General features: G+C 44.6%; 4 protein-coding genes across 6 annotated transcripts; all 4 read left to right on the top strand.

Annotated features, from left to right (window-relative positions):
* Window positions 1-5,700: 5,700 nt before the first annotated feature.
* On the top strand, window positions 5,701-7,920 carry LOC120021428 (protein ZNRD2-like). 2 transcript variants are annotated; one of them, XM_038965194.1, is made up of 5 exons: window positions 5,701-5,837; window positions 6,310-6,461; window positions 6,665-6,749; window positions 7,061-7,134; window positions 7,198-7,920. In XM_038965194.1, the coding sequence occupies exons 1-5, from the start codon at window positions 5,822-5,824 to the stop codon at window positions 7,504-7,506; spliced, it is 636 nt and encodes a 211-aa protein (XP_038821122.1). In that variant the 5' UTR covers window positions 5,701-5,821; the 3' UTR covers window positions 7,507-7,920. The 2 variants fall into 2 exon arrangements, with proteins under 2 accessions (XP_038821122.1, XP_038821120.1); XM_038965192.1 differs by having other exon boundaries at window positions 5,706-5,837; window positions 7,061-7,920.
* Window positions 7,921-8,025: 105 nt separating this feature from the next.
* LOC120021430 (leucine repeat adapter protein 25-like) lies at window positions 8,026-12,484 on the top strand. Its single transcript, XM_038965195.1, has 3 exons — window positions 8,026-8,967; window positions 9,235-9,495; window positions 9,867-12,484. Exons 2-3 carry the CDS (start codon window positions 9,244-9,246, stop codon window positions 10,149-10,151), a joined length of 537 nt encoding a protein of 178 aa, XP_038821123.1. The 5' UTR covers window positions 8,026-8,967; window positions 9,235-9,243; the 3' UTR covers window positions 10,152-12,484.
* Window positions 12,485-17,536: 5,052 nt separating this feature from the next.
* On the top strand, window positions 17,537-59,520 carry LOC120021562 (EH domain-binding protein 1-like protein 1). Of its 2 annotated transcripts, XM_038965353.1 has the most exons (21): window positions 17,537-18,132; window positions 33,132-33,189; window positions 33,319-33,414; window positions 33,570-33,623; window positions 33,759-33,937; window positions 34,056-34,195; window positions 41,752-41,808; window positions 42,555-42,753; window positions 43,523-44,014; window positions 44,356-44,970; window positions 53,652-54,120; window positions 54,280-54,452; window positions 54,689-54,737; window positions 54,847-55,413; window positions 55,566-55,617; window positions 55,777-55,838; window positions 56,534-56,645; window positions 56,802-56,901; window positions 57,056-57,129; window positions 57,462-57,576; window positions 57,721-59,520. In XM_038965353.1, exons 1-21 carry the CDS (start codon window positions 18,029-18,031, stop codon window positions 57,806-57,808), a joined length of 3,855 nt encoding a protein of 1,284 aa, XP_038821281.1. In that variant the 5' UTR covers window positions 17,537-18,028; the 3' UTR covers window positions 57,809-59,520. The 2 variants fall into 2 exon arrangements, with proteins under 2 accessions (XP_038821281.1, XP_038821282.1); XM_038965354.1 differs by lacking the exons at window positions 17,537-18,132; window positions 33,132-33,189; window positions 33,319-33,414; ... (1 more) ...; window positions 33,759-33,937; window positions 34,056-34,195 and adding an exon at window positions 40,914-41,246.
* A 1,676-nt stretch (window positions 59,521-61,196) lies between these two features.
* On the top strand, window positions 61,197-67,587 carry LOC120021427 (ras-related protein Rab-1A-like). The gene is made up of 6 exons (XM_038965191.1): window positions 61,197-61,666; window positions 64,491-64,563; window positions 64,695-64,790; window positions 64,901-64,996; window positions 65,092-65,223; window positions 66,205-67,587. The coding sequence occupies exons 1-6, from the start codon at window positions 61,653-61,655 to the stop codon at window positions 66,397-66,399; spliced, it is 606 nt and encodes a 201-aa protein (XP_038821119.1). The 5' UTR covers window positions 61,197-61,652; the 3' UTR covers window positions 66,400-67,587.
* Window positions 67,588-70,804: the final 3,217 nt, after the last annotated feature.

Genomic DNA, 70,804 nt, shown 5'->3' with positions numbered 1-70,804 from the left:
AGTGGCTATGCATAGATAATAACAGAGAGTAGCAGCAGCGTGGGGGGGGCAATGCAAATAGTCTGGGTAGCCATTTGATTAGCTGTTCAGGAGTCTTATGGCTTGAGGTAGAAGCTGTTTAGAAGCCGCTTCGACCTAGACTTGGCGCTCCGGTACCGCTTGCCGTGCAGTAGCAGAGAGAACAGTCTATGACTAGGGTGGCTGGAGTCTTTGACGATTTTTAGGGCCTTCCTCTGACACCGCCTGGTATAGAGGTCCTGAATGGCAGGAAGTTTGGCCCTGGTGATGTACTGGGCCGTACGCACTACCCTCTGTAGTGTCTTGCGTTCGGAGGACGAGCAGATGCCATACCAGGCAATGATGCAACCCGTCACTATGCTCTCGATTGTGCAAATGTAGAACCTTTTGAGGATCTGAGGACCCATGCCAAATCTTTTCAGTCTCCTGAGGGGGAATAGGTTTTCACGACTGTCTCGGTGTGCTTGGACCATGTTAGTTTGTTGGTGATGTAGATGCCAAGGAACTTGAAGCTCTCAACCTGCTCCACTACAGCCCCGTCAATGAGAATGGGGGCATGCTCGGTCCTCCTTTTCCTGTAGTCCACAATCATCTCCTTTGTCTTGATCACATTGAGGGAGAGGTTGTTGTCCTTGCACCACACGGTCAGGTCTCTGACCTCCTCCGTATAGGCTGTCTCATCGTTGTCGGTGATCAGGCCTACCACTGTTGTGTCATCAGCAAACTTAATGATGGTGTTGAAGTAGTACCTGGCCGTGCAGTCATGAGTGAACAGGGAGTACAGGAGGGGACTGAGCACGCACCCCTGAGGGGCCCCTGTGTTGAGGATCAGCGTGGCGGATGTGTTGTTACCTACCCTTAACACCCGGGGGCGGTCCATCAGGAAGTCCAGGATCCAGTTGGAGAGGGAGGAGTTTAGTCCCAGGGCCCTTAGCTTAGTGATGAGCTTTGAGGGCACCATGGTGTTGAACGCTGAGCTGTAGTCAATGGATAGCATTCTCAAATAGGTGTTCCTTTTGTCCAGGTGGGAAAGGACAGTGTGGAGTGCAATAGAGATTGCATCATCGGTGGATCTGTTGGTGCGGTATGCAAATTGGAGTGGGTCTAGGGTTTCTGGGATAATGGTGTTGATGTGAGCCATGACCAGCCTTTCAAAGTATTTCATGGCTACAGATGTGAGTGCTATGGGTCGGTAGTCATTTAGATAGTTTACCTTATTGTCCTTGGGCATAGGGACTATGGTGGTCTGCTTGAAACATGTTGGTATTGCGGACTCAGACAGGGAAAGGTTGAAAATGTTCGTGAAGACACTTGCCTGTTGGTCAGTGCATGCTCAAAGTACACGTCCTGGTAATCCGTCTGGCCCAGCGACCTTGTCAATGTTGACCTGTTTAAAAGTCTTACTCACATCGGTTGCGGAGAGCGTGATCACACAGTCGTCCGGAACAGCTGATGCTCTCATGCGTGTTTCATTGTTACTTGCCTCGAAGCGAGCATAGAAGTTATTTAGCTCGTCTGGTATGCTCGTGTCACTGGGCAGCTCTCATCTGTGCTTCCCTTTGTAGTCTGTAATAGTTTGCAACCCTGCCACATCCGACGAGCGTCAGAGCCGGTGTAGTATGATTCGATCTTAGTCCTGTATTGACGCTTTGCCTGTTTGATGGTTTGTCGGAGGGCATAGCGGGATTTCTTATAAGCTTCAGGGTTAGAGTCCCGCTCCTTGAAAGCAGCAGCTCTAGCGTTTAGCTCAGTGCAAATGTTGCCTGTAATCCATGTCTTCTGGTTGGGGTATGTACATACAGTCACTGTGGGGACGATGTCCTCGATGCACTTATTGATGAAGCCAGTGACTGATGTGGTGTACTCCTCAATGCCATCGGAAGAATCCCAGAACATATTCCAGTCTGTGCTAGCAAAACAGGCCTGTAGTTTAGCATCTGCTTCATCTGACCACTTTTTTTATAGACCAAGTCACTGTGCTTCCTGTTTTAATTGTTGCTTGTAATCAGGAATCAGGAGGATAGAGTAATGGTCAGATTTGCCAAATGGAGGGCGAGGGAGAGCTTTGTATGCATTTCTGTGTAATAGCTAAAATATAGATCAGTATCAAAAGTAAAATAATTAATAATTTTTAATTCCTGATATTAAGCAAACTAGATGACACAATTTTCTTTTTTTTCTTTTTATTATTTAGGGATAGCTAGGGGCACACTCAGACACCATTTACAAAAGAAGCATTTGCATTTAGTGAGTCCGCCAGATCAGAGGCAATATGACCAGGGACGTTCTCTTGATGAGTGTGTGAATTTTAACTTTTTCCTGTCCTGCTAAGCAGTACTTTTGGGTGTCAGGGAAAATGTATGGAGTAAAAAATACATTATTTTATCTAGTGAAGTAAAAGTAAAAGTTGTCAAAAAATAAATAGTAAAGCACAGATACACAAAAAACGACTTAAGTAGTACTATAAAGTATTTTTACTTAAGTTCTTTACACCACTGTGTGCATGTAAACGTAAGCTACTCAATGAAACTGCCATGGGGTGAATTGAAAGTGGCTCCTTTCAGCTCGTTTGATCTTGTTTTTGATACCATGTCTTGTTTTGTGGTGTTTTGACTGATGTCACATCTGTGCTAATATGGCTAAAATGTGCTAGTTAGCTAGCTAGCTAACCAGCAACTGTAATAATGTATTTGAGAGACAAGTGCTCATTTTGCAAATGTATTTATCTTTTCAATAAACATTGGAGACGAAATACAGATGACATGTTTTTGACAACCTAAATTAACCAACCAACCCATCTATTGGTGGTTGTCGCGGCAGCCTTCCCTCTCTTCACTAAAAGAGGGGGTGAAACAGGGATCGGACCAACACGCAGCGTAGCCAGTGCTCAACATGTTTAATTAAACAAAAAACAGTGAACCCTTACAACGAACAAAAAATAACAAAGTGTGGCAAACCGAAACAGTCCTATCTGGTGCAGAACACAAACACAGAAACAGGAAACAACCACCCACAATCCCCAACACAAAACAAGCCACCTATATATGATTCTCAATCAGGGACAACGATTGACAGCTGTCTCTGATTGAGAACCATATTAGGCTGGACACAGAAACAGACAAACTAGACACACAACATAGAATTCCCACCCAGCTCACGTCCTGACCAACACTAAACAAGCAAAACACATAAGAACTATGGTCAGGACGTGACAGTGGTGCAGTTAAACATTCTAATGCCTTGGGCTAAATCAGGGCCACACAGAGGGTTTCTGGGTAGTCTTGAACAAATCTACTTTGAAACAAAAGTATACACCTTAAGCTATGGGCTTTAAAAAATAAGGTACCTGTACAATGTCAGATATAGAGCTGAAATCTATTCAATATTAAGTTTGCATCCCAATATTACACTTTATATACATCACAGAAAACGGAAATATGCCAAAACCATTTGACATAGAAACACCGGATTTTCGGCAAAAAGTGTATTCATTATGAAATTATGAAAGAGATGAATAATGTTCCACCCATGAGGCCACTAGAGGGCACTTTGGTCATTCCACTGCAGGAAATGGATCTATGACAACAACTATCCATGACATATTGGGTCAATCTTCAAGGTCATAAGGTTACACAACCTACAAAAAAGGTGCTACTAGAGTGCTGGGAACATGAGCGAAATCTGAATAGATGTTTTGGGTGGATAGGCAAAGGCATGGCGAGAGATGGGGTTGTTTTGGGAGGAGTTTAGCCCCTCTGTAGTTTTTCCTGCTATCCCACCTTGGTTGCTCCCTCAGCCAGTGATCTAGGGTAGCTTGAGACGGTAAGAGATGAGAGAGTAAGAACTGAGACGGTAAGAACTGAGACGGTAAGAGCTGAGACGGTAAGAGCTGTTGAGGAAGGAGTGGATTCAGTTGTAAGTGAACATTTAAGAACTCAGTACTATCCTTTCTTTAATATATTCACAGATGGATCTAAAAACCCTAAAACAGGAAGGACAGGTGCAGCTTTTAGTATTACTGAGTTTAAAGTGGCTGTGACAAAAAGAGCAATGGATAATTTATCTGTATACACAATGGAGTTGCTGGCCATACTCTTGGCTGCAGAGTGGGTGGAGGAGGTGAGGCCAGACAGGGTACTCATCTGCTCTGACTCCTGTGCAGCACTCATTTGTGTATCGGAGTAGACAGGATGTATTGTATGAGGTTTTGCAGTCCTTGTATAGGGTGAGACAAATGGTGGTATTTGTGATGTTCCTCTGGGTACCAGCTCATGTGGGAGTAGAGGGGAATGAGGAGGTGGATGTTATCACCAAGCAGGCTCTCAAACATCCAAATGTTGAAATGGAGCTGTCAATCAGTGAAGCAAGCCAAGGGGTTAATAAGAACAGTGGTTAAAAACAAATGATAAGAGTTTTGGAAAAAGGATGGAAAGGGAAGACAACAATATAAGATCCAGGAAAAGGTGGGGGCAGGGAGGTCCTCAGGTTAAGAGAGAAGGGAGGAAAGTGTAATTAAAAGGCTGAGACTGGGACACACGAGGCTCAACAGTACATAGAAATTGGTAGGAAAACATCCGACTGGGAGGTGGGATCACTGTCAGGAGGAGATGGAGACAGTGGAACATGTTCTATTTCAGTGCCAGCAATATGGGGGGGGAGAGATTGTTGTTAGATTTAAGGAGTAATGGGGTTGAAGAGCCAAGGGGATGTAGTATTTAATTGTGTTTTTCTTTATGGAGATGAGAATAATGGGTAGGATTTAGACCTTCCCTGTCTCTGGTCACACTCCAGTCCAGTTGGTTGTGGTAATGAACCTTAAAGTTGGTTGCCATATAAAATCCACAGATGAAGAAGAACGCTTGCAAAGCAGACCAGGCTGGGGTTTGAGAAGTCAATGAGAGAAGTGAAACATTATTCCTTAGCGGTACATTTTCTCGAAATCTAAAGGCACAACCTAGATTCGAGACAATGTCTTATGTAGTTGAACATGTTATTAATCCAACCTCGTAAAAGTGACAAACTGACACGTTTTAATTTTTGTAAAAAACAACTTTATATTAAAGGAGTGCCTTTGATTTGATGGCCTGCACATGCGATATCCGAAAGATTAGACCCGATGACGTTCCTGCGCATGAGTTAAGGTAGCCAACGTCGCCAAGACATCGCCTACAAGAATGATCTTCATACTTTACCACATATAGAACAATGAGACAGATATCTTACCGGATGTATAAATGTGAAGCATCCGCTTGGCGTTTCCACTCACTACCAAATATGGAAGTAGTGAGAGGAAGCGTATTTGATGGCAGTGGGAGAACATTTTGCTAATTTTCTCATTGATGAAACATTTGATTTCAATACAGGTTTCTGTTCCCAAAAATAGAATATGTTACAAACAGAGTTGACTATGTTTTGTAGACTTTACCCTTTGCCAAAGTAAAAAAAGAAGCATTGTTTAGGAGTGCAAAGGCGAAATGAGTCATTGCACACGCGCACTTCACAGAGTAGGCGTCCCCTAACGGAATAGATGCTAGAACGCGCCAATAGGATCTTGCTAGCTCGTGTTTCTCTGCCCACCTCCTTGTTTGTTCCCGTTTAAAACGACGGGCTGTTGTCTATCTTGGTTTAGTTATAAAAATATATATTTCACTGTACTGTCTCTGAGCTAGCTAGCTATAGTCTTCCACTACGGCAGGTGGCAGTAGCAAACCTATAAGGTTACATTTCAAATTTAGTGCACGCATGTGTATATACATTTTTTGTAAAGCAACGGCGTGCAGCAACCAGGGATAGCAGTGGAATCATGGCACTGAATGCAGGTAAATAAACCAGCTGCTTTCCTTAAATGCTTATGTTTTATTTTGGTAGGCTATCTCAAAAGTTTATTTTGCTAATTGTCTTTCAGAATGCCCGATTCTGACGTTTTTGGGAATTAAAGTTTTGACCGGAAGCCCAGTTTGACAGCTAGCTTGGTCAGCTAAGCCAGCTACAGTAACGTTAGCTGGCTAACGTTGGCCAACTAGTTGGTCTACCGGTGTCTCCAGTTTAGTTAGCACAAACTGACGTCGCATAATACTTGCTTGCTAACTAGCTACTGTTGGCTCACTATCGAACGTTAGATTATCATCACCTATCTAGCTGATAAATTAACCAAAATCGACTAACGTAACGCGTTAAATTACTGTACTGTCAGTTTGATAAACTAGCTAGCTGCAAGCCAGCCGTGTCCATATGACTGAGTTCTGATAGCTTGAATGTCGGTTTCCTCACCCTCCACGGTTTTCTTGTCAGACGACGATGACTTCGAGTGGACACCCCCTTCAGAATCTGAGATGAAGGTTATTCATGCTCAGCGGGAACGACAGGACAAAATAAGCAAGCTCATGGGTGCCTACCTCCTCAAAGGCTACAAAATGTTAGGAGAATGCTGCGAGCAATGTGGGGTGAGTGGGGAATAATCCAGACCATCCCAGTTTATATATTTGCATCCTATTATATATTTACTGAGTGATCTATAGCTAAATATATTTACTCTGTAATGCTTTTTTAAACTAAAGGGATTGATTGGTCTTGTCTTTGGAGATTAATGAGCGTCTAAGTAGTATTTGGGCTTGAGTTTAATAATTGGTTGTTTGTGCCTGTCCAGACGATTCTCCTTCAGGACAAGCAGAAGAAGAACTACTGTGTTGCATGTCAGGAACTGGACTCTGACGTAGACAAGGACAACCCAGGTAAGAGTCTGTGCAGGGCTAGGTTCATTTATGTTATGACTGGGGGGGAAAGTTGCCTGACAACTCATCCTGAATTTAATTTAGCTGCTTTATTGATCACTCCATACAAAGAGAACACTTGTGGGTGTGACATTTGGCTGAAGCAATGTGGATTGGAAGTCAGGCTAGGAAATGAGTTTCCTGAGCTAACTTTGGGCCATGCTTATGACTAATCTAATATTAGTTTGCAACTGAACAAATAATTGTCTTGCGCCAACTAAACTTTTCTTCTCCTTTCCTTCTCTTTCCTGTTACTGTCCTCTCACACTCAGCCCTAAATGCCCAGGCTGCCCTGTCACAGGTCAGAGAGAGACAGCTAGCCTCTCAGCCTGTCCATCTGGACAATGGAGCCCCCTCCAGTGACACCCCCCTCTCCATCACAGGGCAGCCCCGACCAGAGCACTGCGAGGGAGCTGCGTCAGGACTGAGAGGACCCCTACCTCCACCAGCCAACCCCTCCCCTGCACTCACCGTGACCCCTAGCTTCCTCCCTACATCCACCCCATCCATTCAGCCAGTCCAGGTGGCAGCCCCCATAGTAGCCCCTGCACCTCACCCAGCCCTATCCAGTGCTGAGGATGCAGTGCTGCACAAGCTGCGGTGGGCTACACAGGAGCTCCAGCACTCAGCCTCAGTAGAGGCTAGTATCCAGCTGTGCAGCCTCATCCGCAGCTGCGCAGATTCACTGCGCAGCCTGAAAGAGCTTCACCAATCATGAGACTGAACTGATGGCAATTCTAAAAACAGAAACAAGGCATAAACACATGCTCACATAAGCAACACCGGAAGTTGTAGCAGCTTGATTCCCTTGCAAAGGTTTTTGTGGCAAATATGAACAGCTTCGCCTCAGCCGGTAAAGGTTCATGTAATAAACTTGGACAACTGTCTGTGTATGCATAGTTTGTATTTTGATTGCCTGACCTGTAGTGTAACATTTGTTTAAACATTGCTGTTACTTTTCATTTGAAGTCTTCTCTGGATTCATGGTGAAGTTTTGACACAAACTTGCATGGTGAGAATGGGCACCTCTGAGTGGTTGAATTTCTTTAAACTACATATAGTTGAGTGGGGTTTGACTGGTTGATATTAATGTACATCAATTGTTTATAAAAATCTGAATTTATCCACATTATTCATACTTTCTCTGTGCTTATTACTTCATTTTTAAACAAGTGGCCTTTGTTTTATGTGGCATACTACAATATAGTGACAGGGTGGTCATGTAATTGTATGGTGTTGTAGCAATCTATTTATACTAGAAGATGATATTTGTAATATTCAGTAGTGGGACTTTCCTACTTTTTAACAAATAGTGTTGGAGCAACTAAGGATGTTTTTGATAAGAGACTGGATAGATGCATAATGATATTTGCTGTGATGTAGTACTGAACGAATTTCAGTGTGTGTGTGTTGTAAAAACTGTAATAGTGGATAATTTTTGATTTAGGAGTTGTAGTATAAATACAATTCAAGGCAACAAATACAATACAAGTGCCCCACGAATTGAGGTATCACGTGTGACTAACACAGTGTAATTTTGTAAATGCCGGATCTCTGGAAAGATGCACAATTCACCCAAGTTAAGTCGAAATCGTGCCAGTGCTGTCTGAGATCACGTGTGACGAAAGTAGGAATGTACTGATGGAGACAGATCTATAGTTCACTCCCCGATTTAATTGTGGGGGACAATTGGAATATTCAGTATTTCTGGATGGCAAGATTGGGTGGGAGTTTTCAGTGGTTTTGTCTTGAGGTTAGGCATTTGGAAATGGGTTAAGGTGAAGAATGTGGTATTGCTAGAATGAAATAAAACACCGGCCTCGACATATGATAATGTGGTTTTCCGGAATTATCGTTCCAAAGGACGTACTTATACTGTTTCCTCTATCCCCAAATATAGTGTGTTTTGGAAGCGGTGCAGCGCCTCGGTCTCGCTGCGATGAAGTGGGACGGGGAGGGGATATTATCCAGGGCGAGGTTGGCAGTTGAGACAGGAAAGCGTAGTGGGAAACAAAGCCAGGACATCAGACATGAATTCATCTTGGTAACATTTGCATAGGCTTCCGTTATGTTTTCATTGTCAAAGCAGTTTTTCATCCACACTACGATGGATGCTGTGTGCATGGCGCCTCTATTGTGCTACTGAGGACTCGTTGGAAATACAATAACCGGACTGAAGGTGAAGCAACGTATTTTTATTGAACTATATATTCCCTCTACATTTGCGACATGTTCTGTTAAACGCTCATCATCGGTAGATTGCTGATCTGAGACAATAACGACTAGGCTATAGCCGACTTTTAAAAAAAATCATCACATACTGTACTTGATAGTGGACTTCCGTTATTGAATCCGTATGTTCTTTATGATTTAATATTTCTGGCAATTATATGATAGCATATAATAAAACGCGCGGAGGTAAACAAATGTTTATACATTGATACAGAGGTATAAAATGAACGGGTTCCAGTCCAGTCCTCCTGAATGTCCAGACAGCGTCTGTTCAATCGAAGGACTACCCCCTTTGCCAAAGGGCCTCAGCGGCATCCTGAACTCCAGTGGTGGCTCATGGAGGGACATCAAAAAAGTATACAGTAAACTGACAAGCATTCAGGCCGACATTAGCAAGTCTACAGTGATCGATACTCTCCGCCGCAGCAAGCCTGCAAGTCTGGACGCAGGGCTCGCAGTGCTGCGCGAAGAAATGGTTGGACATTATTTTGTAATCAGTTGATTTAATTTTATTAGTATTTATTTTAGCCCTATGGCTAGTTTTCCAAGAGTGTAAGAAATGTAAAAACATACTGACATTTGATAAACAATAAAAGCAAATTAAAAACACAAATACATACTATCATTTCTCACAGCTTTTTGTCTTTGATTATTGTCCGCAAATAACACACATCTAGAGAACATCCTAAAATAATAGGGTTATTTTATTTGTTTAATTTAATCAGCTGCTATTTCTGCTCAATTTACCTACATGTGTTATTGTTAATTTGTATTAAATTGACAACGTTTATATAGTTAATGTATGAGATTATTGACACAATTATCCTTTCCTGTTGTGTGTCCTAGGTAGGCCTCAGACAGTTGGACATGTCTCTGCACTGTCAGCTGTGGTCTCTCTATGAGTCCATCCAGGAGTACAAGGGAGCTTTTCAGGACATCTCCAACTCTCTGCTGTCAGAGAGCAGCATCACTACAGAAAATAGTTACTCTGAGGAAGAGGATGATTATGAAGAGGAGGAGAACGATGGTGATAATGTACCTCAGAATCTACCTGGCACTTCACTGACTCTCCAGTCAACTCAGAACTCCCGGGACCAATGGATCAAAGAGTCTTTCCACATTTCCTTATAAACCAACTAATATTTTTCCTGTATTTACATAATATAATCTGTTTCCTGTTCTGTATAGCTGTTTTATTATTTATTATACTTGTACCCACCTAGCTAGGTTATTGGCAGAAGGACATTTTTAAACTGGTGTCATACTGATGAACCGTCTCCATTACACAAGGAGCTGACATTTTCAACAAAACCTTGTTACTATATAATCCTTCGTTAAAGAGACCTTGCTTGTTGATTTGGACTAATTGTGCATATCTTGAAAACAAAAGCCATATTTCAAATACCTGATCATTTATATGTATATATATATAAATATATACATGTAAATGCCTTGTAATTTACTCCTTCATCGGAGTAAAACAATAGATTTTTCTCTAAATATAATTTTCTTCTCTACAATTTTAAGATTGAATGTAAGCTTAGTCACGTAGTCACATACACACAATGCTGGTATTTCTCCTTTTTGTTTGTTGTGATGGGAAGTTTATGTATTGAGCTTTTTTAATATCTTGGCATAAAAAAAAATTGCTATGGACAGGTTTGGAAAGGGGTAATTGACATACTCTAACCACTAGATGGCAACATTTGTTGTGACAGATATCAGCATCTGTTCCACATGTAGAAAACCTGAAAAATCTTGTTTCCCAAGGTGAAGTCAGAAAGCCCTTCAGTTCCAAAAAGTGTACTTTTGTTCCTGTGTTTCTGGCTCACGGCAGAGTATGCATATTGATAACTGTGGAAGTGTGCCTTTTTGATAACCGTGGAAGTGTGCCTTTTTGATAACTGTGGAAGTGTGCCTTTTTGATAACCGTGGAAGTGTGCCTTTTTGATAACTGTGGAAGTGTGCCTTTTTGATAACCGTGGAAGTGTGCCTTTTTGATAACTGTGGAAGTGTGCCTTTTTGATAACCGTGGAAGTGTGCCTTTTTGATAACCGTGGAAGTGTGCCTTTTTGATAACTGTGGAAGTGTGCCTTTTTGATAACTGTGGAAGTGTGCCTTTTTGATAACCGTGGAAGTGTGCCTTTTTGATAACTGTGGAAGTGTGCCTTTTTGATAACCGTGGAAGTGTGCCTTTTTGATAACCGTGGAAGTGTGCCTTTTTGATAACCGTGGAAGTGTGCCTTTTTGATAACTGTGGAAGTGTGCCTTTTTGATAACCGTGGAAGTGTGCCTTTTTGATAACTGTGGAAGTGTGCCTTTTTGATGGCCGTGGAAGTGTGCCTTTTTGATGGCCGTGGAAGTGTGCCTTTTTGATAACTGTGGAAGTGTGCCTTTTTGATGGCCGTGGAAGTGTGCCTTTTTGATGGCCGTGGAAGTGTGCCTTTTTGATAACCGTGGAAGTGTGCCTTTTTGATAACTGTGGAAGTGTGCCTTTTTGATAACTGTGGAAGTGTGCCTTTTTGATAACCGTGGAAGTGTGCCTTTTTGATAACTGTGGAAGTGTGCCTTTTTGATAACCGTGGAAGTGTGCCTTTTTGATAACCGTGGAAGTGTGCCTTTTTGATAACCGTGGAAGTGTGCCTTTTTGATAACCGTGGAAGTGTGCCTTTTTGATAACTGTGGAAGTGTGCCTTTTTGATGGCCGTGGAAGTGTGCCTTTTTGATGGCCGTGGAAGTGTGCCTTTTTGATAACTGTGGAAGTGTGCCTTTTTGATGGCCGTGGAAGTGTGCCTTTTTGATGGCCGTGGAAGTGTGCCTTTTTGATAACCGTGGAAGTGTGCCTTTTTGATAACCGTGGAAGTGTGCCTTTTTGATAACTGTGGAAGTGTGCCTTTTTGATAACTGTGGAAGTGTGCCTTTTTGATAACCGTGGAAGTGTGCCTTTTTGATAACTGTGGAAGTGTGCCTTTTTGATAACTGTGGAAGTGTGCCTTTTTGATGGCCGTGGAAGTGTGCCTTTTTGATGGCCGTGGAAGTGTGCCTTTTTGATGGCCGTGGAAGTGTGCCTTTTTGATGGCCGTGGAAGTGTGCCTTTTTGCATCTAACTATTACTTACAGTATCTCACAGGAGAAGTTATGTGGATGCCATTGATATCATTGTTTAGCCCTTTAAAGTTATATGATGGACTTTTGCATGTTTTTGATTCATGAGAGCACCACTCTGACTGTCTGGCCATTATAAACAAACCATTCCAGCCACACATGGACTTATTAGGTAATGATCCCTGTTCTCTCCCCAGGGTAGGAGGAGGAGTCCAGAACACAGTAGCTGTAAAACATTCAAATACCATCATAACCCATTCCTTACTAACGGAATTAGCCCTGAACATCTAGTGTTTCTACTTATTTAGTGGTTGAAATAGAATTTGAATAAAACATAAAAGTCTTGTTTAAACTTGAAACACCATAATGTTTTGTGTCAAGGAAGGTTAGAGGAATACAACCAGGACATCCCAGGTCATTTATCTTGCTAGCTTGCCATCATATTTAGTATAAAGGAAAGTTGTATGACAACACATCAACATCAAGCAATAATAGCAGAGGCTTATACCAGTAGGCCCGGCTTATTGTTGTCTCCACATAGTTCCTTCCATTCTCTGCCCACTTCCATGTACAGTACATAGACATTATGCCAGCATAACTAGAACGGAATAACTTCTGTAATTACAGTCTAATAAGTATATTAGTACACACAGAGTCAGTATGTTTTCTTTTAAGACAGAATCAAAAGTAATAGCAGCAAATACTAAGGTCAGAGCGGCAAGTGCACTCTTAGAAAGAAAGGTGCTATCTAGAACCTAAAAGAGATATTAGGCTGTCCCCATAGCAGAACCCTTTGAATAACCCTTTTTGCTTCCAGGTACAACCCTTTTGGTTCAATGTAGAACCCTTTAAACAGAGGGTTCTACATGGAACCCAAAATAGTTTTACCTGGGACCAAAAAGGGTTCTCGTATGGGGACAGTTGAAGAACCCTTTTGGAACCCTTTTTTCTAAGAGTGTACTGCTTAACACCTTAACTGGTGACGGGAATTACATGACAGTTTTGTCCAACTGCTTACACACGTTTTCAAAACTGTCTCCTTTTTTCAAAACTCTACACACAATTCCCAAAACTGCACACACAAAATGCAAAATGCCTCACATCTCCTTCAAAATGTAACACTATATTCAAAATGCCATAAACACATGTCAGAATGAAGCATTTGCATCAAATGGCAAACACTGCTTTCATAATAGTACATTTTTGGATATACCATGTAAACACTGTTGTTCTAAATCTAAAGCTCTTTGGTCTTTCATAGGCTTATATCTACATTTCAATGCAATGTTCTACAGTGAAAGTAATCTGCTGAGAGGGGTAACAAGTACACTGTAAACACCAATGCAATGTAGAAACAGAAAATATTTATTAGGCCAAACATTACTGTTGTATACAGTAGCATACAACAAAACCATAAACATATGTAAACCAAAAGTATATTCTTTACAATAGAGTAAAGAACACAATTGTGTGTGTGGGGTCCCGGGGGGACAGTCCAGGAATTGGTAGGGGGAGGGGGGGGGGGGGGGGGGGGGCAGTCACCAGTGCTAAGCTACGCTTCATCTCTTCTCCGGCCTGGGTCTGGCCACAATACTTCGTCCACATCACAAGATATGTTTTCTCTTGCCAAACATCGAGGGAAGTATCTCCTAGCATGGCGTATCCAACCTTGGACAGAGGCAACCTCTATGTCCCCACATGCGTCCTCCATTGCCTGGAGAAGCGGCATGCGGGCATAGGGTTGGCGATCATACACTTTCCAGCGCCAGGCTGAGAAGAATTCCTCTATGGGATTTAGAAAAGGTGAATATGGGGTTAGGTACAAAACTACAAATTGTGGATGGGTGGCAAACCAGTTTTGGACCAGAACAGCCCGATGAAATCTAACATTGTCCCATAAAACCTCAAATCTAGCAGGCTCCTGATCTGGATCAGGGACAAGCATTGTGTAAATTGCATCCAGAAAAGTGAGCATATGGCCGGTGTTGTACGGACCCAGTGTGGCATTGTGATGGAGGACCCTGTTTTGAGTGATGGCAGCACACATAGTTATATTACCCCACGCTGTCCAGGGACATTGGTAATTGCCCTCTGTCCTATTAAATTTCTTCCGCGGCGCCTGGTTTTGGTGAGGTTGAAGCCAACCTCATCCACATAAATAAATTCATGGCGAATTACATGGGCATCCAGCTCCAATACTCTCTGAATAAATATGGTATGTCTGAAGTACTGGAAGTAGTGTTGCATACATACCTCTACAAAGTCATGTCGCATATTCTTGACTCTGTCAGAGTTTCTCTCAAATGGCACCTTGTAAAGTTGTTTCATCGTCACTCGGTGCCGTTGGAGGATGCGTTGTATGGTCGACAGGCTTACAGCATTGATGTTGTTAAATATGGTGTCATTATTCAAGATATGCTCTCTTATCTCTCGAATCCTAATTGCATTGTTGGCCAAAACCATATTTATAATTGCAGTCTCTTGTACATCTGTAAACAAGCGTTCTCGTCCTCCATGATGTCTTTGCCTTTCCACTCTGTACAGAATTCAAACACAGTATGTGTTCAGTATAGGAACTATAAACAATGTACAAAAAAATGTAGTACAGCATGATAACCAACCTCATTCATTCAATGCAGTGCAGTAAATGGATGGCTTAGAGTTACAAATGTTTATGCAATACTATGCAGTCATACGTATTTTACAGTACATTACTGTAATGCTAAAATAGTCATTAGATAGTTGCATACCTGTTCTCATTTCTGAAGGTTCGAATTATGGACGCCACTGTAAATCGACTCAAGTTGGGCTGGACTCTCAGTCCAGCCTCTCTCATGGTCAAACCGTGGTTGATCACATGATCTACAAGTGTTGCCCTAATCTCATTAGAGATGGCTCTCCTTCCTTCTCTTCTTTGCCATCGTCGTCTTCTTCCTCTTCCTCTCCCTCCTACTCCTCTTGCTCTCTGTCCATTGTTGGCATCTATTGTTCAAAACAGGTAATCTGACCATTGACCTATTTATAGGCCTATACTACAGTAAAGCAGTGATTGGTTAGTGATCAGTTAAGCTATTAGTGTTTGCACATGTGAGGAGTGTGTGTGTGACCTGGTGAATAAGTGTAGCATTTTGATTGGTTGTGTTTGGAAAAGGAAAGCAAGTCACTTCCTGTTAGATTTTTGTGTTTTAGGTAGAGAATTGTGTGGTGTTTTGAAAAAAGTGTTTTATGCAATTGACAACTGAGTCAAAGGCTGAGAAATAGCTTATGGTTTTGGATATTTGGTGTGTAGTTTTGCACTTTGAGTGAGAGGTTTCAAAAAACGGGTGACATGAAAATATTTTGTGTGTAAGCAGTTGTAATAGATCAACTCTACCCTTGAGCAAGCTACTTTACAGATCCACTAGCCACCAGGAAATGACTAATTGAAAACAGGAAGCCCCATACATGCCTCAGACATCCATTATCATTTTCCTAATAGCCACAGAGCAAGGCCACTTTACTGCAACATTTGATTGTATTTTCGTAATAACAGTCTCTGAAATATTTTTACCATTGGTGGTCAGTTCCCATTTCAATAATTTTATTTACTATTCATATAGCAACATAACATTAAAACAGGGGTGACAGCTTTTACATTCCTACTACATCACTGTCAGACTGATAAATGACAGACATTACTTCCATCCACTCAGCTGACAGCAGGATCTGTATCATCACGATGATGATGACACCCTGACATAACACAAATATTTCGAAGAGGGCAAATATTTTCCAGAGTGGTAAAACTTCTAACTTAATTTTTATCACAATGATTGGATTTGTTGGTATTTATTTGTACTGTTTAAATAGGCTATCTGTGTTGATGTCATCAGACATGTCATCAATTAGGCTAGCCTTTGCCTTCTTTGATCTTAAGAGGAGAAGGGCCTCAATCAATAACCTAATGATGATGGATCAAATTAAAACAATCCTTTCTTCACTCTTAGCAGAATCCTAAAGTTACTAAGCACTTATTTTCTATTAACCATGATAAGGGAGATATTCAATGTGATCTTTCAAGTAATACAGAACATTAAAACGGGTAAGAGCTTTTACATTCCTTTTAGAAAGTCCCATGTATTTCTATAAATAGGCCACACACAGCTGCGGGAAGTAGGGGTGCTGAGGGTGCTGCAGCACCCCCTGAAAAATCTCAATTAAATAAAACAATGAAGTAGTGCACTAGGCCTTTACTAGTGCTGTATTAGCTGACCGATATAACCACCTGTAGCGTGAGCATGAAAACAAATCTAATGTGGCTTCAACTCAGTTTATGATAGTTAACCTAGAGTCTGAGCAAAGATAAATTACACAAATCCTCTTCTCATTTCAGGTCTTTACCTGGCCTTATGACTCTCAGACACTGATAGTGATGTGTTTGCTGCTTGAGTCAAGGTAAATAACATGTTGACTCATGACTTACACATCCGCTGCTGCCTGGCAGAACACTCACTCTGTCTCAGTGAACAAGGTGGGGTTGAGTTAGGAAACTCTTGGCTCTAGCCAGCTGTCTACTTCACTGATCTCTTCCCTGAATACTGGAAAAACATTATTAGTGTAGTTCCATATGTTAAGTAATGACGTTTTGAACATAATCGGGCTCAATAAATGTATATATAAATGTATATAACTCCTAGTCATAACATGCCTTGATTTTTTTTTTATAGCCTGTGATTGATCGTGCATCCTCTCTGTCAATGTTGTTATAAGACTATTGCAAAGAGGAAAGGAGAGGTACACAGCTGCTGTGTTCCACGTGTAGGCTGTATCACACTTCTCTATCCCCAGCTGCCTCTGTCCACCCACCCCTCCCTCTTCTCCTTCCAAAAATATACTCCACACAGCTATGGAAAATCCCTATGCATGGCTACTCCGAATACCCGTCGGGACAGGACATCTCTCTTCATGGAAAATCATGCATCATCTTATTGCCCAATGTGCGTTTGGCCCAAATTGAATCACAAACCGTTTAGATAAGTAAGGAAATTAAAGGATGTTCTTAAAATGTAAATCAAATATTAGGATAAAAGTGTCAAATAGGCAAGAGCACTTTACAAATGGCTACAATGTATACTGCAGAGAACAGTGCCAATAATAGTTTGAGTGAACAATTCAGGACAAAGTATTAATTTTGAATATACTTCAGCGAAGTTGGATAAGTGTCATCTGACTCGTTAACGGTCACCATACTGACAGTGGCATCGTACCATGGACGGAATCCAAAGTCTGAAATGTTATTGTTTACTGTTGTACGGATAGGCAAAAAGAAGATAAAAGACAGGGAATTTTGCATACTGCCGCGTCATCAATGCTTTGCAACCGCTCCCCTTCTTTATCTGCAGCCTACAGACTCAACAAATGATACCACTTGGAGAGTTTATTACACTGTCAGTATAACGTAGCCTAAAATGTGTTATGGTGGCTTTATCGGACAGTTTTATTTCCCTGGCTGGGCGAAGGACAGCTATTATATACCTGGATGAATTGTCGACACTGTCTTTTAACTCGGGAATTCTTATTGTGGACGAGCAGTTGCTTTTAGGATATTTGTTTTTCCTTATTCTGACCATGTGGAAGTGTTGAAATGCGCACGACAGTGGATTCGGTTCCGCTTATAAATACTGTATTTAATAATAACTGTAGTTCCGCGCTACATGTTTTTTTTCCTTCGATGCGTTTAGTTGATGGCGACAGTTTTATGTGACTCAACTCAACTTCTTCACCTGCGGCTGTTCCTTTTGAACACGGTCAGCTTGAAGACAACGGTTTTACACACTACGAACTGTCATTGAACAACCATCCCGAAAAGAGTTACAAGAAAGTGAAACTTACTTTCTAAAACTTTGTAATACCTCAACCAAATTATGACTTCGGTTTGGAAAAGATTACAACGCGTTGGCAAGAAAGCTTCAAAATTCCAGTTTGTGGCGTCTTATCAAGAACTTGTGTTGGAATGCACGAAGAAATGGTAGGTTATGTCATTTATTTAGGTTAAACGAACTCATTTTCACAACATCCCATTGACTCACGTTATCTATCTGCTCCCATGAAGGGCGTTTCTCCTTGTAATATTTCTACTTTAATGTTAGGTTTGCGCAGCCTACCACCATGGACACTGCTTTAGGCATCCTTGTCAAGAACCTATTCCATTTATTTGATCCAACCCATAACGGACCGTATTCCATTTCCGTACTAGTGACAACAGAGTTACAGGAAGAGCGCAGAATGCGGTTAGTTCGTTGTTTCCTTTGAAACAGTAATATGAATAAGAGAGGCGCGTGAGCTGTCGTCACTAGCTACCACAACCACAAAGCCATAATGATGGCTAAACTCTGCCTGTTTTTCCAATTGTTATATTTAAAATGTTATTTTAAACCTAACATTTAACCTTAACCACATTGCTAGCCTTATGCTTCACCCTTGCCATAAATGAAGACAATGTTTTTTTACTTATTGTCACGCCCTGACCTTAGATAGCCTTTTTATGTCTCTATTTGGTTTGGTCAGGGTGTGATTTGGGGTGGGCATTCTATGTTTTGTTTTCTATGATTTTGTGTTTCTATGTTTTGGCCGGGTATGGTTCTCAATCAGGGACAGCTGTCTATGTTGTCTCTGATTGGGAACCATACTTAGGTAGCCCTTTTTCCCTCCTTTCGTTGTGGGTAGTTAACTTTGTTAGAGGCTTCATAGCCCTGTTAAGCATCACGGTCGTTTTGTATTGTTTATTGTTTGTCATTCAAATAAAAAGGAATATGTACGCTCACCACGCTGCACCTTGGTCCGCTTCTTACGACGTCCATGACAGAACTACCCACCACCAAGGGACCAAGCAGCGTGCGCCAACCTGGAGGACGAGCTGGACCGGGGAGTAGAGAATGGCAAGGGACAAGACCCGGTCACGGAAGCCCGAGAGGCAGCTCAAAAAAAATGTTTTTGGGGGGCACACGGGGAGATTGGCGGAGTCGGAGTTTAGACCTGAGCCAACTCCCCGTGCTTATCGTGGGGAGCATGTGACTGGTCAGGCACCGTGTTATGGGGTGATGCGCACGGTGTCTCGAGTGAGCATTCACAGGCCGGTGTGCTCTGTGCCAGCGTCCCGCGTTTGCCGGGTGGTAGTGGGCATCCAGCAAGAACGGGTTGTGCCAGCTTTGCGCTCGAGACCTCCAGTGCGCCTCCACGGCCCAGTGTATCCGGTGCCAGCGCCAAGAATCACGCCTCCAGTATTTCTCCCCAGCCTGGTGAGTCCTGTGCATGCTGCCAGAACCAGGCCTCCTGTATGTCTCCCCAGCCTGGTGAGCCCTGTGGCAGCTCCACGTACCAGACTGCCCATACGTCTCCTCACTCCAGTGATGATCTATGGCAAGAAGCCTCCAGTGATGATCCATGGCAAGAAGCCTCCAGTGATGATACATGGCACGAAGCCTCCAGTGATGATCCATGGCAAGAAGCCTCCAGTGATGATCCATGGCACGAAGCCTCCAATGAGGAGTCATGGCACAAAGTCTCCAACGACGGCCTCCAGTCCGGAGCCTCCAGCGACGGCCTCTAGTCCGGAGCCTCCAGCGACAGTCTCCAGTCCGGAGCCTCCAGCGACGGTCCCCAGTCCGGGGCCCCCAGCGACGGTGCCCAGTCCGGGGCCCGCAGCGAGGGTCCCCGCACCAGAGGTGCCACCAAAGTGGGGTGAGCCAGTGGTGGAGCGGGGTCTGCGTCCCGCACCAGAGCCGCCACCGCGGATAGATGCCCACCCAGACCCCCCCCCTATAGATTCAGGTTTTGCGGCCGGAGTCCGCACCTTTGGGGGGGGGTACTGTCACGCCCTGACCTTAGAGCCTTTTTATGTCTCTATTTGGTTTGGTCAGGGTGTGATTTGGGGTGGGCATTCAATGTTTTGTTTTCTATGATTTTGTGTTTCTATGTTTTGGCCGGGTATGGTTCTCAATCAGGGACAGCTGTCCATCGTTGTCTCTGATTGGGAACCATACTTAGGTAGCCCTTTTTCCCTCCTTTCGTTGTGGGTAGTTAACTTTGTTAGAGGCTTCATAGCCTCTAACGAAGGGGCGGCAGGGTAGCCTAGTGGTTAGAGTGTTGGACTAGTAACCGAAAGGTTGCAAGTTTGGATCCCCGAGCTGACAAGGTACAAATCTGTCGCTCTGCCCCTGAACAGGCAGTTAACCCACTGTTCCTAGGCTGTAATTGAAAATAAGAATTTGTTCTTAACTGACTTGCCTAGTTAAATAAAGGTAAAATAAATACAAATAAATAGCCCTGTTAAGCTTCACTTTGTATTGTTTATTGTTTTGTTGGTGTCATTCAAATAAAAAGGAATATGTACGCTCACCACGCTGCACCTTGGTCCGCTTCTTACGACGTCCGTGACAGCTATAGCCAATTTTGTGGCTGTGAAATTGAATTGAGCCTCTACATTTTAGCGTGTATCGTAATTATAGTAGGCTATGGGCGCAGGATAAACACTATTTTCACGCCACTTGATACCAACGTGACTTTTTCGTGACAGGTTAGAACTTACGCAACAGTTCAGGAGAATTAACGTAGCAGGTTAGGAGGCAGAGGTTAAGGTTAGGAAAATATATAGGGTTTGCAAAAATACTCTCCTAACTTGCTCCGAAAATCACTTAGTATGGAAGTGGCGTGAAAAGACTGTGTCCCATAGGCACAGGTCTACTGTAGATGTAATGCACACAATAGGCATCAATACTCCTACCACAAGCCTACCTCATCACTGTCATACTGATAAATAACAGACATTACTCAGTTCACTCAGCTGACAGGATAATCTGTATCATAATGATGATGATGTCATGACCAGATACTGGGAAGCAGGGCAAATGTTTTCAAGAGTTATATCACTTTTAACTTAATTTATTTCACTATGATTAGATTTGTTGGTATTTATTTGTACTGTTAAATAGGCTATCTGTGTTGATGTCATCATACATGTCATCAATTAGGCTAGCCTTTGCCTACTTTGATCTTAAGAGGAGAAGGGCCTCATAATTGATTCAATTAAAACAATGCTTTCTTCACTCTTAGCGAAATCCGAAAGTTACTACGTACCTTTTTTCTGTCAACCATGATAAGGGAGATCTTTCAATGTAGTCTTTCAAGATTGTTCAATGAGTGTCTGAGTTGCACCATAGACTACACAACAATGTAATTTGTTAACAGGCCTGCCAGCCGTGCCATGTCCTTGCAAATTCTGTCATGTTCCAACAGAGCTATAGCATGTGCTATTGTGTACTGTACAGTAGTGTGACTATATCATTCTTTCTTAGCAGATAAGATTTAAACTTTGAAAACACAGACCTTTAATAAAACACAGACCTTTTGAAATCTGATACGTCGTCCATGCGTTGAGCCTTGGAGCGTTGAGCCCCATCAGGGTGATGGATCGATTAAAATCACATTTTATTTGTTGCATGTGCCGAATACAACAGGTCTAGACTTTATCATGAAACGCTTATTGACGAGCCCTTTCCCAGCAATGCAGAGTTAATATGAAAAAATAAAGGAAATATTAACACAATAAAATAACAATAACAGGGCTCTATACAAAGAGTACTGAGTCAATGTGCAGGAGTACAAGGTAGTTTTGTATTTGTATTTTGTATTTATTATGGTTCCCCATTAGTTAGGCAGCAGCTACTCTTCCTGGGGTTTATTATGGTTCCCCATTAGTTAGGCAGCAGCTACTCTTCCTGGAGTCCAGCAAAATTAAGAATGTTATACCATTTTTAAAACATTACAATACATTCATTACAGAATTCACAACACTCTAAGTGTGTGCCCTCAGGCCCATACTCCACTATCACATATCTACAACACAAAATCCAATGTGTACGTGTGTGTATCATGTGTGTGTATGCATGTGTCTCTGCCTATGTTTGTGTTGCTTCACAGTGCGCCTCCCATAGTCTGTTCTGGACTTGGGGACTGTGAAGAGACCTTTAGTGGCATGTGTTGTGGGGTATGCATGAGTGTCTAAGCTGTGTGCTAGTCGTTTAAACAGACAGCTCGGTGCTTTCAACATGTCAATACCTCTCGCAAATACAAGTATTCAATCTCTCCTCTACTTTGAGTCAGGAGAGATTGACATACATATTATTAATGTTTGCTCTCTGTGTACATCCAAGGGCCAGCTGTGCTGCCCTGTTCTGAGCCAACTGCAATTGTCCTAAGTTCCTCTTTGTGGTGCCTGACCACACGACTGAACAGTAGTCCAGGTGCGACAAAACTAGGACCTGCCTTGTTGATAGTGCTGTTAAGAAGGTAGAGTAGTGCTTTATTATGGACAGACTTTAGTGAATGATTTGTCCCAAATACAATGTTTTTCGTTTTTGAAATAGTCTTTGAAATATTTAGGGCTAACTTATTCCTAACTTATTCCTGAAACTAACTGTAAGGGGTGCGTAACTGGTGGCAGGGAAGTCAGACGCAGGAGAGCAGAACTAGGTAATAGCCAGAGCAGTTTAATTGCAAAACCAACAGCCTAAAGAAATAACCAACATGGGTACAAAACCCGACGCGCACCAGTAAACATGTGCACAAGCACTTACAACTGTAAGGCCTGGGTGTCGGAGTGTGGAGTCAACACGCAGGAAACAGCAGGTGCCAAATACAGAATGTTCTTTAATGAACACGGACCATCTAGTCCACCCTATAAACACACTGGGTGTACTATCTAACCAACCCCAGACACGGGGAAAAGGAACACAGTCCAGAAAACACGTAGCACACAATCAACACCACTACTTACAAGCAAACAATCCCGCACAAAGAAACGTGCGGGCCGGCTGACTAATAGGCCCAACTAATTAACCCTAATACACCACAGGTGAACCCAATAACCACATAGGGAGGGGGAGAAAAAGATCAGTGGCAGCTAATAGGCCGGTGACGACGACCGCCGAACGCCACCCGCACGGGAAGGAGAGCCTGCCTCGGTCGAAGTCGTGACAGTACCCCCCCTCTGACGCGCGGCTCCCGCAGCGCGCCGACACCGGCCTCGAGGTCGACCCGGAGGACGAGGTGCAGGGCGATCCGGATGGAGGCGATGGAAATCCCTCAGCATCGACGGATCCAAAATGTCCCCCACCGGTACCCAGCACCTCTCCTCCGGACCGTACCCCTCCCAGTCCACGAGGTACTGAAGGCCCCTCACCCGGCGTCTCGAGTCCAGAATGGCCCGTATCGTGTACGCCGGGGACCCCCCGATGTCCAGAGGGGGAGGAGGGACCTCCGGCACCTCACCGTGCTGTAGGGGACCAGCTACCACCGGCCTGAGGAGAGACACATGAAACGAGGGGTTAATACGATAATAGGAAGGGAGTTGTAATCGATAACACACCTCGTTTATTCTCCTCAGGACTTTGAAGGGCCCTACACACTGCGGACCCAGCTTCCGGCAGGGCAAGCGGAGGGGCAGGTTTCAGGTCGAGAGCCAGACCCTGTCCCCCGGTACAAACACGGGGGCCTCACTGCGGTGGCGGTCAGCGCTCCTCTTCTGCCGTCCACTGGCTTGTTGGAGAGATTCCTGGACGGCCCTCCATGTCTCCTTGGAACGCTGCACCCATTCCTCCACCGCAGGGGCCTCGGTCTGGCTCGGATGCCATGGTGCCAGGACCGGCTGGTACCCCAACACACACTGAAAGGGGGACACGTTAGTAGAGGAGTGGCGTAGTGAGTTCTGGGCCATTTCAGCCCAGGGAATGTATCTCGCCCACTCCCCTGGCCGGTCCTGGCAATACGACCGCAGAAACCTACCCACCTCCTGGTTCACTCTCTCCACCTGCCCATTACTCTCAGGGTGATACCCGGAGGTCAGGCTGACCGAGACCCCCAAACGCTCCATAAACGCCCTCCATACTCGGGACGTGAATTGGGGGCCCCGATCAGAAACGATGTCCTCCGGCACCCCGTAGTGCCGGAAGACGTGGGTGAATAATGCCTCCGCAGTCTGTAGGGCTGTAGGAATACCGGGCAACGGGAGGAGACGACAGGACTTCGAGAACCGATCCACAATCACCAGTACCGTAGTGTTTCCCTGAGACGGTGGAAGATCGGTCAGAAAATCTACGGACAGGTGCGACCAAGGCCGTTGTGGAACGGGGAGGGGTTGTAACTTCCCTCTAGGAAGGTGCCTAGGAGCCTTACTCTGGGCGCATACCGAACAGGAGGAAACATAAACCCTAACGTCTCTCGCCAAGGTAGGCCACCAATACCTCCCCCGAAGACTCCCCACCGTCCTCTTCACCCCAGGGTGACCCGAGGAGGGTAGAACGTGAGCCCACCGAATCAATTTGTCCCGAACACCAAGCGGCACGTACTTCCGCCCCACCGGACACTGAGGAGGAGCGGGTTCCGCCCGTAACGCCCGCTCGATGTCCGAGTCCACTTCCCACACCACTGGTGCTATCAGCCTAGAGGCGGGAAGGATGGGAGTGGGTTCGGTGGGCCGATCGTCCGAGTCGTAAAAACGGGACAGTGCATCCGCCTTTACGTTCTGAGAGCCCGGTCTATATGTTAACGTAAACTGAAATCGGGTAAAGAACATGGCCCACCTTGCTTGACGTGGGTTCAGTCTCCTAGCTGCCCGAATATACTCCAGATTCTGGTGGTTGGTCCAGATGAGAAAAGGGTGCTTAGCCCCCTCAAGCCAGTGTCTCCACACCTTCAGGGCACTGACCACTGCTAACAACTCCCGGTCCCCCACATCATAGTTACGCTCCGCTGAACTGAGCTTCTTCGAGAAGAAAGCACAGGGGTGGAGTTTTGGTGGCGTACCAGAGCGCTGTGATAGCACGGCACCTACCCCAGCCTCGGACGCGTCCACCTCCACTATGAATGCTAGAGAGGGATCCGGATGCGCCAACACGGGCGCATCCGTGAACAGCGCCTTCAACCTGTTGAAAGCTCCGTCCGCTTTTGCTGACCACTGCAGCCGCACCGGACCCCCCTTCAGCAGTGAGGTAATGGGAGCTGCTACCTGACCAAAACCCCGGATAAACCTCCGGTAGTAGTTGGCAAAACCCAAAAACCGCTGCACCTCTTTTACCGTGGTCGGAGTCGGCCAATTACGCACGGCCTTAATGCGGTCACTCCCTACCACATTTACATTTACATTACATTTAAGTCATTTAGCAGATGCTCTTATCCAGAGCGACTTACAAGTACATACATTCATACTTTTTTTGTACTGGCCCCCCGTGGGAATCGAACCCACAACCCTGGCGTTGCAAGCGCCATGCTCTACCAACTGAGCTACACGGGACCACCACGCCCGAGGTGGAAATGCGATAACCCAGAAAAGAGACGGCTCGTTTAGAGAACACACACTTCTCAGCCTTGACATATAGGTCATGCTCCAGCAGTCTACCAAGCACCTTGCGCACCAGAGACACATGTGCGGCGTGAGTGGCTGAATAGATCAGAATGTCATCGATATAAACAACCACTCCCTGCCCGTGCAGGTCCCTGAGAATATCGTCTACAAAGGATTGGAAAACGGCTGGAGCATTCTTTAACCCATATGGCATGACGCAGTACTCATAATGGCCCGATGTGGTACTAAATGCGGTTTTCCACTCGTCTCCTTTCCGAATACGCACCAGACTATACGCGCTCCTGAGATCCAATTTTGTGAAGAACTGCGCTCCGTGAAATGATTCCATTGCCGTAGCAATGAGAGGTAGTGGGTAACTAAACCCTACGGTGATGGCATTTAGACCTCTATAATCAATACACGGACGCAAACCTCCCTCCTTTTTCTTCACAAAAAAGAAACTCGAGGCGGTTGAGATGGAGGACCGAATGTACCCCTGTCCCAGAGACTCAGTGACATATGTCTCCATAGCCACCGTCTCCTCTTGGGACAATGGGTACACGTGACTCTTGGGAAGCGCAGCGTCTACCTGGAGATCTATCGCACAATCCCTTCCCGGTCGATGAGGTGGTAATTTAGTCGCTTTCTTTTTACTGAAAGCGATTGCCAAATCGGCATACTCGGGGGGAATGCACACCGGGGAACCCTGGTCTGGACTTTCCACCGACGTGGCACCGATGGAAACTCCCAAACACCTTCCAGAACACTCCTTTGACCACCCCTGGAGAACCCCCTGTCTCCACGAAATTTTAGGATTGTGCCGGGCCAGCCAGGGAATCCCTAGCACCACTGGAAACGCAGGCGAATCAATAATATAAAAGCTGATACGCTCCTTATGATTCCCCTGCGTCACCATGTCCAGGGGGACAGTGGTCTCCCTGACCACCCCTGACCCTAATGGCCGGCTATCTAGGGAGTGCACGGGAAAGGGAGAATCTATCGGCACAAGCGGAATCCTTAACCTAAGAGCGAGTCCGCGATCCATAAAGTTCCCAGCTGCGCCTGAATCGACTAGCGCCCTATGCTGGGAAGAGGGGAAACATTTCAGAAAAAAAATCAAGACAAACATGTGACTAACAGGGGGTTCTGGGTGAGTTTGGTGCTGACTCACCTGGGGTGATCGAGAAGCGTTCCGCCTGCCATCTCGACTCCCAGACGGACCCCCCCAGCACCGATCGGCCGTGTGTCCTCTCCGACCACAGCTGGTGCAGGGAGAGCCTCCTCCTCCGGTATCCCTCGGCCCAGCCCCTCCCAACTCCATTGGAATAGGAGCGGAGGGGCTGGGTGGTGGAACGTACAGGACCCTCTCAGAACGCCCGCGGGCAGCCAGCAGATTGTCCAGATGGATGGACATGTCAATCAGCTCATCCAGAGAAAGAGTGGTGTCCCGACATGCTAGCTCCCTGCGGACGTCCTCCCGGAGACTACACCGGTAGCGATCAATAAGGGCCCTGTCATTCCACCCAGATCCTGCAGCCAGGGTCCGGAACTCCAGCGCGTAATCCTGGGCGCTCCTCTTCTCCTGCCTAAGGTGGAACAGTCGTTCTCCCGCCGCTCGGCCCTCTGGAGGATGGTCAAATACGGCCCGAAAACGGCGGGTGAATTCTGAGTAATGCTCCTTCGCCGAGTCTGGGCCATTCCAGACCGCGTTGGCCCACTCCAGAGCACGACCCGTGAGGCAGGAGACGAGGACACGCACCCTCTCCGCTCCCGAGGGAGTGGGTCTTACGGCGGCAAGGTACAGTTCCAGTTGGAGTAGGAACCCCTGGCACCCCACCGCCGATCCATCATAATCCCTCGGGAGTGTCAGACGGAGAGCGCTGGAGCCGAGGAATGAAGAGTCCTGGGCTGGAGGAGCCGAAGGTGGAGAGAGGAAACCACTCCTCTCCCATCGATCCATTCGCTCCATCATCGAATCCATCGCTGTTCCAATACGGTGGAGAACAGTGGTATGCTGGAGCACCCGTTCCTCTATCGATGGGAGAGGGTTGGCTGCTGCTCCTGCTGACTCCATTTCGGGTGCGGGATTCTGTAAGGCCTGGGTGTCGGAGTGTGGAGTCAACACGCAGGAAACAGCAGGTGCCAAATACAGAATGTTCTTTAATGAACACGGACCATCTAGTCCACCCTATAAACACACTGGGTGTACTATCTAACCAACCCCAGACACGGGGAAAAGGAACACAGTCCAGAAAACACGTAGCACACAATCAACACCACTACTTACAAGCAAACAATCCCGCACAAAGAAACGTGCGGGCCGGCTGACTAATAAGCCCAACTAATTAACCCTAATACACCACAGGTGAACCCAATAACCACATAGGGAGGGGGAGAAAAAGATCAGTGGCAGCTAATAGGCCGGTGACGACGACCGCCGAACGCCACCCGCACGGGAAGGAGAGCCTGCCTCGGTCGAAGTCGTGACAACAACAAACAATTCCACACAAAGACATGGGGGGAACAGAGGGTTAAATATACAACAATAAATGAGGGAAATGAAAACCAGGTGTGTAGGAAAACAAGACAAAACAAATGGAAAATTAAAAGTGGATCGACGATGGCTAGAAGACCGGTGACGCCGAACGCCACCCGAACAAGGAGAGGAACCGACTTCGGTGGAAGTCGTGACTAACTGCAGCTCTTTGTTAATTGTTGCAGTCATTTCAGTTGCTGTAGCAGCTGACGTGTATAGTGTTGAGTCATCCGCATACATAGACACACTGGCATTACTCAAAGCCAGTGGCATGTCATTAGTAAAATCAAATCAAATGTATTTATAAAGCCTTTCTTACATCAGCTGATATCTGATGTAAGATTGAAAAAAGGTAATGGGCCTAGACAGTTGCCCTGGGGAATGCCTGATTCTACCTGGATTATGTTGGAGAGGCTTCCATTAAAGAATACCCCCTGTGTTCTGTTAAACAGGTACCTCTTTATCCACAATATAGCAGGGAGTGTAATGCCATAACACATACATTTTTCCAGCAGCACACTATTATTGATAATGTCAAAAGCCGCACTGAAGTCTAACAAAACAGCCCCCACAATATTTATATTATTGATTTCTCTCAGCCATCCATCAGTCATTTGTGTAAGTGCTGTGCTTGTTGAATGTCCTTCCCTATAAGCGTAAAAGTAAAGGGTAAAGTGACTAGGCAATCAGAATATAAAATAAAAGAGTAGCAGCAGCATATGTGAAGGTTGTGAAAGTGTGTCTATGTGTGTGTATGTGTGTGCTGGAGTGTCAGTTTAGTATGTGTGTGTTGGAATGTCAGTGTAGTACAGTTGAAGTCGGAAGTTTACATACACCTTAGCCAAATACATTTAAACTCAGTTTTTCACTCTTCCTGGCATTCAATCCTAGTAAGAATTCCCTGTCTTAGGTCAGTTAGGATCAGCACTTTATTTTAAGAATGTGAAATGTCAGAATAATAGCAGAGAGAATGATTTATTTCAGCTTTTATTTCTTTCATCACATTCCCAGTGGGTCAGAAGTTTACACTCAACTAGTATTTGATAGCATTGCCTTTAAATTGTTTAACTTGGGTCAAAAGTCTCAGGTAGCCTTCCACAATAAGTTGGTGAATTTTGGCCCATTCCTCCTGACAAAGCTGGTGTAACTGAGTCAGGTTTGTAGGCCTCCTTGCTCGCACAGTTTTTCAGTTCTGCCCACATATTTTCTATAGGGTTGAGGTCAGGGCCTTGTGATGGCCACTCCAATACCTTGACTTTGTTGTCCTTAAGCCATTTTGCCACAACTTTGGAAGTAAACTTGGGGTCAATTGTCCATTTGGAAGACCCATTTGCGACCAAGCTTTAACTTTCTGACTGATGTCTTGAGATGTTGCTTCAATATATTCACATAATTTTCTTTCCTATGATGCCATCTATTTTGTGAAGTGCACCAGTCCCTCCTGCAGCAAACCACCCCCACAACATGATGCTGCTACCCACCTGCTTCATGGTTTGAATGGTGTTCTTCGGCTTGCAAGCCTCCCTCTTTTTCCTCCAAACGTAACGATGGTCATTATGGCCAAACAGTTCTATTTTTGTTTCATCCGACCAGAGGACATTTCTCCAAACAGTACGATCTTTGTCCCCATGTGCAGTTGCAAACCGTAGTCTGTATTTTTATGGCGGTTTTGGAGCAGTGGCTTCTTCCTTGCTGAGGTTCTTCCTTGCTTTCAGGTTATGTCGATATAGGACTCGTTTTACTGTGGATCCAGATACTTTTGTACCTATTTCCTCCAGCATCTTCACAAGGTCCTTTGCTATTGTTCTGGGATTGATTTGCACTTTCCGCACCAAAGTACGTTCATCTCTAGGAGACAGAACGCGTCTCCTTCCTGAGCGGTATGACGGCTGCGTGGTCCCGTGTTTATACTTGCGTACTATTGTTTGTACAGATGAACGTGGTACCTTCAGGCGTTTGGAAATTGCTCCCAAGGATGAACCAGACTTGTGGAGGTCTTGGCTGATTTATTTTGATTTTCCCATGATGTCAAGCAAACAGGCACTGAGTTTGAAGGTCGGCCTTGAAATACATCCACAGGTACACCTCCAATTGACTCAAATGATGTCAATTATCCTATCAGAAGCTTCTAAAGCCATGACATTTTCTGGAATTTTCCAAGCTGTTTAAAGGCACAGTCAACTTAGTGTATGTAAACTTCTGACCCATTGGAATTGTGATATTATAAGTGAAATATAAGTGAAATAATCTGTCTGTAAACAATTGTTTGAAAAATTACTTGTGTCATGCACAAAGTAGATGTCCAAAACAATAGTTTGTCAACAAGACATTTGTGGAGTGGTTGAAAAATGAGTTTTAATGACTCCAACTTAAGTGTATGTAAACTTCCGACCAGTGAGTGTGTGGGTAGAGTCCAGTGAGTGCGTGGGTAGAGTCCAGTGAGTGTGTGAGTAGAGTTCAGTGAGTGTGTGGGTAGAGTTCAGTGAGTGTGAGGGTAGAATCCAGTGAGTGTGTGGGTAGAGTCCAGTGAGTGTGTGGGTAGAGTCCAGTGAGTGTGTGGGTAGTCCAGTGAGTGTGTGGGTAGAGTCCAATGAGTGTGTGGGTAGTCCAGTGAATGTGTGGGTAGAGTCCAGTGAGTGTGTGGGTAGAGTCCAGTGAGTGTGTGGGTAGAATCCAGTGAGTGTGTAGTTAGAATCCAGTGAGTGTGTGGGTAGAATCCAGTGAGTGTGTGGGTAGAATCCAGTGAGTGTGTGGGTAGAATCCAGTGAGTGTGTGGGTAGAGTCCAGTGAGTGTGTGGGTAGAGTCCAGTGAGTGTGTGGGTAGTCCAGTGAGTGTGTGGGTAGAGTCCAGTGAGTGTTCATAGAGCCAGTGCAAGAATATCAGTGAGAAAGAAAAGGGTGTCAATGTAAATTGTCCAGGTGGCCATTTGATGAACTGTTCAGCAGTCTTATGGCTTGGCGCTCAGGTACCGCTTGTAGTCTATGACTTGGGTGGCTGGAGTCTTTGGCAATTTTTAGGGCCTTCCTCTGACTCCGCCTGGTATAAAGGTCCTGGATGGCAGGGAGTTCGGCCCCAGTGATGTACTGGTCCGTACGCACTACCCCCTTGCGGTCAGATGCCAAGCAGTTGCCATACAAAACGTTGATGCAGAAAGTCAAGATGCTCTCAATGGTGCAGCTGTCAAAGCCACGGGAAGTAGGGATGCTGAGGGATGCAGCACCCCCTGAAAAATCTGAATAATTACAATATATATATAAAGAAACATTTTTGAGAAAAGAAAATGTGCACTGGGCCTTTAATAGTCCTGTATTAGCGGGTCGGTATAGCCGTCTGCAGCGTGAGGATCTGAGTGACCATGAGGATTTTGAGGATCTGAGTGACCATGAGGATTTTGAGGATCTGAGTGACCATGACAAATATTTTCAGCCTCCTGAAAAGGCATTGTTGTGCCTTTACAACTGTGTTGGTGTGTTTGGACCATGATATATCCTTAGTGATGTGAACACAGAGGAACTTGAAGCTCTCCAGTTGAACTGGGTATCACTTATAATAACACAAACATGAAGAGTGATCAAACTGTCCATCTCATGTTTAGTAATAAGCTGTTCTAACTTGAGAACCAATGAGGGGGAGTTTTTTGTTGTTGAGAAAGCCTTACTACTGGTTGCAGCTGTCAGGGTCAAAGTCTTCAGTCTCAACAAATGATCAGTCTTGCCTCTGGTTGAGTTTATGACAGCTGGAGCATGACACAGCAGCCTGTTTTTGGTGTGAGTCATATTGGCCTCTGGTAACTCAGGAAGGAGTATGGGTGTGCTTTCTCCTGTTGTAATGGGTTTGTCTGTTCCAGTATGTCAGTCTATTTCTGTGCCCTATGATACCACAATGTTTTAAAAACAACCCCCTCCCCACCCAAACATGCCATTTGGCTCCCTTCTGCGCTGTTGCTCTAACAATCCGAGACAGAACTGAATTTGCCCCTGCTTTCTATGTGCTCCTAAACAGGCTGTATTAGCCCAATGACTCTATGTCAGTAAGGAGTCCCCTGCACTAGAGGAACTTCAATTCAGTTTAGATAGATCCTACAATAGTAATATATTAAACAGGGCCTGCATTTCACGTGCATTACAATTTACAAGCAATATTAGTGAGCAGACAGCTCAACTGTATTCCAGAATAACATGATATAGTTATAATAAAGTGGGAGGGTCTTGTTATAACATAAACAATCAGGATGGGAGGGTCTTCAGACTGTAGATTAAAAGTAATTGAGCAATATGGGTCCTTCCTCTTGTGAGGTACCCCACCCCCAGAGGCCTCAAAAAAGCAGTGCCATTGGCCTTAATGCAGCTTCCTTCCATTATTCCCGTGTTGCAGAAGCCAGAGCTTCTCCTTCTAACAAACACAATAGGCAAACCAAGGGTTGGAAACTTCTCCCAGTCAGTGGAGACAGAGCAACACTTGTATAATATTGCACATTGAGGACAGATAGAATAGCAATGTATTGGACAAACAGTCAAACATTTGTGTAGGCCTATGACATATTTCATGAATGCATTATGTAATGTAAAATAGATTCTGAGATTTACTTTAGACACACACACACACACACACACACACACACACACACACACACACACACACACACACACACACACACACACACACACACACACACACACACACACACACACACACACACACACACACACATATATATGCTGTGTCTCTTCCAGCCTTTGGGTTGTGTGTATTGGGTTCCAGCTGATTGTCTGCTATCCACCCTCTTCGTCATCTGTTGTGGAATAGAACATCTGTTAGGGCATGATTCCCTTGCGTTGTTCAGTTTGTGTAAAACAAACTTTTTCTTTGGAGCTGAACCACCAGTGATGACACTGACTGGGGAAGCAGTCCCGTTCTTCTCAGAAAATTGTGTGTTGGTGTTTGTATTAGTGTTTTTGTGGAAATTATTACATTGAAACGCCAAAGAAGATAACTTATGCTGAATTATGTAAGGACTAAAATAATCTACAAAACAATTTATTGTATTTCTCACTGTTTCTTGTCCCATTGTCCCTTTTTGTATGATTTTAGGCAACCAGATAAAGTCAGGGTGGTTTGGACCAGAAGAAATAGGCGTATGTGCTCTAAGGTAAATACTCACCCTGTTTTACTTACCTCAAAACAGCACATCTCTTATCCCACCAGGATGGCAGGGACGCATTTCCATCATTTCTATCATGTTTTGATGTAGTCTTGTTGTCTTGATCTCTCTCTCTAGCTTCATGGATGGCAGCCGGGCATCAAGAACCCCTACAGGGGGATGGTGGTTTGGCCCGTACCTGAAAACGTGGATATCTCCCTCACACTCTTCAGGGTAAATATCACCCCATGGGTATTCATGAGTACACTGCACCATAGCTATTTGCTTCTGTGATAAATAATCTTTAGACATTTCTAATGTAAATTGACAACATACAACAACATGTGTCCTTTTCCCCTGTCATTTCCATCTCTGTACTTACCCACTAGGATCCCCATTCTGATGTGTTTGAAGACAAAGACTGGACATTTGTCATTGAGAGTGTGAGTGTACTTTCTGCCTCTATCTAATACAATATCTCATAACAGGCAGCATTCAAATATAGAAGTTCATTAAAGATCATCTAATTGTACCACTAAAGCCCACTCATGAATGTATCCCTGCTGCTTGCCTTGCAGGAGACAAAGGGTCAACGTAAGGTGTTGGCTGCAGTGGACGTGAATATGAAGAAGTTTGCCAGTGCCACTCCCACTCAGCAAGACCTGACATTGAAGCTGAAGCCCCTGTCTGTCAAGGTGGTGGAGGCCACTCTGAAGCTCTCCCTGTCCTGTGTGTTTGTCAGAGAGGGGAAAGCCACGTGAGTCCATCCCATAATATCCCACTAATGATAGATTCATAATTACCACTACAGTAATAACATCAGTAATGACTTCATTATGTATTTTAGTTCACAATGCTGTGTTACTCTCCCACAGCGACGAAGACATGCAGAGCCTGGCCAGCCTGATGAGTGTCAAACCCACAGACATCGGTAACCTTGACGACTTCAACGAGAGTGATGAGGAGGAAGACAGGAGGTCTAGTGCTGGAGCTAGCATTAGCAAAGCTGCCGCAGGTACACTTCAATTATAAACTCATACATACATCGTCAGATAAAACCTTACCTTCTTTGATGCTTTCTGTTGTTCATCTCTCTATTTGATGCTTTCCTTCCTCTCCAATAAATGATGGCATCCTCACTCTACCGCTTCATTTTTTAAAAGTCTATCTCCTGTCCATTCTTTTTCATTCTCATTGCTTTCTTTCACCACTTTCTCTGCCAGCTCCTCTCCTTCCTGCTCGCCCGGTGCCTCCCCCGGGAAGGAGGCCTGCTCCTCTCCCTCCTGCTCGCCCGGTGCCTCCCCCGGGAAGGAGGCCTGCTCCTCTAAAGAAACCCCCTGTCATAGGTACCCTGCCTCTCTTCCCCTTGTTCTGTTCTTCATCTTGTTCTGGCCTTTGGTGTCCACCTTTGTGTCTCCTTTCCAATCATCCTACCACAATACTTTATGTTTAAATGTATAAATTACCATAATTTACAAAAATCATATCCAAGGATGATACAAATGACAATTGTAACATTACACAGAGCTGATGGATCCCAGTTCCCTCAGTACCACCAGTTCCCTCAGATCCCTCAGTTCCACCAGTTCCCTCAGTTCTACCAGTTCCACCAGTTTCCTCAGTTCCACCAGTTTCCTCAGTTCCACAAGTTTCCTCAGTTCCACCAGTTCCCTCAGTTCCACCACTTCCACCAGTTCCCTCAGTTCCACCAGTTTCCTCAGTTCCACCAGTTCCCTCAGTTCTACCAGTTCCACCACTTCCACCACTTCCACCAGTTCCCTCGGTTCCACCAGTTTCCTCAGTTCCACCAGTTTCCTCAGTTCTACCAGTTCCACCAGTTCCCTCAGTTCCACCAGTTCCCTCAGTTCCACCAGTTCCCTCAGTTCCACCAGTTCCCTCAGTTCTACCAGTTCCACCAGTTCCCTCAGTTCCACCAGTTCCCTCAGTTCCACCAGTTCCCTCAGTTCCACCAGTTACACCAGTTCCCTCAGTTTCACAAGTTCCCTCAGTTCCACCAGTTCCACCATTTCCCTCAGTTCTACCAGTTCCAACAGTTCCCTCAGTTCCACCAGTTCCCTCAGTTCCACCAGTTCCACCAGTTCCCTCAGTTCCACCAGTTCCATTAGTTCCACCAGTTCCCTCAGTTCCCTCAGTACCACCAGTTCCCCCTAGTTCCACCAGTTCCCTCAGTTTCACCAGTTCCCTCAGTTCCATCAGTTCTATCAGTTTCAGCAGTTCCATCAGTTCCCTCAGTTCCACCAGTTCCCTCAGTTTCACCAGTTCCCTCAGTTCCATCAGTTCTATCAGTTCCACCAGTTCCACCAGTTCCCTCAGTTTCAACAGTTCCCCCAGTTTCACCAGTTCCCTCAGTTCCACCAGTTTCCTCAGTTCTATCAGTTCCCTGAGTTCCACCAGTTCCCCCAGTTCCATCAGTTCCACCAGTTCCCTCACTTCCACCAGTTCCACCAGTTTCCTCAGTTCCACCAGTTCCACCAGTTTCCTCAGTTCCATCAGTTCCAACAGTTCCACTTGTTCCCTCAGTTCCACCAGTTCCCTCAGTTCCACCAGTTCCCTCAGTTCCATCAGTTCCACCAGTTCCACCAGTTCTATCAGTTCCACCAGTTCCATCAGTTCCATCAGTTCCACCAGTTCCACCAGTTCCACCAGTTCAGCCATTTCCCTTAGTTCTACCAGTTCCAACAGTTCCCCCAGTTCTACCAGTTCCATCAGTTCCACCAGTTCCATCAGTTCCACCAGTTCCATCAGTTCCACCAGTTCCCTCAGTTCCACCAGTTCCACCAGTTCCACCAGTTCCCTCAGTTCCCTCAGTACCATCAGTTCCCTCAGTTTTACCAGTTCCCTCAGTTCCATCAGTTCCACCAGTTCCACCAGTTCCACCAGTTCCCTCAGTTCCACCAGTTCCCTGAGTTCCACCAGTTCCCTCAGTTTCACAAGTTCCCTCAGTTTCACCAGTTCTATCAGTTTCACCAGTTCCACAAGTTCCCTCAGTTCCACCAGTTCCCTCAGTTCCACCAGTTCCCTCAGTTCCACCAGTTCCCTCAGTTTCACCAGTTCTCCCAGTTTCACCAGTTCCCTCAGTTCCATCAGTTCTATCAGTTTCACCAGTTCTCCCAGTTTCACCAGTTCCCTCAGTTCCATCAGTTCTATCAGTTTCACCAGTTCCCTCAGTTCCACCAGTTCCACCATTTCCCTCAGTACCACCAGTTTCACCAGTTCCACCAGTTGCCTCAGTTCTACCAGTTCCCTCAGTTCCATCAGTTCTACCAGTTCCACCAGTTCCCTCAGTTGCACCAGTTCCCTCAGCCCCACCAGTTCCCTCAGTACCACCAGTTCCACCAGTTCCACCAGTTGCCTCAGTTCTACCAGTTCCCTCAGTTCCATCAGTTCTACCAGTTCCACCAGTTCCCTCAGTTCCACCAGTTCCCCCAGTCCCACCAGTTCCCTCAGTACCACCAGTTCCACCATTTCCATCAGTTCTACCAGTTCCACCAGTTCCCTCAGTTCCATCAGTTCTATCAGTTTCATCAGTTCCACCAGTTCCCTCAGTTCCACCAGTTCCTTCAGTTCCACCAGTTCCCTCAGTTCCACCAGTTCCCTCGGTTTCACCAGTTCCCTCAGTTTCACCAGTTCCCTCAGTTCCATCAGTTCCATCAGTTCTATCAGTTTCACCAGTTCCCTCAGTTCCACCAGTTCCCTCAGTTTCACCAGTTCCCTCAGTTCCACCAGTTCTCTCAGTTCCACCAGTTCTCTCAGTTCCACCAGTTCCCTCAGTTCCATCAGTTCCACCAGTTCCAACAGTTCCCTCAGTTCTACCAGTTCCATCAGTTCCACCAGTTCCATCAGTTCCACCAGTTCCCTCAGTTCCACCAGTTCCATCAGTTCCCTCAGTACCACCAGTTTCACCAGTTCCACCAGTTGCCTCAGTTCTACCAGTTCCCTCAGTTCCATCAGTTCTACCAGTTCCACCAGTTCCCTCAGTTCCACCAGTTCCCTCAGTCCCACCAGTTCCCTCAGTACCACCAGTTCCACCAGTTCCACCAGTTGCCTCAGTTCTACCAGTTCCCTCAGTTCCATCAGTTCTACCAGTTCCACCAGTTCCCTCAGTTCCACCAGTTCCCCCAGTCCCACCAGTTCCCTCAGTACCACCAGTTCCACCATTTCCATCAGTTATACCAGTTCCACCAGTTCCCTCAGTTCCATCAGTTCTATCAGTTTCATCAGTTCCACCAGTTCCCTCAGTTCCACCAGTTCCTTCAGTTCCACCAGTTCCCTCAGTTCCACCAGTTCCCTCGGTTTCACCAGTTCCCTCAGTTTCACCAGTTCCCTCAGTTCCATCAGTTCCATCAGTTCTATCAGTTTCACCAGTTCCCTCAGTTCCACCAGTTCCCTCAGTTTCACCAGTTCCCTCAGTTCCATCAGTTATATCAGTTTCACCAGTTTCACCAGTCCCCTCAGTTTCACCAGTTCCCCCAGTTTCACCAGTTCCCCCAGTTTCACCAGTTCCCTCAGTTCCACAAGTTCCACCATTTCCCTCAGTTCTACCAGTTCCAACAGTTCCCTGAGTTCTACCAGTTCTACCAGTTCCATCAGTTCCACCATTTCCCTCAGTTCCACCAGTTTCCTCAGTACCACCAGTTCCATCAGTTCCCTCAGTTCCACCAGTTCCCTCAGTTCCACCAGTTCCATCAGTTCCATCAGTTCCACCAGTTCCATCAGTTCTATCAGTTCCATCAGTTCCACCAGTTCCACCAGTTCCCTCAGTTCCACCAGTTCCCTCCGTTCCCTTAGTTCTACCAGTTCCAACAGTTCCCTCAGTTCTACCAGTTCCATCAGTTCCACCAGTTCCATCAGTTCCACCAGTTCCATCAGTTCCCTCAGTTCCACCAGTTCCATTAGTTCCCTCAGTACCACCAGTTCCCTCAGTTCCACCAGTTCCACCAGTTCCCTCAGTACTACCAGTTCCACCAGTTCCCTCAGTTCCATCAGTTCTACCAGTTCCCTCAGTTCCACCAGTTCCATCAGTTCCACCAGTTCCCTCAGTTCCATCAGTTCTACCAGTTCCACCAGTTTCCTCAGTTCCACCAGTTCCCTCAGTTCCACCAGTTCCCTCAGTACCACCAGTTCCCTCAGTTCCACTAGTTTCACCAGTTCCACCAGTTCCCTCAGTTCCACCAGTTCCTTCAGTTCCACCAGTTCCCTCAGTTCCACCAGTTCCCTCGGTTTCACCAGTTCCCTCAGTTTCACCAGTTCCCTCAGTTCCATCAGTTCCATCAGTTCTATCAGTTTCACCAGTTCCCTCAGTTCCACCAGTTCCCTCAGTTTCACCAGTTCCCTCAGTTCCATCAGTTATATCAGTTTCACCAGTTCCACCAGTTTCACCAGTTCCCTCAGTTCTATCAGTTCCACCAGTTCCCTCAGTTTCACCAGTTCCCCCAGTTTCACCAGTTCCCCTAGTTCCACAAGTTCCACCATTTCCCTCAGTTCTACCAGTTCCAACAGTTGCCTTAGTTCCACCATTTCCCTCAGTTCCACCAGTTCCATCAGTTCCACCAGTTCCCTCAGTTCCACCAGTTCCATCAGTTCCACCAGTTCCCTCAGTTCCACCAGATCCACCAGTTCCCTCAGTACCACCAGTTCCACCAGTTCCATCAGTTCCACCAGTTCCCTCAGTTCCACCAGTTCCATCAGTTCCACCAGTTCCACCAGTTCCACCAGTTCCCTTAGTTCCATCAGTTCCATCAGTTCCACCAGTTCTATCAGCCTCGGTGCCATTAGTGTCCCTAGGACCCCCATTTCCCTCAGTGCCAGTCTTTACCCACTATCAACCACTTCCCCAAATCTTCCGTCCCAGCAGGGGCTCAGGTACCTGCAGCCAGGCAGATAGACTGAATGATGCTGCCTTGACAAGTGATTACTGAAGCTTCACTTGTTTCTCAATCTGCATGATGGTACTCCCTGAATTGCCTATGAATTGCTTAGAATTATTTTCAACAGAAGTATCCCCCAGCAAGGGCATGCTGTAGGAATGTCTGGGCTGTCTAATGAGAGTGATTTTGAGCAACATAGAAATGACTAGTAGCATCAACCAGGGGCACTTTTGAACCTGTTTGCTTTCGTTTAAGACTTCCAGTGTTACTGTAAGATAACAGAAATGTTCTCTGCATTATTAACAGGAAATTGTGGTTTAGAAAAAAGTAAAAGTAACATCAGTGCACGTCTTAAGGCATGCCTTGTAGTATCCCTCTTTCCACCAAGTCATTGCTCTCACTCATTGGTTTCTGCTATTTATCTTCCCTCTTTCCACCAAGTCATTGCTCTCACTCATTGGTTTCTTCTATTTATCTTCCCTCTTTCCACCAAGTCATTGCTCTCACTCATTGGTTTCTGCTATTTATCTTCCCCTTTTCCACCAAGTCATTGCTCTCACTCATTGGTTTCTGCTATTTATCTTCCCTCTTTCCACCAAGTCATTGCTCTCACTCATTGGTTTCTGCTATTTATCTTCCCTCTTTCCACCAAGTCATTGCTCTCACTCATTGGTTTCTGCTATTTATCTTCCCTCTTTCCACCAAGTCATTGCTCTCACTCATTGGTTTCTGCTATTTATCTTCCCTCTTTCCACCAAGTCATTGCTCTCACTCATTGGTTTCTGCTATTTATCTTCCCTCTTTCCACCAAGTCATTGCTCTCACTCATTGGTTTCTGCTATTTATCTTCCCTCTTTCCACCAAGTCATGGCTCTCACTCATTGGCAGAAACCAATGAGTGAAAACTTTCCTTTCCTTGTTGCTGCTAGTGCCTGGGTCTTTTCTCAGTAGTCTCCCAGGGGCTCTGAGTGGCCCTGCAGTGGACTTGAAGCCTCGGGGTGTTGGCCTCTCTCAACCCCCCTCCGACCCACAGAAAGGTACCAGACACATGGCAGTTCATAGGTCAAAGTCCACCTACTTTATCACATTAGCCATTATATGTCTTTAAGTTGGACTCATGGAGGTTTGAGAGTCTCATGCTGTAGTTTTTCTTACACTATCATCTTTCTGTCCTCTCCTGTCCTTTATGACTGATGCCCACCCCCCCACCCCCCTCTTCCTCTACTGCAGCTCGCTCAAATGTCTTCAGACCTCAGATTGTATCAACTTATCAGTGTCCCTCCTCCCCCTCTATATTTTCCACTGCTGCTTCTCCTCAAGATAAAAACACTTTTACTGCCCTATCCCAGCCAGTCCCACCGCACCCGAAACCCCAGCTCCCAAACCCTGAGCCAGGTAGCCAAAGCTGATAACTTTGTGTTACTTCTATTATAGCTTGTGTAGCTTGTTTCTCTTCGGTTGTATTATCTTGGAGCGTGAGCCAAAGCTGAGTTGCTGCTATGTCTTCACTCTTAATTCTGGTTGCTGAACTAATTATATATTTTTTCTCTTCCCTTTTCCTTTGTTTATCTACAATCTTTGACTTACAATTCTCTCTCTCTCTCTCTCTCTCTCTCTCTCTCTCTCTCTCTCTCTCTCTCTCTCTCTCTCTCTCTCTCTCTCTCTCTCTCTCTCTCTCTCTCTCTCTCTCTCTCTCTCTCTCTCTCTCTCTCTCTCTCTCTCTCTCTCTCTCTCTTTCTCGCTCCCTCTCTCTCGCTCGCTCTCTCTCTCACCCCCTCTCTCTCTCTCTGTCGATCCCCTTCATCACCTCTCTTCTCTCAGTCCGGCAGAGGGAGTGGGGGAGCCCAAGGCCTGTGTCAGGCCCCTCTGGCCTGTCCCCCTCCTATTTCTGTCCCTCTCCCAGAGATGCCATGGCCCCTGTCCCCCCTGTCCCCCTGTTGACTAGCCTGGACCTGGATGCCCTGTGTGACCCTCACTCTCCTCCCCTTTCCATCCCCTTCCCTAAGTCCTCACCTCCTTTCAAATGTCTTTTCTCTCACAACCCTCCAACTCCTCACCCTAACACCCACCATAAACTTGCCCTAGTTGTTGCCCCTCTCTCTCACCCTCTACTCAAGCCTGTCCCTCTGTTTCCTGCTACTGTCCCTGCCTCAGCTGTTCTCACTGCCTCCCAGTCAGGTACTGAACCAACAGGTCTTTCAGCATGAAAACCATTAGGACATGGGAGGGGATGGGAGCGCAACTAGCTCCAAGACATCAGCCTAGTTTCATCAATAAAACCATTCTGGACAGTTTGTCCCTTGCCCTACACTACCCGTTGGCAAAGCACTGAGACAACCACAATATTCCACGGCCAAATGTAGCTTTAACTAAATTAATTCAATGCCTGTGAGCAGTGCTGAAGGCACAGTACCAATGAAGTGGTGTACTTAGCTAAGAATATATCTTCCACAAAGTACCTGTTGTCTGTAGACAGAATGACACATTCTGTTGCATATGTAATGGAGTAGAACGTTCTGTTACTGCTGCCAGTAAAATATCAGTTCTAACAACACTTACGTACTGTATAAATCATGTTATGCACTGTTGAGTGTCAACAATGTCGTAATTATACACACTGAAATAACATAATATTGTACGTTATCCCCATGACATGATGTGTGTATGTGTGCGTGTTTTACAGAAATACAGAGGGAGTTGAAGACTCTCACAGAAGAGGAATACCACAGTCCTACTCTTGGTGAGACATTCTACCATGTTCTCGCTATATTTATACTATCAGTCTAATGTACAAACTGTACTAACCACCGATATGTATGAGCCCTGAATAACACTCAAATGCATTCATAAAGATAATTTTTTACATAATACAATTATCTAAACAGTATTTACTATATTACATTATAAACTGGGTGGTTCGAGCCCTGAATGCTGATAGGCTTAAAGCCTTGATATATCATACCGTATACCATGGGTATGAAAAACATTTATTTTTACTGCTCTAATTACGTTGGTAACCAGTTTATAATAGCAATAAGGCAACTCAGGTGTTTGTGGTATATTGCCAATATACCACGGCTAAGGGTTGTATCCAGGCACTCTGCGTTGCGTCGTGTTTCAGAACAGCCCTTAGCCGTGGTATATTGGCCATATAGGGAAAGGGAAAGGGGATACCTAGTCAGTTGTACGACATAATACATTCAACTGAAATGTGTCTTCCACATTTAACCCAACCGCTGAATCAGAGAGGTGCGGAGGGCTGCCTTAATCGACATCCACGTCTTCAGCGCCTGGGAAACAGTGGGTTAACTGCCTTGCTCAGGGGCAGAATGACAGATTTTTACCTTGTCAGCTTGGGAATTCGATCCAGCAACCTTTCGGTTACTGGCCCAACGCTCCTACCCGCCAGGCTACCTATCACACCCCTTCAGGCCTTATTGCTTAATTATAGCATAATCTATATGTTTTACTCCCTGATTGCTCTAGGTCCGAAACTGTCAGAGCAGCAGACGCCATCTGTCTCCAGTGAGACCGTTCCCCTGGCTCTGAGAGGGGACGAGTCTCCTCACTCCCCCAGGACCGTCAGGATCGCGAACCAACAAGCCTCCGTAGAGAAAACTGTGGGGTTGAAAGATGCCAGTACCATTAAAACTGTGGGGTTGAAAGATGCCAGTACTATTAAAGGGTGAGTTCCTAGTGATGGTATACCGTACGTACAGCCACTTCACAGCTTGGACCTCACACATTGATTTTTAAATGGAGTTGTTGCTGTCTTGTTGCTGTGTGATGTAGTAGGCAGTGGTATTCAAAGTCGGGGTCTAGTGGGGTTGCTGGGGAACTGCAGCGGTGTCGGCAAAATTAACAAAAAAGTAAGAGTACAGATTATTGTATGGGACAATATCCAAACGTTTTTGAGAATGATTATTTGAAAAATGCAATTTTATTGAGTAAATGTATTTTGAAAATGTAATGAATTGAAAGTTATTTGTTGGTGTAAAAATTGCCTTTTTTGTCTCTATTGATTGCTATAATTTTTTGCCTAACCATAAAATGGATGCCAATGGATACAAAAGTTTTATGGAGTGAAAGGAACCATTGCCATGATTTCAGCTTTACAGCAATAGTGCAGAGACACGCTGTAATCTGACCTCCTGCTTGATGGATCCCTGTTGACTCATAAAGGGCAGAAATAGGCCTATGTATGGCCTCAAACAGGGAGGACTGGTAAAGAGTGGCATGTATGTCTCTAGTGTCTGATATTTATACCCATAATTACTCACCCCCTCCCCTTTGTCTTGTTACACCTACTTTCATTTCACCTTCTATAAAGCACAACCCTCCCTAACACTACTGGTTCATGACCCTGCCAATGTGTGTGACCTGCCTGCTGTGTGCCCCGCAAACTCCCTGCTCTCAACGTCTGAGCTCTGACACCAAGTATCTTTGTTCCTCAGTTCTGGGCAAGATGGCGACCCAGCAACTGATGTTCCTGGCCCTATTCACACAGAAGTCTCAGCAGAGCTTATTCCAGCGCTCCCTCCTCCATGGCCTTTCTCTAGCCCAGAGACAGAAGCACCAGAGAGCACTACCCATACAGAGCCTTCTACCAACATCCTGGGAGCTTTTAGTGCTGATAACACGCCATTGGCTGAAAAGAAGCCTGACTTTAAACAGAAATCCAATGAGACCAAAGAAGTGCCTTCTCAACCTGCCAAACCAGAGGACAACTCTGCCTCAACCCCGGGTGAAAAACCTTTTAGTGCAGACAAGCCGCCATTGGCTGAGCTCGACCTTGATGACATAATCATAGAGACGTCTGATCCGTCAGTCATGGCCGGTAACTTATTTTTGGAGGACAATGCAGATGAAGAAACATCAAAAGTGGGCGCAGTAAAGAGGTCACCATTCAGCACCTTGATGACTGAAATGGATCATCAGGATGGAAGGTGAGTGTGACATTCCGTAGACAAGCACACACTAACACTGTGCTGCAGTTTCATCCTTTTTCCTCATCCTCATGTGACGATGTATAATAACATGTCATCCTTACAAGCCTAAACACTATACTGGGCCATTTTACACAGACACTATTTCTGTGTTTATTGAAAGCTCCTCTGTGTTTCTCCTTAACACAAAAATATGTTTACCATTGCAAGTGTACTCACACACGTGCACACATATACACATACACACACGGACACTCATGCACACACACACACGTGCGCACTTCTGAGAATAATATCTCCATTGATGCTCAGACCCTTAACATCAATGTCCCTGTCCACAGTGTTGAACAGACAGCTGATCCAGAGTCGACTGGAGTGCCAACATCAATGGAGCTCCACGTAGAGCACGGCCCAGTTGACACAAAGACACTTCCAGAGATTGAAAACATCACGTGTGGAGATGCAGCTGAGAAGCACGCTAAAGGCCTAGAGCAGCCCGTTGATAAGAAGCAGGGGAAAAAGAGCCCAGTACCTCATTCACCTTGTTTATATGACCTCAACAGGTCAGATGAAGACAGGGAAATTATGAAAAACATGGCTGCTCTGAAGGCAGGTCCTCCCAGCAAAGACAAGGAAATTATGAAAAGCATGGCTGCCCTGAAGGCAGGTCTTCCCAGCAAAGACAAGGAAATGAAAATGCCAATCAAAGCGAAAAGGCCGTCGTGGGCTGAGGAGGTTATGGGCTCCAAAGAGAATGATAAGAAACAGATGGACCATCAACCTCGGGATGAGAAGGCCTCATTATCACAAGCTGATGAGCACAAATCAGCCACTCTGGAAGTTCAAGTGAACAAGAGTGTAGAGGAGTCACATAGTTCTGAATGGAACGCAGCGAAAGAGGAAGCAGGTGTTTTGGAAGAACACAGAAGAGATGCTAACTGTGTTCTGAAAGAGCGGTAAGTGAGAGCACATCTTATTAGCATTTTCCTCTCTACGAAATGTCCTTTAACCTTGTCAACCTTTCTATTGTCTAACTCTCACTTCCTCTGTCCCACTCCATGTCCTGTTCCATGTCACCTTCTGTCTCTCTTTCAGTTCTTCTGACCATGTGTCATCAAAAGCAGAAATGTTTCCCTTGTCAGGCAGTGTCAGTGTAGATAAAACCATAGAAATAGATGTACTATCAAACAGTAGTTATTCCATTTCTATGGGTAAAACCATGGATGCTACTCCAGTAAGCCTAGAGACACCCAAAATGCCTGATACCCCGCAATATGAAATCCTTGCACCTATGATCCAATTGAGATTCACATTAGACACCATAGCTGAGGATGCAATGGAGAATGTAGAACTGCCAGAGAAGACAGACCCACAGCTTCAGCCTCCAACAGAGGCCCTGGAGCAGCCAGAGGTTCCACTCTGGAAGGCCCTGGAGGAGAAAGCTAATGATCAGGAACCAGAGCAGGACTCTGGAGAAGTGATGATCAAAGATGAAGTCCTCAGGGAGGAACAGGGGGAAGTAGATGAGAACATGTTAGTGCCAGATGTAGAATCACTGGAGACAGGGTAAGTGTGGAAGGAAGGGAGGCATCTCTATAACACTGAGAGTAATTGATGACTTCAGGTCAAGTTTACCATATAGATGTGAATTATGGTCTGGTGGTAATCCTTGGCAATAGTTCAAATGTAATACGATGCCTGGCCCTGTCCTACAGTTATTTTGAGTGTCTGATCTGTAAGTATTCACTGTGTCATAATACTGATGTCCTTCCCATATGTTTGCCCTCTCAGCTCAGACAAAGATGTTAAGCCAGAAGCTGCTATTATCAGAGTTCAGGGTCACAAGCAAATCATCTCAGATGAATCAGAGCTGCTCCAGATGCCAGCTTCCCCAGAGCCCACTACACAGTCTTCAGCTACCCCAGACCCCACTGCCCAGTATTCTGCTACCCCAGAGCCCACTACACAGTCTTCAGCTACCCCAGAGCCCACTACCCAGTATTCTGCTACCCCAGAGCCCACTGCCCAGTATTCTGCTACCCCAGAGCCCACTACCCAGTATTCTGCTACCCCAGAGCCCACTACCCAGTCTTCAGCTACCCCAGAGCCCACTACACAGTCTTCAGCTACCCCAGAGCCCACTACCCAGTCTTCTGCTACCCCAGAGCCCACTACCCAGTCGTCTGCTACACCAGAACCTAATACCCAGTCTTCAGCTACCCCAGAGCCCACTGCCCAGTCTTCTGCTACCCCAGAGCCCACTGCCCAGTCTTCTGCTACCCCAGAGCCCACTACCCAGTCTTCTGCTACCCCAGAGCCCACTACCCAGTCTTCTGCTACCCCAGAGCCCACTACCCAGTCTTCTGCTACCCCAGAGCCCACTACCCAGTCTTCTGCTACCCCAGAGCCCACTACCCAGTCTTCTGCTACCCCAGAGCCCACTACCCAGTCTTCTGCTATCCCAGAGCCCACTACCCAGTCTTCTCCTACCCCAGAGGCCACAGTGACCCAGTCTTCTGCTATCCCAGAGCCCACTACCCAGTCTTCTGCTACCCCAGAGCCCACTACCCAGTCTTCTGCTACCCCAGAGCCCACTACCCAGTCTTCTGAATCACTTAGAAAACAGATGATTGAAGAGGAAAATGGTAAAGACAGTGTACCGTCAATATCGACTACACCTCCTCTGGATCTCCCCACGAAGGCTGTCGGTAGCTCCACCATGGAGCGCACATTGCTGTTAGACACGCCTGTGTCAGTGGAAGGAGACATTTCTCCAGCTGGAGAGTCAGATGTTATGAAGGAAGAGGGGCCGTGCGATATGAAGCGTCCTCCCAGTAGGGAGGCTGTAACTGAGGCAGAAAGGCCTCTGTGGGCTACTTTAGAGGAGGAAACTAAGGAGAAGGGGACAGAGGGAATAGGCATGAGCACATTGGAACCAACAAAGAATACCTTGCAAACAGGGTAAGTTACTGGGGGTTGAACACATCACAGCATGGCATAAAGTGTCTGTGGGGCACATTTACACTAGACATGCATAATTGTGGTGGTGTTGACATTTAAAAAAAAATGTACTGCTCGCCAACAAGTGCCAATAACACTGCGTTTAGGCTATAACTTTTCTGGAGACTAGTCATTTTCCCCATATTAGAAATCATGACCTATGGATCATGACTCTATGGATTCCAGTCCTTCTGCTGGTTTCAGATTAGTGTCCAATCAAGTGTGTCATTTCATATCTGTATCCGTGGCAGCCCATCTAGACAGGTGTCTGTAGCAGAGATCTACATTACTGAGTACCTATAGGACATTTTCCTCCCATCTCCCTCCAAGTAAAATAGAGAAACAGACATTTACTTTCACTGTGACAGTTCAGGAGCCTTTGACACACCATCGACTGAGGAGGCCCAATTCACCCTTCTAAGAAAAATAGATTGTATCTGGAAAAATGTGCTGTTGTCCACACTGAGTGTGAGGAAGGTGCAAGTCAGTCAGGTTCTTCCATGTTCGGCCCAGGACACCCCAACAATGAGCAGCAGGTAGATCTAGTGTCGAAGAAGAGCTCTGAGAGCACATCAGAGGTGTTGGAAGATGAGCGGGTTTTGGACAGGTTGAAGCAGGTTCCTGTAGCTGTACAGGAGTAGGGTCTTGATGTTGATGTCTTCATGAGAGTATTAGTGGGTTCCCTGTACATTTTAGTCATTTAGCTGACGCTCTTATCCAGAGCGACTTACAGGAGCAATTAGAGTTAAGTGCCTTGCTCCAGGGGCACATCAGCAGATTGTTCACCTAGTCGGTTCGGGGACACAAACCAGCAACCTTTCGGTTACTGGCCCAACGCTCTTAACCACTAGGCTACCTACCGCCTGTACAGAGGGTAACTCTGAGAGGCAACCGAGGCTTACTCAGCTCTGTCAGCTTTGATCAGCATGGCCACAGGCATTTTAGGGACATTTAGTACCCTTGCTTGTAAAAGCATGTTACCAATAAGATGTAAAGCTTGAATAACAAAAAGGTTGTTTAAACCATTTTTACAGATTTCAGATCTATGTGTATAAAGATTGGATGGAAATATGAACAAGAAGTAGGTGTCCAACTATGTCACCTTGAAATGTGTCTTAAAGTCTGCATCTTCCATGCCTGCGGTAAATGTAACCTAAAAACATAGTTCAAATATCCCCATTCTCTAGTTATGAGACTGTTATGAGACATACTTCAGCCATATGGACCAATGTCTAATGACAACGTGGTCTCAGAGCATTTCGTATTATTCTGTATGTAAATCAGAGAGCCTCCATTTAGTATGAAATGTTACTTTTTGTATGGTATGTTTTAATTTGTGGATATCCATCATCCATTTCATATGCTATGAATTACAATTTGTATTATTTGTTATGAATTGCAATTTGTATTATTTGTTACGAATTGCAATTCATATCATTTGTTACGAATTGTAATTCGTACATAATGTTACAAATTTGCAAAATGTATAGTATGTCACGAATTTGCAACACGTATGATATGTTATGAAATTCCAATTTGTTGTGGCTAATGTTAGCTCGGGGTGGCTAAGTGGCTAATGCTAATGTTAGCTAGCTGGCTAGCGTAAGCTAGGCTAGGGGTTAAGGTTAGGAGTTAAGATAAAGGGTTAAGGTTAGGGGCGGAGTTTGCTAAAAGGATTAAGGTTAGGGTTAGGGGAAGATTTAGCTAATGCTAAGTAAACTCAGCAAAAAAATAAACGTTCTCTCACTGTCAACTGCGTTTATTTTCAGCAAACTTAACATGTGTAAATATTTGTATGAACATAACAAGATTCAACAACTGAGACATAAACTGAACAAGTTCCACAGACATGTGACTAACAGAAATGGAATAATGTGTCCCTGAACAAAGGGGGGGTCCAAATCAAAAGTAACAGTCAGTATCTGGTGTGGCCACCAGCTGTATTAAGTACTGCAGTGCATCTCCTCCTCATGGACTGTACCAGATTTGCCAATTTTTGCTGTGAGATGTTACCCCACTCTTCGACCAAGGCACCTGCAAGTTCCCGGACATTTCTGGGGGGAATGGCCCTAGCCCTCACCCTCTGATCCGACAGGTCCCAGACGTGCTCAATGGGATTGAGATCCGGGCTATTTGCTGGCCATGGCAGAACATTGACATTCCTGTCTTGCAGGAAATCACGCACAGAACGAGCAATATGGCTGGTGGCATTGTCATGATGGAGGGTCATGTCAGGATGAGCCTGCAGGAAGGGTATCACAAAAGGGAGGAGGATGTCTTCCCTGTAACGCACAGCGTTGAGATTACCTCAATGACAACAAGCTCAGTCCGATGATGCTGTGAAACACCACCCCAGACCATGACGGAACCTCCACCTCCAAATCGATCCTGCTCCAGAGTACAGGCCTCGGTGTAACGCTCATTCCTTCGACGACAAACGCGAATCCGACCATCACCCCCGGTGAGACAAAACCGTGACTCGTCAGTGAAGAGCACTTTTTGCCAGTCCTGTCTGGTCCAGCGACGGTGGGTTTGTGCCCATAGGCGACGTTGTTGCCAGTGATGTCTGGTGAGGACCTGCCTTACAACAGGCCTACAAGCCCTCAGTCTAGCCTCTCTCAGCCTATTGTAGACAGTCTGTGCATTCCTGGTGTAACTCGGGCAGTTGTTGTTGCCATTCTGTACCTGTCTCGCAGGTGTGATGTTCGGATGTACCGATCCTGTGCAGGTGTTGTTACACGTGGTCTGCCACTGCGAGGACGATCAGCTGTCTATCCTGTCTCCCTGTAGCGCTGTGTTAGGAGTCTCACATTACGGACATTGCAATGTATTGCCCTGGCCACATCTGCAGTCCTCATGCCTCCTTACAGCATGCCTAGGGCACGTCACGCAGATGAGCAGGGACCCTGGGCATCTTTCTTTTGGTGTTTTTCAGAGTCAGTAGAAAGACCTCTTTAGTGTCCTAAGTTTTCATAACTGTGACCTTAACTGCCTACCGTCTGTAAGCTGTTAGTGTCTTAGCGACCGTTCCACAGGTTCATTGAACAAGCATGAGAAACAGTGTTTAAACCCTTTACAATGAAGATCTGTGAAGTTATTTGGATTTTTACGAATTATCTTTGAAAGACAGGGTCCTGAAAAAGGGACGTTTCTTTTTTTGCTGAGTTTAGTTGCGAAGTAGCTAAAACGTAGTAAGTAGTTGTAAAGTTGCTAATTAGCTAAAAAGCTCTCTACAACTGAAGAGACTGGCAGGATAAGCTTAGTGGAGACTTTGCGTTTGGCTAATGTGGCGCAAGAGATGGTCAAGGACCCAACCAACAAAATTGAGCAAGAGGCCGAACGACTGAAGGAGACCACCAAACTACATAAAGACACTACCAAACCTTGGAAAGAGATCATCAAACCACACAAAGAGACTGCCAAACCACTGAAAGAGATCACAGAACAACCGAATGAGATCACAGAACAACCAAATGAGATCACAGAACCACTAAAGGAGATCACATAACCACTAAAGGAGATCACATAACCACTAAAGGAGGTCACAGAACCACTGAAGCAAATCACAGAACCACTGAAGGAGATCACAGAACCATTGAAGGAGATCACAGAACCACTGAATAAAATCACAAAACCACTGAAGGAGATCACAGACCACTGACGGAGATCACAGAACCCCTGAAAGAGAAGACTGTGAAGGGTAAACCAGAGAGGGATGTATGTCCACCTGTGTTACCACCTCTAGAATACAAAAAGGATTAAAAAGCTGTACAGACGATTTCCACCGCCGAGAGAAGCAGAGCTGATGAAATAGCTTCTGAAGAGTGCTTGGAAGAAAATAAAGACGAAGCCACCCCCATCGTTAACGGCGCTAAAGCCTGTAAGGAGACGATCCAGTGTTCATCCCTGACAGCGATTCAGATGAGTTGGGAGTTTGAGATGGGCAAGAGGATATGGGCACAGTGTGGCTAGCAGAGTTTTACATACAGTAGATGGAGGGTAAGTGCCTGAGCTCCTGTCGCTCTCTGCACTACTTTCCTGCATGGTTTAATTAGGCAGATGTTATTCATGCCATAGGAATGGAGCTCTGTTTTGACTGGGTTTGTGTCTTCAGACATTTGGAGTGGTACAGTATTTTCTTTATGCTGAGTGATCTTGTAAAGATTTCTCGTAAGGTTTTTTGTTATGAACTTGTGTTTTTTATATCTTTGTGTGCAAAGTCTACTACCATGCCTGAGGAGAAAGTTGAATTGTTGGATGTTAGTGCTGAATGAGCATGTGAACTGAACCCAATTAAATGTTGTTCAGGGAATGTAACTGGACGTTACCTGATAGTGAGCTTGCCGTGTTGATGTTTACTGTTGACCGTTGTCTTTTGTCTGTGACATTGTTGAGGATTGTGTGGCAGTCTGCATTTTGGGGAATTTATTGAATTGCTATTGTAGCCATGCCAGATGGCTAACATTGATATCTCTGTTTCACAGTCCAGGGGTGTTATCTTCTTCACCACCTGCTGAACATGAGGACACACGCCCTGGTGGTTTGTCCATACAGCAGGCCATGTCAGTGTTGTCCCCTCCTGCAGGACCTTTTGCCAGAACCATTGAACTGGAACCACTTCCTTGTCATCGCAGCAAAAATAAAAAATATCACTCCTCCAGTGCCTCTTCAGGAAGTAGGCCCAAAAAGAATTAGTCAAGACACGGCACCTGTTGCCAGTTGCCTTACTCCACCAAAACAAAAGAAAACTGTCCCTCCACCAGATAATACAAGTAATGATGCAATGGCCAAAGAGAGCAGCACAGATAGCTTAACAAAGGAGACCCTTAACACTGATGCTAAAGAGGAAGACATTCCAAAACCACTAATCCTCGCCATGGAAACAACTTCTTCAGATAGCTCTCTGGTGACAGCCAAAGAGAAGGGAGCCAATGACCAGCATTATCTACCAAAGGAGGGTGACAATGAGAAAGATGTCTCTGTCAACTCAGTGGTCCCGTGGCCTCTACCACCCTCTCAACCTGGAACATCTACTACATGTCCCAAGGTCTCTCACATAAGCCCTGCAGAACCCCCCAAAGATGACCTAAGCCTCATAAAAGAGGAAAAGTTGCTACTGGCTAATATTAGTCAGTTGGCAGAAGAAGAGACATCAGATGTACCTGTGCCTGCCCCCTGCGTCAGAAAACGCCTGATCCCCTTCTTGCATGGGGAAGACCTCTCTCTGAACCCAGAAGATCTCCCAGCCTCCGAGGCCAGTGAGGAGCAGGAGACTCCATCACCAGTGATCCCCCAGGAAGTCAGTCTAGACAGGCCTGAGTCAAACCACCTAGACCGAGATGGAAGGAAAGATCAGCAGGAAATCATTTGTGAGCCCTCTACCATAGCCACCTCCTCATCAAATAGTAACCCATCAGAGACTATTACTGACTCTAGTCAGGGACAGGTCCTGGAGGACCTGGTGGCAACCACTGAGAGTATGACATCAGACTCCACTGTGAACTTGACAGTCCATTCAAAACAACCAATGGAGGGTGAGGAAAGTATACCGAGGACGGAAACAGGGACAGATGGGGTACCTGTTGACAGAGGACTTGAAATAGACAATGGCCTGCTCTCTACCTTTCCCTGTGTCACTGCCCAAGAGGAGTGCTTGTTATTGACTGAATTAGCGGAGACAGTCTCCCATAAGAATGTGACTGAATCAGGGGTTGAGGAGGAAGAGAAGGGCCTTGAGATAGAACAGGATACCACTCTTTGCACTGTAGATACATCAGTGGATAAACAGTAAATTGGCAGAACAATTTGAAGTTAATCAGATCATGTCATCTGGCTCTTGTAACTACTTGCACAGTTAAATAATATTCACATTAATCCGTGCTTAACTTTAAACAGTTTTTGTTTGTTTTGCAGGATATTCAGTAAGCTCCAAAAATATTGGGACAGTTACAATGTTGTTGTTGTTTTTGCTCTGTGCCCCAGCACTTTACATTGGAAATTATACAATGACTGTGCAGACTGTCAGGGGTTTTTCATCCATATCGGGTGAACCGTTTAGAAATTAAAGCACTTTTTGGACAGTATTGGTACATATTCACTTATGTGTATTAAAGTAGTAAAAAGTTAAGTATTTGGTCCCATATTCATAGCCCGCAATGACTACATAAAGCTTGTGACTCTACAAATGAGTTGGATGCATTTGCTGTTTGTTTTGGATGTGTTTCAGATTATTTTGTGCCCAATAGAAATAAATGGTAAATAATGTATTGTGTCCTTTTGGAGTCACTTTTATTGTAGATAAGAATAGAATATGCTTCTAAACACTACATTCGTGTGGATGCTACCATGATTATGGATAATCCTGAATGAATTGTGAATAATGATGAGTGAGAAAGTTATAGACGCACAAATGTCATACCCCCAAGACATGTTAACCTGTCACCATTACCAATAACAGGGGAGGTTATCATTTTTGGGGGGGTATGATATTTGTGCGTCATTTCAAATCCATACTGCTGAAGTACAGAGCCAAAACAACAACAAAAAATGTTTGTCTTTCCCAATAATTTTGGAGTGTATAACTGAAACTTGACTTTGCTGTCCCATCGTCTTATTTCTCCTATTTCTGTCTCTATAGATCTGAGACGGCTGAGGGGGGGGAAAAGTCCAGTGACCTGGCTGTCCCAACAAGATGCTCTAAGAAAGCTTCTCAGCCATCCTCACCAGACACCACAACCCAGGGTAACATCCAGGGTAACACCCAGGGTAACATCCAGAGTAACATCCAGGGTAACATCCAGGGTAACATCCAGGGTAACATCCAGGGTAACATCCAGGGTACCATCCAGGGTAACATCCAGGGTAACATCCAGGGTAACATCCAGGGTACCTCAGGCAGTGAAGAGCCACAGTCCAATGGACAGACCCCAGCAGATAAGGAGGTCCCTTATGGTCAAGCGTCAGATACGGTTGTTCCTCCTCGACGCAGCAAGAAGAAACCCCTTCCCTTTCCTGTGGTCTTCCAGGAAGTTGCCCCAGAGGCCTCCACTCCCACTGCGGACAGGGACGAAGCCCATGGGAAGGATGTGTTCGTCCTCCACCAGGAGGTACATTTGATTTTCAAATTAATTTTTTACAAGTGAATATAAACACTTAATTATATTTAAAACACAGCTGAACATTGACTATGTTAATGAGAATGTCATCTATAACAGGTCTCTCTCCCTCTGTTCCTCTCTCTTTTCTCTCCTTCACACCCTGCTCAGATGCCTGGTCCTCTGCCCAGTCCTGGTCTTGTGTCCTCCAGCAAGTCTTTACTGGAGTGGTGCCAGGAGGTTACAAAGGGTTATAAGGGAGTGAAGGTCACTAATTTTAACACCTCTTGGCGCAATGGTCTGGCTTTCTGTTCCATCCTACACCACTTCTATCCTGACAAGATGTAAGCACTTAATCACTAATCAGATAAATCATCCACAATATTCGATCCTAGTCTGAATGTGAAAAGTCTAGCAACTTTATTAGTAGTCCACGCATGTACTTTAAACCCACCCATACAGCTGAATGTAGGAGAGGTAGAATTATTCCATCTCCTTACAGGAAATAGGGTAGAAGTTCTCACAAAATAGTAGAAAATGTCCTCTCCATCCTTCTATTAACTACTGGTGTTTTTCTTAGAGCTTTTGAGGCACTGGAACCCAACGATATCAAGTTAAACAACAAGAAGGTGAAAACGTCAATGAGCTTATCGATGACATATTTACATAATTATACATAATGTCTATAAGGAACACAGAAGTCGTTGTTTTTTGTCCTGACTATTCTCTCTCCCACAGGCCTTTGATGGCTTCGCTGCGCTGGGCATCTCCCGACTGCTGGAGCCCTCAGACATGGTGCTGCTCTCTGTGCCAGACCGCCTGATCGTCATGACTTACCTGAGTCAGATCCGCACCCACTTTACGGGGCAGGAGCTGAGTGTTCTTCAGATAGAGCACAACAGCAGCCAGTCCAGCTATGCAGTGACTGAGCCCAGTGAGGGTTCTGATGTGGATGCTGCTGCTCGCTTCTGTGCCCGCAAGTTACAGGAAGGTAGCATCTCCCTGGAGGACAGTGCTACAGAACAGGCCTCTAAGCCCAATGGGAGCCTCGTGCCACCCCCCCGGACTAAACGGGTGTCAAAAGTGGAAGAGAAGGGAAGCGGAGCTGGTGATTTGGATGAGGGAACGGGAGAGACACAGACCCCCGTGCCTCCACCCAGGTCACACACCTCTGCAGCCAAATCAGGATTTGGTCACGTAAGAGACGCCGACCTGGTGAAGAAAAGACGCTTGCGGCTGAAGAGTGAGTCCATGGATGAAGGGGATGTGGTGGAGCAGCAGAGTAGCACATCTAGGAGCACAGAGGTACATGCTGAATACTTTCCCAGCTTTTAAAACTGTTTTCTTGTATTTGAACAGAGATTGATGTTCTATTAATGTGCTAATATTTTGCTATTTAAACCAGGCTATGTTTCTCTTTACCTATCATGTCTATTGTGTTTGTGTCTCCTGTCCAGTCAGCTGAAAGTGTATCAGACAGAGAAGTGAAGAATGTCTCCTCAGAATCCGGTAGGAGGTTTACCGGGAGATTTTTACCTGAACTGAATGAGCAGACAACAGAAAAGGACAATGTGTAAAGCATGATATGAAAGGCTGCATTCTCTGAGTTTTTTCTATTGTTGTTGTAAATATACTAATATGCAGTCTCGCTGTTTGGTCTGTGTGTAGAGTCAAGGAGCCCAGCACAAGTCCAGGAGTCCAGTGTCCCAAGCCAGGAGGAGGATACTCTGGTCAGTTCAAACCTTTTCCTTGACGTCACATTATTGTCCACTTGACTGTTTATATTTGTTTTTCTCTTTTGGTTTAGGCCACCTTCTCTCTCTCTGTTTAGCTTAAAGGCCCAGTACAGTCAAAAATGTGATTTGCTGTGTTTTATATACACTGAGTCTAGAAAACATTATGAACACCTGCTCTTTCCATGATGTAGACTGACCAGATGAATCCAGGTGAAAGCTATGATCCCTTATTAATGTCACTTGTTAAATCAACTTCAATCAATGAAGGGGAGGAGACAGGTTAAAGAAGGATTTTTAAGCCTTGAGACAATTGAGAAATGGATTGTTTATGTGTGCCATTCAGATGGTGAATGGGCAAGACAAAATATTTAAGTGTCTTTGAACAGGGTATGGTAGTAGGTGCCAAGCGCACCGGTTTGAGTGTGTCAAGAACTGCAACGCTGCTGGGTTTTTCACACTCAACTGTTTCCCATGTGTATCAAGAATGGTCCACCACCCTGGACATGGAGCCAATTTGACACTGTGGGAAGCATTGGAGTCAACATGGATTTCTCTTAGTCTTTATTCCTGTTTCTCCCTCTAATCTCCTGACCGTTTTCTCTTTGTCGTCTATGTTCATCTGTGTGTCTGTCCTTGCATGTCCGTTTTGGCAATGTGTGTCGCTGTATCTTCATGGTCAGCGTCTTCAGGACACCAGTCAGTATGTGCTGAGTGAGCTGCAAGCCCTGGAGACTGAACAGAAGCACATCGACAACCGAGCAGGCATCGTGGAGAGGAGACTCAGAAGACTGATGGAATCAAGTGAGAAACAGAACAAGTGGCTGTAAACTTAACAGGAAGTGTCAGGCTTACCTTTACGTGTGCTTATCAAAGGCCACAGATTCCTGTTGTTACTTTTCTCAGTAGATATAACAGGGTCTAACCTCTGAGGTGCCATGTGTTGTGTCCTTGCTCCAGGTAGCGACCGTGACGAGGAAGAGAAACTGATCCAGGAGTGGTTCACTCTGGTCAACAAGAAGAACGCCCTGATCAGGAGACAGGATAATCTGGAGCTGCTGTAAGACATAACACACCACTCACACATCTATTATTCTTAAGAACACGTAACATGATTATATTACTAGGAAATGGTTTGAACTGAAATGCGCCATTTTATGTTCTGTGTGTGTGCCCAGCAGACGGCAGCTAATTGAATGTATTGTATTTAACAGGCAGGAGGAGCAGGACTTGGAGAAACGATTTGAACTACTGAATAGAGAACTTAGAGCCATGATGGCCAATGAAGGTTAGTGAGTCCAATGCATAAACACAACCTTGTTTACATTGAACACAACCAGTGAGACGACTGTAGACCTATAGCAGTTGTGTGTGTATATATAATTACTATGATATCGTCTCTCATCCCTGAAAACAACAGAAAGGCCCACACACTGAATATGCTCCAAATTACCACCTTTATTGACAATGTTTTGATCCAGATCTGACCTGAAGAAGATCCTTGTGGTTTGAAACGTTGTCATATTCATTGTGTGAGCTTTTCTGTTATAATACTAAATTGTTTAAGGACGTGCGTATGACCACAACTTTTCTATCTTGCCTCATCCCACCTCTCTTCAGAGTGGCAGAAGACTAAGGCCCAGCAGCACCGGGAGGAGCTCCTACTGCAGGAACTGGTCTCTCTGGTCAACCAGCGGGACGAGCTGGTCAGGAACTTGGACGCCAAGGAGAGAGGGTGAGTCTAGCCCATCTGTTATACAGCCATGCTTATGCAGTGTGACACACTAAGCATGCACACACATAAGCACACATATTCTACACACGTTTTAAACGATGCAGTACTGTGTGGTTGTTTATGCGTGCGTTTGTGTGTCCTCAGTGCCGTTGAGGAGGATGAGCGTTTGGAGCGGGGGCTGGAGCTTAGACGCAGGAACTTCAGCAACAAAGACAAGTGTGTGCTGCAGTGAGAGTAGGGACGACAATGACAAATAGCGCAGTGCCTTAAATACCAACCCATCTAGAACTAAACCTCCTCAGTCTCTGCTTCAAACCAAGCTCTCAGTCACTCAGCAACCTACAATATGAAACACTCCTAGACAAACATGTCACCACAGCAACAAATCCTTAACTGGGATTTTGGGACTGATCGTTAATAAACAATTATACCCCCGGAGGTGCTGGGGCTGTGTGCCTTCCCTTTTGGAGATAGTTGAAGAAATAAATCCCTCTGTACCTTGAGGTAAGAGACTCTGGGAAGGTCGCCCATCCATGGAGTACTTTTGATTGAGAAACGAGGACCTTTCCAATTCAGTCTGTCAATGTGCCTTACTCTGTCATTCAATAGACAGAAAGCCCACTGTACAAACAGATGTGTTGTATACTTTTAGACCGCCATGAAGCTAAGAGGTTCAGATGTATAGGCCATCATGTTTACTTTTACGTCTATAAACATCTCACTGATGTCATCAACAATATAAGAGAACTTTGCCTGAATGCTTTGGTGGAACTGGCTATGAAATGAACGGTCTGGTGTTTAGACACAAAATAATCAGGCCTCTCTATATACAGGAGGGTTTGATAATATCAGCTCTGTGTTTTACTTTGGACCCAGATGTTTGATGAAAGAATCAAGTTTATGAGAGTATCACGTCTTGATGACTTCGGGCGATGACTTGTAATTATGTTTTATCAATCTTTCTTATATTTATGGATTGGACATGTGCATGAGAAATGTTTGGGTTAGGTGTGTCATATTACAAGTGGCATGAACAGTCAGCTCTAACCAGAAATGAAAGAAAAAGAGAATAGTGAATAAAGGTGAAACTAGTTGTAGACAGAAGCTAGTAGTCCTACTTGGAAAACATACATACCATCCTGTATATAATACTGTATATCCCTCTATTATTCTGAGTCTCCCAAGTAGACCACTGCATCTCAGTGCTAAAGGTGTCACTACAGACCCTTGTTCGATTCCAGGTTGTGTCACACCTGGCTGTGATTGGGTGGCACACAATTTTCCCAGTGTTGTCCGAGTTAGGGTTTGGCAGGGGTAGGCCGTCATTGTAAATAAGAATTTGTTCTTAAGACTTGCCTAGTTAAATCAAATTTAAATGAATTACCTGGCACTGCAGTTCTTTTAATGTTTTTTTTATTTTAGCAAAGACCTTTATTCTCTGTCAAATTGTCTAGTATTAATAGTCAACATTTACCAATGGCTTGTTAGATGTTATGTGCTATTATCATAGATGATGATTACTATTATTCATGGTGTTATTAATATTATGATTATTTTCTTCTATTTTTTCAACTATTTCAATTTTTGTTTTGTCTTCTGCATTGTTGGAAAGGGCCCTTAAGTAAGCGTTTCATTGTTAGTCAACACTTCTTCTTTTTTTACGAAGCATGTGACATTTTTGGGGGGTGTAGATCTGAAAATGTAATGATGTGACAATAAAGTATTACTTTGTCCAAGCCTCTTTTTAAAAAGGATATGCAATGTTTTGTTTAAACCCGTGAATGATACATAATACATTTTAAGAGTTTGTTTGAATATGTTTTCTCTAATTTGTTGTCATATTAAATTATGTGGTACTTCTTCACTTTTTCGTGGATAGATGTCATTGTGTTCTGAATATATCTAGTATTTTTATTTTATATTTTTTTATTTCACCTTTATTTAACCAGGTAGGCAAGTTGAGAACAAGTTCTCATTTACAACTGCGACCTGGCCAAGATAAAGCAAAGCAGTTCGACACATATAACAACACAGAGTTACACATGGAGTAAAACAAACATACAGTCAATAATACAGTAGAAAAATAAGTCTATATACAATGTGAGCAAATGAGGTGAGATAAGGGAGGTAAAGGCAATAAATAGGCCATGTTGGCGAAGTAAATACAATATAGCAATTAAAACACTGGAATGGTATATTTGACAATAGATGAATGTGCAAAGTAGAAATACTGGGGTGCAAAGGAGCTAAATAAATAAATAAATACAGTAGGGGAAGAGGTAGTTGTTTGGGCTATTTATAGATGGGCTATGTACAGGTGCAGTGATCTGTGAGCTGCTATGACAGCTGGTGCCTAAAGCTAGTGAGGGAGATAAGTGTGTCCAGTTTCAGAGATTTTTGTAGTTCGTTCCAGTCATTGGCAGCAGAGAACTGGAAGGAGAGGCGGCCAAAGGAGGAATTGGCTTTGGGGGTGACAAGTGAGATATACCTGTTGGAACGCGTGCTACGGGTGGGTGCAGCTATGGTGACCAGCGAGCAGAGACAAGGCGGGACTTTACCTAGCAGGGTCTTGTAGATGACCTGGAGCCAGTGGGTTTTGCGACGAGTATGAAGCGAGGGCCAGCCAACGAGAGCGTACAGGTCACAGTGGTGGGTAGTATATGGGGCTTTGGTGACAAAACGGATGGCACTGTGATAGACTGCATCCAATTTGTTGAGTAGGGTGTTGGAGGCTATTTTGTAAATGACATCGGCGAAGTCGAGGATCGGTAAGATGGTCAGTTTTACGAGGATATGTTTGGCAGCATGAGTGAAGGATGCTTTGTTGCGAAATATCTTGATCTTGCACTATTATTTATTACGTTTGTGCATGATGAATAAATACGCCTCCTTTGGTGTTTCAAAAAATGTGTATTGTGTCAGTGTACTGATACAGGCCATAGTTGAGCCCTGCTGACGCGAACCGCGTATTTTTTCCAAAACGCAGTTACGCCAAAACCACGCCCCGTTATTCAGAGAGACGTTCTACTACGCTCCCATTGGCTAGCTTGCGTTGTCTCACTCACAGGCAATCAGCGCAGAGACAGTGACCTTCCAAGGTAAGGATAGAAAGTGTAATTGAACAATTAGCTGCCTACCGTAATGCAGGCCTATTATTATCATGTATTTATTTTCAGTTTCAATTAGTTGTAAAAATGTCTCGGAGAACTCTGCTGAATTCCCTCAATTGAAGGTGAGCTAAATTAACCTAAGCTACCTAACATCACTAGCTCGGAATTTGAAGTTGATTTATATTATCATTAGTAGTCTATTATCAGGTAAAATCATGTGCTTATTATTCATAATTTCTCTAATATTTATTAGCTAATCATTCAGTCGAATACGCTATGCTACAGACATTGAATCTGTCTTTGAACGTTAATGGCTAGCTCTGTCCATGACATTATGTTATTATATTTTTCAATTTTGAAACATGGGCAAATATTAATCAGTGACTGAAATTTCGCGCTACGTGATATTCACTTCCGGACTTGGAGAGCGCTCAAAGCGTTTTAGAACGCCCCTCTGAATAACGGGGCGTGGTTTTGGATTAACTGGCGATGGGGAAAAGCTTGAATTTGAATTTGAATTTGAAGAAAGACGCAGCTGGCCAGAAGAACGTTCAGAAGGGCTTTGGCTGAACTACAATTCCAATCTGTGTAGGAAAAATATTAACGTCATCACTCACTGACACATGCGCAAAAGGCTAGGGATTATGACGAGTAAGCAACAAGTAAAGCGAGAACAACAAGGTAAACAAAGCTATGTTTACCTAGCAACACTAATTCTAGCTAAATTGGTTAGTCACCGAACACTTAAGTTACTTATCTAACCAACAAGCTATACAAAACATTTTGGCTCGTGAAATTGCAGAACCATTTGCCAAGCTCACGTTAGCTAAGCTATTTACTGTACAATAACGTTAGCTAGCTACAACAACAAGTCTTCTTTCCTACTACGATAGCAACGCAGCTAGCTACCAAGAAGATGAGTGTGTGACCCAGACAAGGGCCAAGAAAACACAGATTTCGGACACCATGAATCCTGAATAGTGAGTAAAGTTGGTGATGTTTTGATGTTGTTTTTGTTAGCTCCATATCTAATAACACCGGATGATGTAATAAGCATTTTGTTGTATTTTTTATTCCAAGTACAAGTTACAAATATCAGGCACAAATTTTCGTTATACAAATGATCAACAATCAACAATTTACATCACTACAGTACATCAAACACGTCTACCGCAAACGAAATACACAAGTAAAATAAGAGCCCTTAAATACATAGCTAGTTACAGTAGCTAACTGCACACAAAAAAACATGAGATTTTTCTGAGTGAATACAAATGCAGCTAGCTAACTAGCTACTGTTAGCTTGCTAACGTTAAGTCACAAATCGCTGCGTCATCTTTTGTTTACGTACTAGCTCGCTCTGTTTGTGCGGAACATCTGCCATCATATCGGATTGTTTTGTTACAATGTTGTCATGATCATAGCAAAAGCTATGCTGACAAAACAATGTATAACATTGTTGATCTAGTTAGTTGGATGAACTATGCGTCTCGTGCTACGTTCTATATTTAAGCAATAATGCCCGAGGAGGTGTGGTGTGTAAATATGGCCAATAAACCACGGCTAACACGGAACCCAAACCGGCTGCGTGCGTGCGCTATCGTGCATAAATATATTTTGTAATGACATTAATTTGGGGACAGGTCGAAAAGCATTAAACATGTATGGCAATTTAGCTAGTTAACTTGCACTTGCTAGCTAATTTGTCCTATTTAGCTAGCTTGCTGTTGCTAGCTAATTTGCCCTGGGATATAAACATTGAGTTGTTATTTTACCTGAAATGCACAAGGTCCTCTACTCCGACAATTAATCCACACACAAAACGGCCAACCGAATCGTTTCTAGTCATCTCTCCTCCTTCCAGGCTTTTCATCTTTGAACTTCTATGGTGATTGGCATCTAAACTTTCATAGTATTACCACGACAACCGGCAAAACATTTTGTCTTTCAATCACCCACGTGGATATAACCAAGGAGGAGATGGCATGTGTGTACCTGCTTCTATAGATCAATGAGGAGATGGGAGAGGCAGGACTGGCAGCGCGATCTGCGTCAGAAATAGGAATGACTTCTATTTTAGCCCTTGGCAACGCAGACACTCGTTGGCGGGCGTGAGCAGTGTGGGTGCAATAATTGAAAAACATGGATTTCAAAATGTATTTTGCGACGCTTGCATGCGACGTGTCCGGTCTGGTCAGCATGTAAGGTATCCAGGCACTCCGCGTTGCGTCGTTGTATATTGGCCATATATCACAAACCTGCGAGGTGCCTTATTTCTATTTTATTATTATTCGTTTTTTTATTTAACCTTTATTCAACTAGGCAAGGCAGTTAAGAACAAATTCTTATTTACAATGATTGCTTACCCAGGCAAAACACAGATGACGCTGGGCCAATTGTGCGCCGCCCTATGGGACTTCCAATCACGGCCGGATCTGATACGGCCTGGAATCGAACCAGGGTCTGTCGTGAAGGCTCTTGCACTGAGATGCAGTACCTCAGACCGCTGCGCCACTCAGGTTACCAACGCAATTAGAGCAGTAAAAATAAATGTTTTGTCATACCCGTGGTATACTTAAGCAGTAAGACACGAGGGGGTGTGGTATATGACCAATATACCATGGCTAAGGGCTGTTCTTAGGCACGGCAAATTGCTATTATAAACTGGTTATCAACATGTTTAGAAGAGTAAAAATAAATGTTTTGTCATTCCAGTGGTATACGGTCTGATATACCACGGCTGTCAGCCAATCAGCATTCAGGGCTCTTAACACCCAGTTTATAATTAACTGATAATGCCCTCGAAGCCGGTGATGGGACCAATATATCCTCCAAACCCCGGCTTCGAGGGTATTATCACTGTTATCACTGTTGGGGTTTCCAACATATTCAAATAATGATTGATGTTCATTTGATGAATTTATTCATACTATTTCATCCTTCCACAAGATGTAGTCCTGAAATAAATCTAGGGTTGCTACCAAGCCGGCTGGTCGTTCGTTCTATTGGTTCGGTTGCCAGAGCTGCGACCCAGTCGTTCAGTCTTTTTGTTCTGTAGCTATGGACGCGACCCAGTCGTTCATTCTAAATGTTACATTGCCGTACTGGCTGGCAACTTTCTTATCCCTTGTTAGCTAGACAACTACTGCTAACTTAGTCACGTCAAACAGTGCAGACAGAATAACAACAGTAACTGCATTTGTTTAAGCTGTTTTCTAGTGACATTTATTTGGATACATCTATAACAATGAGCTAATGAGGCACAATGTTGCAAATGTCAGAGAGACTTACAGCAAGGTTTATACAAATCTCAGCTGTTGAAAACTAAATGTTAGTCTAAAAGAAGTGTGAGATAATGTCTAGATGCTTTTTATGGTGTAGATCAAGTTTATGACTTGTCTGGCTGGGCTGATGAGACAGTGGATTGTGCAGTCAGATGGAACAGAGTAAATAGGCATTTTAACGTCATAGATTTAGCCGGTAGTAACTTGTGCAATAGACACCGGCTGGAATGCTCTTTTAACCAACCAGCATTCAGGATTAGGCCCACCCGTTAGATAAGGTCTGTCAGCCAATCAGCATTCAGGGCTCGACCCGTCCAAGTTTATCATTTTCCTCTTTGACATTTCTTTGCACACCCTTGCAACTGTAGCTATAATAACATAGCTAATTTCAGATGGAAATGACAGCATTGCATATGAACTTAGCCTAACTCCCCAGAGACCCAGATGAAAGTCAATGCTGAATAGATGAATAGATTTGTTTGTTTGTTATTTAATGTTCCCTAACCTGGTTTCCACCTAGTGACTACCTGTTCAAGCTGCTTCTGATTGGTGATTCAGGGGTGGGAAAGTCTTGCCTCCTGCTTCGATTTGCGGTAAGAACTATCAGTGTTCAGTGTTACTGGCATTTTGATCAGTCTTCAGCTTTACATCAACGTTTGGATGGATACTGTGTGTCCATTTGTTGATTAAAGCTATGTTTTTTATTTTTTATTATGCATTTCAGGATGACACCTACACGGAAAGTTTCATAAGCACCATCGGCGTGGACTTCAAAATCCGAACTATTGAATTGGATGGCAGGACCATCAAACTACAGATTGTGAGTTGAGTCAGCAGCTCTGGCAGCTGTCCTGGGAAGTTTAATTGCAGTTCATGCTTTCAACCATGTAGTGCGTTAACTAACATATATATATTTTTTATTGTCTTTAGTGGGACACTGCTGGTCAGGAGCGGTTTCGCACCATCACCTCCAGCTATTACAGAGGAGCCCATGGTATCATCGTTGTCTATGATGTAACAGATCAGGTTAGTGACTCCCCTCCACAAAGAAGATTAATTAACATCTATGAGTCAACCTGCATTTATTAACAACACATAACTGAGGTATTTTCTCTTTCTAGGAGTCTTACAACAATATAAAGCAGTGGCTGCAGGAGATTGGCCGCTATGCCAGCGAGAATGTCAACAAGCTGCTGGTGGGTAACAAGTGTGACCTCACCACCAAGAAGGTAGTAGACTACACAACAGCCAAGGTGAGTCCACAGGAAACATGGATTCTCATACAGATTAATCACAGTATTTGGGTATATTATACTCTGTAGCCTTAGTTTGTCGTAGTTTACACCAGGGCCTAAAATGTACTTTTTGTCTACCAGCCACTGTGGCAGGTAAATGAAAAAATATACCAGCCACTCAAATTTTTTCACCTGTCAATTTTTTGGGGGCCATAAACACACAAAAAAACAGATCACCGTGCTTTGTAATGTTTCTAAAACAAGAAATGTAAGAAGTAATGTGGTATATTTCTCAATTTCATTTAGTTTTTTGTGACGTGAGTCTTTTAAATCAAAATATCAGAGACTCAATTTTTATCTGCCCCTTTAAGGGCGGGACATTACCGTGGTAACATCTAATGAGTAGTGTTGTGTGTCTGTGAGATTTTGAATCTGACTAGAGCGTGTCTTCGCTATCAGTTGAAGCAGCAGACTCAAACTAACATTGAAAAACAATCGAGCTTTGGGATTAAGTCTCACTTTGTAGATTTTTTAGGGTACATTAGACCAGCTTTTATGCCTGTGCACAGCGCCTCAAAATGAATCTATCAGCACTTCACTCAGTGTGTGCACAGCTCCCCTGCAAGGCAATGTTGCTGCGTGAGGAGGGGTATAGGATTCTTATTTCTTTGTGCGATTAGCAGCTATAAAACAAAACACAGAAATACTTTGAAAACAGCTACTGCTGCATTTTTCATACTTACTTTTCACACTTTTTTATTTGTGAATGTAACGCTCGCATTGTAGAACCCTGCAAATTGACCACTCGCCAGCATGGCTGGGGAAATAGACATTCTTACCCGCCAATACCTAAATCTACCTGCATTTGGCGGGTGTTCATTTTATGCCCTGGTCGACATGCTCAATTATCAACCCTTGGGACACACTATTACTTGCAATGGAAGCACCCTACTACTGCAGTCAGACTGGTGATTGACCCGTCTCACTCTCCTCAAACAGGAATTTGCTGACTCCCTATCCATCCCCTTCCTGGAGACCAGTGCGAAGGACGCAACTAACGTGGAGCAATCCTTCATGACCATGGCGGCTGAGATTAAGAAGCGCATGGGGCCCGGGGCCACGGCAGGAGGAGAGAAGCACAACCTGAAGATTGACAGCACTCCAGTGACGCAGTCTGGGGGAGGATGCTGTTAGGACGGTCCAGCCCTCTCCTCTCACCCCCAGAGGCCCATGAGTAGAGTAACAGTATTGGGTTGAAGTTGGGGTGCTTCTGACAGAACAGGAAAATATGGTGGTGGGATCTTCAAGAACTGACTGACATTTTTTACCTCTTGACCAATGCCCATAATTGAGTGAGTAAGAAAGTTTTGTGCCGAAGGAATAGTCCCCCCTCAACTCTTTTTTTTATTTTTATTCACCGATATGCACAGAAGTGGAAATATCTTAATAAAAAAAATGTGGTATGGCATAACTGATGATTGTAACTAATCCAGCACTTTCTGTCTCTCATTATATGTATCACAGACATTTTTTTTTAACACACACACAAATATAGTGTGATTGAAAGAAATCATGGATGTTCTTTCAACTATGGTTGACTATATTACTTAAGTAATAAGGCCTGTGGAGGTGTGGTATATGGCCAATATACCACGACTAAGGGCTGTTCCTAAGCACGAGGCAACGCGGAGTGCCTGGCCACAGCCCTCAGCCATGGTATATTGGCCATAAATCAAAAACCCCAGAGGTGACTTACTGCTATTATAAACTGGTTACCAATGTATTTAGAGCAGTAAAAATACATGTTTTGTCATACCAATGGTATACCACTGCTGTCAGCCAATCAGCATTCAGGGCTTGAACTACCCAGTTTATAATATCCTTTGTGACCTTCATGGTTCCTGGTCACACTGCTGACTGTTGATGGTGACAATGTGAAATAAGAGACTCTTTGTGACAGATAAGGCAGAGTCTTTATGGACAAGGTCAATTTGTATCATCTTTCTGTCCGAAATCAGATTTAGACCTCATTGGGCCCGTGCACACAAACACTATATAGGTAAAAATAGGGCTGCTGTTGAGGAAAAGGAGGACATGGTGAAGTAAAACAATTTTCGCAACCTGGGGACCACGTGGTAAATGGAAACCTGCAATCATGGTGTCCACATCTTTAATGTCTGATTTAATCATTGCTATATGATACTATTATTACATGTGATGTTTGTTTGTTTTTGGTTCTCTGTTTTCTAATCTAGAATGTGTGTAATCAATGATGTTGTTGTTGTTACCTAATGATTGAGTGCATAACCAAAAGCTGACAGCATTTGGTTCTTTCTGGAGTGGAAGCTGGCTATAAACAGGAGGGAATTAAGGCATGTCCAATACTTGAGCATTTCATTTGACCTCACATCAATTCAGAATGCTGCTGTACCATCACAGCTTTACATGTTCCCTATAATATACTATATGGGCAACCTCTGGTTGGTGTCTGACAACATACCTTTCATTATTACAGTACTAGCCAGGGGCGGCTCTAGCAGACGCTCTTATCCAGATCAAATACACACATAACATATTTATTTGACAGAGGTATTGAACTGCCCATTGTTCAGCACAGCAAGCAATTAGGGTTAAGTGCCTTGCTCAAGGGCACATTGACAGATTATTCACTTAGTCGGTTCAGGAATTCCAACAAGCAACTTTTCGATTACTGGGCCGACGCTCCTAACCGCTAGGCTACCTGCCGCCTATAGGGCCCTGGTCCAATGTACTGCACTTAATAGTTTGTCACCTTGCAGCAAAACAATATAGGGCCCCCCTCTTACAGTGAAGAGAAAATTGTACTTATTAAAGTTCATTTTCTGTCATTCTACATATTTTGCCATGGGGCTTCGAGAAAATGTTGCCGTTTTAAAGCACGTTTTCTGCTATTCTACATATTTTGCCATGGGGTGGAGAGAGATTTTTGCAGTTTCAAAGCTAATTTCCTGTAATTCTACACATTTTGTAATGACATGCCATGTTAATATGGTCTGAGTGAGAATGACTAACAAAATCAATGGGGGCCCCCTGGAGGTCAGGGTCCCTGCACACGTGTCCATTCAGTATTCGGTCATGATTACTACAAGTTTAGATAGTCTAGCCAGCTAAGTACCAATCTAACAATTGTCAGCTGGCATGGCTAATTGATTGACTGTCAGTGAGAGACATAACAAGAGAAAAAGTAATGATGCACAACCAAATTTTGAAATTTCACCTGGTGTTTTTTACTATTGTTACTTTTGAGAGTAACAATAGTAGAAAACATAATATATATTTGGTCGTGAGGGCCTTAAGCCACCACATGTCGCTTATGCCTGGAACCGGCCCTGGTACTAGCTCAACCATGCCATTAGTCTCCATGATCCAGCATTAAAGGAAGGTTGGATTTTGGTATGTGTTGAAATTAATTTTTGGGGAGAGTATGGCACACATAGCCTACCTCGGTTAGGCTTTGTTTGATTGTTTTGTTTTCATGTTTGACTGTTTGCTTCAACTTTAATTGCAGACGTCTATGCTAATGATCATTATAGAGGGAAAGAGAGACAGAGGACCGAAGAGATAACACCAGCATCTCAAATTAGTATGGGGATTACAACAAGAGAAACTTTTGCTGTCCTGAATAAATACTGTAGAATTGGGTCTGGCTGGGAATTCCACATGCCTTTAAGCATCATCATTGATATCTTTTGCCTTTTTGTTAAAGGTGTTATTTGCGGTTGGATGGTAAGCAACATACCAGGGGAAGTTAGCAGAGTTTTTTATTGAGTAAAATCTGTTTGTTAGCAGACCGATCAGGCTTCCTTAATCTATACACTAAAAGTATGTGGACACCCTTTCAAATTAGTAGATTAGGTTATTTCAGCCACACCCATTGCTGTCAGGTGTATAAAATCGAGCACCCAGCCATGCAATCTCCATAGACAAACATTGACAGTAGAATGGCCTGTACTGAAGAGCTCTGTAACTATCAATGTGGCACCGTCATAGGATGCCACCTTTCCAACAAGTCAGTTTGTCACATTTCTGCCCTGCTAGAGCTTCCCCGGTCAACTGTAAGTGCTGATATTGTGAAGTGGAAACATCTAGGAGCAACAACAGCTCAGCCGCGATGTGGTAGGCCACACAAGCTCACAGAATGGGACAGCCGAGTGCTGAAGTGCGTGGCATGTAAAAATTGTCTGTCCTCGGTTGCAACACTCACTACGAGTTCCAAACTGCACCATGAAGCAACGTCAGCACAATAACTGTTCGTCGGGAGCTTCATGAAATGGGTTTCCATGGCCTGAGCAGCCTCACACAAGCCTAAAATCACCATGCGCAATGCCAAGTGTCAGCTGGAGTGGTGTAAAGCTCACCGCCATTGAACTCTGGTTCAGTGGAAAAGCATTCTCTGGAGTGATGAATCACGCTTTACCATCTGGCAGTCTGACGAACGAATCTGGGTTAGGAGGATGCCAGGAAAACGCTACCTGCCCCAATACATAGTGCCAACTGTAAAGTTTGATGGTGGGGGAATAATGGTCTGGGGTTGTTTTTCATGCTCGGGCTAGGCCCCTTAGTTCAAGTGAAGGGCAATCTTAATGCTACAGCATACAATTACATTCTAGACAATTCTGTGCTTCCAACTTTGTGGCAACAGTTTGGGGAAGGCCCTTTCCTGTTTCAGCATGACAATGCCCCCGTGCACAAAGTGAGGTTCATACAGAAATGGTTAGTCAAGATCGGTGTGGAAAAACTAGACTGGCCTGCACAGAGCCGTGACCTGAACCTCATCAAACACCTTTGGGATGAATTGGAACGCCAACTACGAGCCAGGCCTAATCGCCCAACCTCAGTAATGCTCTTGTGGCTGAATGGAAGCAAGTCCCAGCAGCAATGTTCCAACATCTTGTGGAAAGCCATCCCAGAAGAGTGTAGGCTGTTATATTTTTATTTAACCTTTATTTAACTAGGCAAGTCAATAAAAAAAAAAAGATTATTTACAATGACAGCCTACCACGGCCAAACGCTAACCACACTGGGTCAATTGTGCACCACCCTATGGGACTCACAATCACAGCCGGTTGTGATACAGCCTGGAATCAAATCAGGATCTGTAGTGACGCCTCTAGCACTGAGTTGCAGTGTGTTAGACTGCTGCCCCACTCGGGAGTTATAGCAGCAAAGGGGGGACCAACTCCATATTAATGCCCATGATTTTGGAATGAGATGGTCGACGATCAAGTGTCCACATACTTTTGGTCCTGTAGTGTACTAACTAATCAACATCTCTCCTTAAAACTACAAATAACTGATTTCTATCCACTAATTCAATCATTTGGCCTTTGCTAGTTATTTCTTCTTTGCTGTGCACAATTTAACATGTTTTAACGCCCAGAAGACATTGCAGTCCATAGTCATAAAGTATATTGTTATTATTACCATTATGAGTATTGTGTTGACTCTATATATCGGTTTAGTAGGTCTTTCAGACCCTAACATTTCTATTGAAAGTGAATGTAATACGTATAATGACCAGCAGAGGTCAGAGTTAGCACAAAATACAGAACCTGGACAG

This window comes from Salvelinus namaycush, chromosome 26 (genome assembly GCF_016432855.1).
Source record: "Salvelinus namaycush isolate Seneca chromosome 26, SaNama_1.0, whole genome shotgun sequence".
NCBI lineage: Eukaryota > Metazoa > Chordata > Actinopteri > Salmoniformes > Salmonidae > Salvelinus > Salvelinus namaycush.
The sequence above is the reverse complement of the archived record's forward strand: the minus strand, read 5'-3'. Positions and strand labels throughout refer to the sequence as shown.

Coding starts and splice junctions, on each gene's coding strand:
- LOC120021427 (XM_038965191.1), top strand. Junction 64,997..65,091: donor TCTATGATGTAACAGATCAG/GTTAGTGACTCC, acceptor TTCTCTTTCTAG/GAGTCTTACAACAATATAAA. Junction 65,224..66,204: donor TAGACTACACAACAGCCAAG/GTGAGTCCACAG, acceptor CTCCTCAAACAG/GAATTTGCTGACTCCCTATC.
- LOC120021430 (XM_038965195.1), top strand. CDS start 9,244: ATGAACGGGTTCCAGTCCAGTCCTCCTGAATGTCCAGACAGCGTCTGT. Junction 9,496..9,866: donor CAGTGCTGCGCGAAGAAATG/GTTGGACATTAT, acceptor TGTGTGTCCTAG/GTAGGCCTCAGACAGTTGGA.
- LOC120021562 (XM_038965353.1), top strand. CDS start 18,029: ATGACTTCGGTTTGGAAAAGATTACAACGCGTTGGCAAGAAAGCTTCA. Junction 41,809..42,554: donor ATACCACAGTCCTACTCTTG/GTGAGACATTCT, acceptor TGATTGCTCTAG/GTCCGAAACTGTCAGAGCAG. Junction 56,646..56,801: donor CAGAAGACTGATGGAATCAA/GTGAGAAACAGA, acceptor TCCTTGCTCCAG/GTAGCGACCGTGACGAGGAA.
- LOC120021428 (XM_038965192.1), top strand. Junction 6,462..6,664: donor AATGCTGCGAGCAATGTGGG/GTGAGTGGGGAA, acceptor GTGCCTGTCCAG/ACGATTCTCCTTCAGGACAA. Junction 6,750..7,060: donor CGTAGACAAGGACAACCCAG/GTAAGAGTCTGT, acceptor TCTCACACTCAG/CCCTAAATGCCCAGGCTGCC.